The sequence below is a fragment of the Mizuhopecten yessoensis genome, unplaced genomic scaffold (assembly GCF_002113885.1).
Source record: "Mizuhopecten yessoensis strain PY_sf001 unplaced genomic scaffold, ASM211388v2 scaffold4033, whole genome shotgun sequence".
Classification (NCBI taxonomy): domain Eukaryota; kingdom Metazoa; phylum Mollusca; class Bivalvia; order Pectinida; family Pectinidae; genus Mizuhopecten; species Mizuhopecten yessoensis.
This window is the reverse complement of record NW_018405342.1, coordinates 113,440-185,528: the sequence shown is the minus strand read 5'-3', so window position 1 is coordinate 185,528 and position 72,089 is coordinate 113,440. Positions and strand designations below refer to the sequence as shown.

Below are 72,089 nucleotides of genomic sequence, written 5' to 3'. Positions count from 1 at the left end.
GATGTGTGGAGGGGTGGATGTGGCCATTGGAGTAAGATACGTGCGTGAGATGTGTGGAGGGGTGAGTGTGGCAATTGGAGTAAGATACGTGCCTGAGATGTGTGGAGGGGTGGGTGTGGCCATGGGAGTAAGATACGTGGGTGAGATGGGTGGAGGGGTGGATGTGCCCATTGGAGTAAGATGCGTGCGTGAGATGTGGGGAGGGGTGGGTGTGGCGATTGGAGTAAGATGAGTGCGTGAGATGTGGGGAGGGGTGGGGGTGGGAATTGGTGTAATATACGTGCGTGAGATGAGTGGAGGGGTGGGTGTGGTCATTGGAGTAAGATACATGCGTGAGATGTGTGGAGGGGTGGGTGTGGTCATTTGAGTAAGATACGTGCGTGAGATCTGTGGAGGGGTGGGGGTGGGAGGGGTAGGAATTGGAGAGTTGGGAGGGTCGATGTTCGGTACGATTGGAGGGTGGGGAGTGTATGAGGTAGGGAGGGAGTTCATAAACATCAACATTTTTAACGAAACTGTAAATAAATATTCAATCGTCTCGATATTAAGGATTGACGACTAAGTACCAAACATCAACTAAACAATTTAAGCATTGCTCTGCTCGCTGGCAAAAATAGTGTCCCATCAGGATCCATGGACAAATCATCTACCTCGTTCCGCTCAGCACTTAATACTGCACATTAAAAAAATTCTTTACCCCTCTTCATTTAAAAAAATGCACAAATTTCATACTAAAAACGATTCCCCTGACTATGCTTGACGATAAAGTCAAAATCGCAGCCCAATTTCAGACAAAATGTTTTGAGGGCCACGGTAGCCGAGTGGTTAACACGTCTGACTGTCTACGATCAATAGCTCTCCACTACCGGGTCACGGTTTCGAGACCCTCGTGGAGTAGCCGTCATGTCCCATTCGCAGGTCGATGTTTTTTTCTCCGAGTGCTCCGGTTTTCCTCCACCACCAAAACATGGCTCGTCCTTAAATGACCATAGCTGTTAATGGACGTAAAGCACAAACAAACCAAATCCCTTGCTCCACTCGACAGAGTATGATAAAATTTGGTAACACATCTTCGGTAAAATATCTTTACCTTTCCCTTCTGTTCCAGCACCACTGTTTGATACATATTACTTTATGTACAATAGATTAGGAATGAATGTCAGATACCGATGTAGAATTTATCAAAATAGATCTAAGCCTGTTCTCCCATCCCTTTGTGTAACTGTATGTTATATCCATGTTTTAAAATTAAGTTTTAATCTTGATATGATGATAATAGTGAGAACTTGGACCCTCCCATTTAAAAAATAAATAAAGCTGAATCCACCCAGCAAGAGTACTCAGCAGTCTTATGAAGGCACATGGAAAGGTCACCTCGTTTACACTGAAGTTTGTTTGGAACTGATATAGACAAGTAAAGCTTAAGCTGAGAACTGATGGTAGAAAATAGAAAGTACAATCATACAAATGTGACCTCGGTTGATATAAATCTACAGTCGATAAAGTACATCACAGGACGCGTGCGTGCATGCTCATCTATTGGTCAAATATAAGGATGTGACAACACATGCTAATCTCGTGTAATCTCCCGTAGGCCGCGTGCCACACTCCACAGGAAAGCAACATCTTCTCCAATTAATCCCTTGATCCACCCGTCCTCCTCACCGCGAGGCGACAATCACCAAGGGATTTGCCACTCGAGTGAGAGAGAAAAGTAGAGTGCTGTAATTTGTACCGTATTGAATGAGGAGATGCGAAAGGGAAGCGGGAAGGGCGACGTTGTCTAACATGACATATTTACGGAAAGAGTGGTTTTAAAAGTGAAGGGAAAGGGTGGAAGTTGAGGTGGAATGGCAGATATTGGGGTTAATGCATTATTTATTTTAGGAAACAGAGGTATATAGCAGAGGGAGAAATGACTTTAACTGTTATATAAACTGTCTGACAGTAATATCACCATTTTTGATAGTTATATCACCTGTTATCTGACGGCTATATCATCCATTCTGACAGTTATATCACCCTTTTTGATAGTTATATCACCTGTTATCTGGAAGTTATATCACCCTTTTTGATAGTTATATCACCTGTTATCTGACGGCTATATCACCCATTCTGACAGTTATATCACCCTTTTTGATAGTTTTATCAGATGCTATCTGATTGTTATATCACCCTTTCTGACAGTTATATCACCCTTTTTGATAGTTATATCACCTGTTATCTGACAGTTATATCACCCTTTTTGATAGTTATATCACCTGTTATCTGGAAGTTATATCACCCTTTTTGATAGTTATATCACCTGTTATCTGACAGTTATATCACCCTTTTTGATAGTTATATCACCTGCTATCTGACGGTTATATCACCCTTTTTGATAGTTATATAACATTTTTGATAGTTATATCACCTGATATCTGACAGTTATATAACCTGCTATTTGACAGTCGTATCACCTGCTATATGACGGTTATATTACCTACTATCTGACAATTATATCATCCTTTCCGAGAGATATATAAACCTTTTTGATAGTTATATCACCTGCTATCTGACAGTTATATCACCCTTTCTGACGGTTATATCACCTTACCGACAGTAATATCACACTTGCTGGCAGTTATATCACTTTGTCTTTGCTTTACAAACATACATGATTCACGCTAGTTATATCACCCTGTAATATGACCATTTCTCATTTAAATATCCCCTGTCAACAGTTACATGCGTGACTTATCATTATATTGTCGACATGGAGCTATAATCACTTGTATCACAGTTGTGTTGATAAATGTCTTATCTATATACATTTGTTGATATTAATGCTAAAAATTGTGAAACAAATATACACGAATGTTTGTATTTCGGTTGATAAAAAATAATTTACAGTACTGTTAGCTTCAAATGTTTGTATCGACTACAATAACATGCATGTATTGATTATTATCTTTTACCTGTATTGATTACGATTATTGACTACGATAACATGCATGTATTGATTATTATCTTTTACCTGTATTGGCTACGATCACAAACCTGTATTGATTAATATCACTTACCTGTATTGACTACGATCACAAACCTGTATTGATTATTATCACTTACCTGTATTGACTACGATAACAAACATGTATTGATTATTATCATTTACCTGTATTTTACTACGATAACATACCTGTATTAATTATAATCATTTAGCTGTATTGGCTACGATCACAAACCTGTATTGATTAAGATTGCATACCTGTATTGATTAAGATTGCATACCTGTATTGACTACCATCAATGTAGGTATGGTACGGCATTAGATACGCAAACCATTTAAACAGCTTCATTCAAAGCCTAGGGAATTCTCCTCGGGATCAATGGATTCATGTTTTACAGTTAATACCGCTTTACGTAAATATCCCTCTGCTCAATTTCCGTAAGATTGCATGCCATACACATACGAACTATCTACCATAATTACAACGAAGAGGTATACTTGGTATATATCAAAATCGATAACATCTGAAACAGTTATCGATTGTCTTTATAGCCATTTTGAGGAAGGTAATTTACTCGAAAAGTTGTAAAATTGTCATTTCTAAATGGGTATAAGCGAGAAAGGAATTTTATGTGGCCGAGATGTTATGAGTGTAGATATTTCAATAGACACTGGTCTTTATAAAAAGGAATTTAAGTATTTTCCTTTGCCAAGATAATCGACACTTTCAGCATAAACTACCAACAGATTCAAACAAAAACTGTAAATTGGTAATGAAAATGCCAACCAGTGCACAAAGCATTTTAAGAGACCGAAAAATTACGTTTGATTTCACCTGATCTCGTGAAGACTTGTAATCCATTCAAGATGGCTGTCCCCGAATAAGGAAGTCTAGGTAATGAATCCACCGAATCTAAGTAGATTTCCTGTAACGTCTTTGTGCAGGTGTTTCTTATCTATGATAGTCTATACATTGATACACTAATATGTCAACGCCCCATAGATCTGTTTTATTCTGTTTGTCAAAAACTAAAGTACTTTGTGTATGCGCATGTCCAAATGTAAAACTGTACATAGTGCGCATGTCCGAATTCGGCATCCTGTACCGGCACCATATCCGCCACGGACAGTATGTAGTACTGTGCGCATGTCGACGGTGTCTTCACATATCCGACCTGGGCAATCTAATCTAGTGTTTCTGTGCATGTATACAATTTAGTACGTGGGTATACGCATTTCTCGCTTAAAGTACTATCTGTTTATGTCTGCGCACGTTCAGCATGCTGAACATATCGGAATCCGTAAAAGAGAAAATATCGAGAAAGTAGAAGGCAAACAAATTTTGTCCCAAAAAGGTCTTTCGGTGTAAGGATAGATGAGTAAGTCGCCGGTGAACCATAGTTATGATGGCGGAGTCTGAAATGTGTTTGTCATTTGCGAAATGGGAAATTCACAGTTTTAAACTTGATTTAAAATAAATGAAACTCTCAGGAATGTATAATAAGGCTACTATCTAAAGAAGAATTTAAAGTCATGACGACTTGTGATGATGATCAACAGTCAGCTGATTACAAATGCCGTCTAAACAATGTCAATAGTTTTACTGTATATCTCAAACTCTTAAACGGTGATAATTTACACAATATCAATACCTTTCGCAAAATATTATATTTCCACGTGCTCTCACATGGAGGTAGCCATCTTTGTTTACAAAAATTAGCCAGCGAGGTATTTTCTCGTTTACGGAAGTGCCAACGGTTGTCGATTACATGCTGAACCACCAGTGTCCCTCATTAAGTACATACACCAGTGCATGTCAGACATGGGTTATGGGACTTATATGCATATCTAACATATTGTACTGTACTAAACTGATTAATAATTGCGCATGTCTGACATGTAATACATTCTTCTCGGTTATTGTCGTAACGCTATCACCATTATTTAGGGGTTTCGATGATACCTCTACGTCCTTATACCCCCTAAGACACATGTCTGACGATGAAAAGGACCCTCGCCAAAACCGATATATAATACAAGACCTATCACCGGTTCAACAGTTGGATGTGTCAGAGAAACGGTTTTCAGGCCAATGAACCTTTTTTCCACCTCCGCCAATTTTCCGAAGATATAGCCATTGTGACGTCATCATCACACGCATTATACAAACCGATCGATTTCCCGGCTGATAATTGCTCGCCTAGTAAAGAGAAAGTGGTGTATTTCACACGGATAATACCTAGTTAGCAACACATTCATATGTCATCGTGTCTATTTCCCAGACCCTAGACTACACCTACCCACGGGCCATAATGTGGCATTAGGGTCAGCTTTATCCGGTCAAGAATTGTCCGGTCATCTTTGGCGTGAAATATGTATACGGGACAAGTTAATATTTTGATGGAACAGATTTTCATGCGTTTCTACGAGTACTTTACACGGTATATAAAGACACTTTACAATTACGGTAATTGAACCGCGTAACTTATTGGTGTCACTACTAATTTCAGTATTTTTTCTCGACTGTAAACGTACATATTTTAGCGGTATTATTATTTTAGCGCTTTAAATATTGCGCTAAATTATAATTGCACTAATTTAATTTAATGTATACTGTTGCCTATAGCATTGTTTGTGCGTGTGCTAATTCATCAATGAGTTAAACTGTTAAAATTCGAAAATGCTTTAAAGTAAGTGCATCAACAGCGCTTGGAGGATTGATATCGTTGTTTTAATGTACCGGAAATACCAGCATCGAATTAAATTCAAGAGAAAAACGTTCGAATTTATTACAACATAAGGCAGTTTTACACTTATATTTGTAAAGTGTTTTGTGAACGTAAATGAAACATTTTGCACACTAAACTTAGACATCAGTGAAGTCCACTTAAATATGATCTTTATAGAGTAAATCTTGTTGATAGTCCAGCTTATTTTTGTGGCCATCCCTGTGAAAATGCCTTTCACTTTTTGTGTGATTGCTTACTTTTTAACAACGAAAGACACATCCTGCTCCAAAATATGAATGCTTGGCATGTTGATTGTTTCATCAACTTTCGGTAGAAAATAACATAAGTGTCTTTAGACATGTGCATCATTACATCAAATCCAGCAATTGGGTTGGGTAGTTATAATTATGTTTGCTATTTTTATTTATGTGTAAGTTGTTATGTGTGTTTGTGAAATTGCATTTCATTAGTTTGCCTGATTTCTTTGTTACATTGATTCTGTTCATTTTGAAATTACTCTACCAGGCTGCATGTCATGAAATGTGTATGATTTATAATTTATTCAAATGCGGATCAATTTCACAGTTTACACGTTTTCTTTTCCAAAAAACATATACATTATTTTTACCATATGTATTGAGGAGAGGACTTTATTAAGTTGTAATAACTTGTTGTCCAATTCATTTGTATATTTGTACAATAAAATATGTTTAAACTAACTAGCTAAATTTAAATTTGACCCAGGATTGTATTGTAAGGACAAGCTACACCGATATCCGTACAGCTTCTAGCTGGTCCCCGTCCCCGTAGGATTGTATTGTAAGGACAAGCTACACTGAATTTCGTACAGCTTCTAGCTGTCCCCATCCCCGAAGGATTGTATTGTGAGGACAAGATACACCGTTATCCGTTTAGCTTCTAGCTATCCCCGTCCCCGTAGGATTATATTGTAATGACAAGATACCCGGAAATCCGTACAGATTCTAGCTGTTCCCTTCCCCGTAGGATTGTATTGTGAGCCAAGATACACCGTTATCCGTTTAGCTTCTAGCTGTCCCCGTCCCCGTAGGATTGTATTGTAAGGACAAGCTACACTGAACTCCGTACAGCTTCTAACTGTCCCTGTCCCCGTAGGATTGTATTGTAAGGACAAGCTACACCGATATCCGTACAGCTTATGACTGTTCCGATCCCCGTGGGATTGTATTGACAAGCTTCACCGATATCCGTACAGCTTCTAGCTGTCCCCGTCCCCGTAGGATTGTATTGTAAGGACAAGCTACACCGATATCCGTACAGCTTATAGCTGGTTCCTGTCCCCATTTTAGCATTGAACTAGCGCGCATTATGTTGTTTGCTTGCAAAGCTGTGTCATTCAAATAGATCATTAATACCATACAAAAACAGTTCAATACTTATATTTACGTTTTCTCTGCCTCTTATGTTCTTTTTTAACTTATAATTTATATTTAAAATTAAAAATGCCCGCCTTATCGACAGTCCACACAATTTCATATTTGCTAATTGGCAAACAAAGTAGTACTTTGAAATTTTGAAATTTTAACAAACACTTCAAATTTATTCCACAATTCAGTATCAATACAATTGAGTATGGGAACCTGGCAACAGTCGGTAGATTCTATAAGACTCGTTATTTGACATGTCGTCAGAAAATGAGGAACCGTGGATGCGAGACACGTGAAACTTGCGACGGAGCACAGGTTCGTTACAAATGTCTGAAATGTTTATGTGTGCTGTGACTCATATCAGTAGGTCTGTAACATATGTGTCAGTAGGTCTATATAATATGTGTATTTCAGACATCTGTAACGAACCCCTGTTGATCTGTGCAGTGTAACAGACGATATTTCTGATAAATTGCATGAGCGTTAAAATTGTTTCCATTGCCGGCATTGGTGATTTCAACCGATATTGCAGACCTTGGTCTTGTTTTCGTTGTAATAAAAGTGTTTTTTTATTTTATTTTGCACATAAATATACAATGACATTGTCAAATCTCACAATGCCCAGCGATATTTCAGCAGCCGTCATGTTTATTTATATTGGATATTGTAGTTCCGGTCAGTGTTGTATATAATACGCTAAGAATTGTGTCTCGTGATGCATGGTAATTAAAGTCCCATCAACGACACAGCTTTCAAAGAGGCTATATAGTGACAATGTCATGCAAATGTAAATATATCACCATGGCTGTTGAAAAGACGTCCAACCCCATGTTATCCAGAGGACGTTTCGTTTAAGAGGTCATTTTCCCCCACAACGTTTTGTTTTAGAAGTCGTGTTGTTTGAGAGGACTTCTTTGTTTAAACAGTCGTTTTCAGAGAGCATTTTGTTAGAGATGTTTTTGTTTTTGCTTTACAATTCTTTTATAGTTCTTTTTCTAATAAAAATATCTTTTCAGAAGGTGGTTTTGCTTGAGAGGACCTAACGTTCGTTTGGGAGGTCGTTTTGTTTCAGAAGTGGTTTTAAGATGCCGTTTTGCTTGAGTTGTCGCTTTTTGTAAGAGGTCGTTTGTTTTAGTGGTCACTTTGTGTTAGAGGTCGTTTGTTTTAGTGGTCGTTTTGTTTTAATGGACGTTTTGTTTTAAAGGGCGTTTTCGTTTGAAAATCGATTTGTTTAAGAAGTCTTTTTGCTTTCATTGTAGCATTGGTTTTGAGGATTTGTTTTGCTTTAATAGCAGTTTTTTCGTTTGATGGGTAGTTATGCTTGAGAAGTATTTACAGTATAATTTAGTAATCGTTTTGCTTGAGATGTCGTATTAGGTATAAAGGTCGCTTATGTCGTTTATTTTAAGATATCGCCTTATTTTAGAGGTCGTTTCGTTTTAAAAGCCGTCTTGTTTTAGAGCATTATGTTCCTTATGTTGATTTTTTTAAGTAGTATTGTTTTTGAAATTGGTTTTGGTTTCAAAGTCGTATTTGCTTTTTGAGGGCATTCTGTATAAAATGTCTTTTTGCTCTCTAGTTTTATTTATTTTTTGTCTTAGAAGTCGCATTATCTTTTTTACATGTTATTGTGTTTTATACGTCACTTTGTTTGAGATCTCGTTTTGTTTGATAGGTAATTTCTTAAGTTGTATTAAGTAAATGAGCGGCGATAGAAACCAACGTTTGGTACTTTGATGGTGAATGAAAAGAGGCGCATACTTCTGCGAATTTAGGACAAATTGAAAACCATCTCAAAATCCGCCTGTTCGCGTGAAAATCCCTTGAAGTGATTTGCGTAATGTGAATTGAAAACCAAGTTATCACTAGTGCTTTTACTTTTTTACTTTGGCTACAGGCAAACAGTATACCGGCATAAAAGCGGATAGCTTAGAGAACCGATACTTGTTAATCACACAAATATAAACAAATGACCGTAATTAAATTTTGTCAATGCTTAAAGAAAGTGATTTGCATTTTTAAAACGGAAATTGAATTCACCTTGTTCAGATTGGTTTGCATTAAAAAATGACATACACACAAAAACATGCTTACCTGCAGCGGGCGTGTCTTCCGGATAATTGTAAGGAAATCCGTTTGTGTATACAGGTAAAAGAAGTGCTATCGTCCACGTTACTACGATGCAGAGTGTTGGAACATCTTTTATATTCATGGTGTTTCTTAAATTTTTGTTCCAAATATTTCCTTTTTTCGTAATGAAATTCAATTGTCAATTTTGTCTATTTTCCGTTTAGCGCCGCCGTCCGTAAACTCACGTTCCGGAGTAAGTTCTATAGTCGGGGATCTCCCGTGCTGGCGTTATATTCTGACATACTATTGTGGGTGGATTAGCTAATTAACCAGTAGGGGGAATGGTAAGAGGCGGAGTTAGGGGCGTGGTCATACACCGTTTGTTATCAACCAATCAAACATCATCACGGATTCTTTTCGACATGAAAATATATTTCAAATAAATGTAATGGCGAATACTTGAGCATGTGTGTTATTTGCGACAGGCAGCAATGGGGTTTGATCAATAGCCAGCCCACAGACCTTACTCTCTCAATTGCAGGCAGACGACAAACGAAATGCGCGGTAAAACTATCTCTGTCTGAGCGTCCCGTCTCACGATGGACCGGTGCTAGTCTGTCATTATGGTTTTCGAATTATCGTTATTTCAATGCAGGAATGGCGATTGGTTTTGATTAATAGGAGTTGATATTGAGGTAATTGTCAGCAAAATGGCTTTAACAGGTGCTTTCAAACTAACGCCATTCCATCGGCGTAAAACCAAATACACATTTCAAAGGTTTACGATAACCTATCAAAACGCATTATGTTGTTGTACGATTTAATCAAAGAGTCACTTAATTTGCGTACGTCATTCAATGTTGACTTCACGTGCGTGTTATAAACCTACGCGACAGGAAACATCATTTAATCATGTTTGTATGTAACACTGACATTCCCAGATATGCTAATTCGTATTACTATAAGGACCAGTATATAGCAACATGTTAATTAAACATCTGCAAGTTATTACCAAGGCAATACCTATGAGCCGCAAGGCTTAAAGCAATTAAACAATACAATACCAGGATTTAGTTTGTATGTGTGGTGCTGTTTGTGTTGTATTATTTGTACCAAGATTGTATTGCCACAAACAGGTATATACAGCTTTAGATGATTTAGTGCAAGGTCTGCCACCATCATCATTAACACATTTTTCCAAAAGAAATACAAAGCTTAACATTCGGCCAAAAATAAATGTCACCAGTTAAACATACAAGTAACTATCGGTAACATTGTTCTCCGAAAATGAAAGAAGGAAATCTAATTCGATTTAGGTTTTTAATTTATTTAAATATCTTTTCTAATTATCGTATCTACGTGCAGATTACAACTATCACAGAGACTTAACGCTCTGCTAATATGTGCATCTGTATCATCGAGATTAGAGAAATGTATAACGCATTATAATGTGGAAAATCAAAGGAAGTGAAAGACATCCTCGTGTGTTTTTGGAGTTGATGTCCGTGTAGTGTTGTTATCGCAAGCATTCAGCTTGTGCGGTGTTGTTTGTAACGAGTTTCAGCGTTACATCTCTGTGATAAATGTAATCTGCACGTAGATACGAACACAGTAATATTAGGAAAAGAGATAGACTTAAAAAAAAAAAGTTTAACAATAACAGTGAGTGCAACAAAAAATAAGTACAAATACATGAGAAATAAAGTAAATAATATGATTAGGAGAGCTAAAGAAATATTTTATGAAAGCATAAATACAGTAATTGATAAAAGTAACAACAATCCTAAGATTTATTGGAAACTTCTCCGAAATATTCTTAAAGCCAAAAAAAACACCGAAATATCCCCGTTATTAGACGGTACTACAAATGAAATAATTTATGACAACGATAGAAAATGTGAACTATTAAATAACTAGTTTAGTTCTGTGTGTTCGTTATCAGAAATTGATACAGACAAAGAATTGCCTTTTTTTGAGAGAAGGACTGACTCCATCTTATCAGAAATAAATATAATTCCCAGTGAAGTTGAAGATATTATAAAAATTCTAGATGTAAATAAGGCATCAGGTCCTGACGGTATTAGCCATAAAATGCTCAAATTATTATCTAGCGAGATTACTGTACCGCTATCCATTATTTTTAATTATTCTCTGTCTTCTTGTACATATCCTGATAACTGGAAATCGCCAATGTCATGCCTATCTATAAAGCGAATGATGCAAGTATTACCTCCAATTACAGACCGATTTCATTGATAAGCTGTATAGGAAAACTGTTTGAGCGTTTGGTTTATAAACATGTATATAACTTTTTCATTGAAAATTACCTTTTTTACAAATATCAGTCAGTATTTTTACCTAACCATTCCACTACACATCAACGTATTGAGCTATATCATTCAATAGTTACCTCTTTAGACAATTACGAACATTCTCTATCAATATTTTGTGATTTTTCAAAAGCTTTTGACCGCGTCTGGCACAGAGGTCTAATACATAAATTGAATAATTATGGCATTTCTGGCCCTCTTCTTCAGTGGATAACTAGTTATCTTTCAAACAGACAACAGGCGGTTTTTATCAATGATTCTCTTTCTTCCTTTAAGGCCATAAAAGCTGGTGTTCCTCAAGGTTCTGTTCTTGGTCCTCTTTTCTTCCTTATATACATAAATGATATTTCCTGTGATCTTTCCTCTCTCTCTAGACTTTTTGCTGATAATACCACTTTTTCTTATTCGTCCCAAGACTTAAACACAATTTCATCCAATGCAAAATTTGATCTGAGAAAACTTGAAGTTTGGTCCAAAGAATGGCTGATGTCTTTCAACCCTACCAAAACTGAGGCCCTAGTCATCTCAAATCGGCAACTTCCATTCATCCCTGTATTTACATTTAATAATACCCTCATTCAAATAACTAACCAATATAAGCACTTAGGTGTTATTCTTACTAACGACTGTAAATGGAATGTTCATGTTGAATATATTGTCAGTAAAGTAACCAAATATATAGCAACCCTTCGTAAACTAAAACTTATTTTAAAAAGAAATACATTAGAAAAACTATATCTTACTTATGTTCGACCACTACTGGAATGTGCATGTGAAGTATGGGACAACTGCGGTGAAACAAATGCCCTGTTACTAGAAAAAATCCATCTAGAAGCTGCAAGAATAGTCACAGGGCTGCCCACATTCTCTAAAAAAGATTTCTTATATCAAGAAACCGGATGGTTACCCCTTTCGAAAAGAAGAGATGCTCGGAAACTTTCCTTGTTTTATTCTATAGTAAATAACATGGCACCTAAATTTCTTACTGACTTACTTATTACCAATGTATATTAGAATTAGAAGTATAGCTCCGTATAATTTGCGAACTGCACATTTACTGCGGGAACCTGGTTCTTCTCNCCCCCCCCCCCCCCTCTCTCTCTCTCTCTCTCTCCCTCTCTCTCTCTCTCTGTAATATCTTCTCTGACTATATGATCAAATATGATTGGAATACTTTTCAAATCTATACATGAAGATTGTATACGTAATTCGTATTGCCAAAGACTTCATCTGATGGTGAACACTGAAAGTGACCCATGATATACATATGTCGTTGGCCATCCCGATGTCAAAAGTTTGTACAAATCACTGTTAATGAGCAACTTGAGCGACCATAATGGATCGCCTCCCATGCATTTGATGCAGGCCTGATCGAAGCAGTACCCGTCTACTAGACCCCTTTCGCGTATCCGGTTCAACCAGTTGAAACGGTTGAACATGTAAAGAAAACGACAGACACAGATCTTGGGTACATGTAGACTGAGGGGTCCAGACGTACCTGACCGAAACTAAAATGCTGACTATTGCTAGTTTGCGTTATTTCTTCTTAAAACAATGGCAAACCACATGCAGTTTTTAAGATACGTTATATAATTCTGTGGACGCGAGAAAGAAGGGCATACTATTATTGATGCATTTTCTGCGCCACCAGTACCGTTTCAACCGGGATACGGGAATGAAGCTAGATCCGCAGCTATGCAATGACAGATTACAGTAGTCCGAAATAACTATCACCATTTTTGTTGGCCCATCAGTTGTTTTAGACGAAGATTTCAGTGTCTGTAATTGATTTATGTAGTGTTATATACATGGTATATATTATATTATAACCATCAATAGAATATCTGGAATTAACCGTTTTTGTGAATTATTGTATTCCGTCTCCGTATCTTGTTTCTATGTTTTGTTGTTTGACTTCCTGTTCCGGGAATAAAATGAAAAGTTGAAGAGTGAAGTTGTTTCGATTCATCTCTTAATAATCCTCTCACATCGCAAACCCAGTACAGTAGTAGTGGGGGAGAGGAGAGCGTGTAGGGATAGGGCAGACGTCCGGTCAACAACAAGCATACGTACCAGATGTTGTCTGTGGCAGGTACACTTCGGGCCTTCACAGCACCACTACCCCGGAAAACCGAATCACACACACGTGGGCGCAATATCCCTCTACCGTAACAATCAATCAGCGATTTGAGTGTTTTTATGAAAAAAACAGTATAAAACCTTCCAAACGATACAAAACCGTTATAATCTCTAAATGAAACATACTCCTCTGCTACCTGTGTCAAACACATTCTTATTTTGTAATATGAAAAGGCTAAACCAGAAAGGAGCGTAGCTTTTGCTAACCATTTATTGATTTACGCTTTTACGTCATAGATTATTGATATTCACAGTATCACTTTTTGGTTTAATTTCGTTCCTGTCAAAAATATAGCAGAGCATTTATCTTAAATCTTAAACAGATATAGCCATCATTTTGGACAATTTGTTTTAGGCATGTTGTCATTACACAGGGATTGGGCGACATATAACAATGGAGATGTATAAAGAAAAATGGAGAAAAACGATATTGAAATACTTAAATATAAGTGAGATAACTTATCAAACAATGTCACTATATCGAGGGTTAACTGTTTGCACTCACCGATATTTGACAGGAAATCATATCAAATAAATCTTAATGTCTGTGACTAGTTTCAAAATGGCACAGGCGCGAAAAATGATATCGGCGTTGTCAAAAATGTCGTTTGTACTGTTGCAAGTCGTCTGGAAAAATCGTTGTTGATTTCAACCTGGATAATTCAGTTTGTTCCTTTCTGACTAACTAGGTAGAAATCAATCATATAAAGAAAAAAATGGTAACATTTTCGCTCAAATACTTATAAAATTGGAACAAAAGTCTGGTGAAAATTCAAGATATGTCGCAGCAATGATATAGAAAGAGCAATGAAGGCCCAACTAAGCCCCGCAAGACGCTTCGTAATAATCTGAAGGATTAAACAACAAAATAAAACGTTGCAAAATGTGTATACAAAATCGGATGCAATAAGCTCAAAACCTCGTGTATCAGAGAACTGGAATACGATTTAGGGTCTGACATAGTGAACATTGGAATAATACAGAAACCTAAGAGGAAAAGAAATGTACCCGTTCTGAAAGGAGGCAGTCGGAGTCCCAGATAAATAAATAGGCAATCACAGACCATACGACACAGCAAACTCATGTTATCGAATGAGGAAACTCCAAAAAAAATAAACAGAGATATAGGATCTTACATGAGTTTCCATTTCATAGGAGATTTATGAAACGAGTCTCTGCGCTAAAATAAAAAAGTCGTGACGAGTTTCACAAATTTCATATGAAATGAAAACGAGTGTAAGATCCTTTTTATCACATAATCAAGATGTGTGGCATTTATTCGTGTAAAACGGCAATTTTCAAGCAACATTGAAATGTAAAAAGCCGCCATTTTGATAGGTCATATTGACTCCAGTGCGTAAGTCTATGACGTCATGTACTTGTCCTTTGCGTGACGTCACAATTGAAACAATTGAAACTTACAATCAATCACAGGGCTGATAGTTCAAATATAACATGGGTTAATACGCAAAAATATATGACATGGATATTTTCACTGGATAACACTGCACATCATGTGATAAAAAGCAATGTGTTATAGCGGCAGATAAAGGAAGCCATCTGGATACGACGCAGCAGGTAAGTTGAGAATCGAGATGAGGGGGCTTATAGATTCTCGCACATCTATGACCAGGGCCCGTATTCATGCTCAAACTCGGATTGTGTGCTCAACTTATTTTTCTTGTTCCGATGAGAAATTTAGAACAAAACACATTTTGTTAATGTTTTGGGAAAAAATGAAGAGATATCAAATCTAATATTGTTTTAATAGTTACGCAGGACTATTTCACTGTATCACATGATTTAGGTGTGTGAAAAGAGAGATGTCTTCAGCACAGAATCCATGCTTGAGCACGAGAACGGTTTCATGAATACGGGTCAGGTATTACACAAAGCGTAGCCGAATGGATTTGTCGATTCGATCGTCATATCGTACATGTAGACTACTAAGTGAGCACACGCTGATAGCTTAGCTAAATCGCCGGCGATTTGACTGTTGTCCATGCGTACGGTTATCATATACAGTGTACAATGACGTGTCACACGGATTTCGTAAGTCATTTTCCTGATATTCTACGTTAAATGACTTTTTTACTGATAATTTCCTGATACACTTTGTTTTAGATCCAAATTTGAAATCAAAGTTGACATTTTGCAGGAAAATTCTTCAGTGTACATGATGGTATATCTATATAATATCACATGACTCTGTTATTGAAATTTCATCTTTCATCTCCACATAAAAGTTACTGTTGACGTCATTCAAAAAAGAAACATAGGTCAAATGTTAAAATTTACCATAAAGATTGGTTCGTCCAATTAACGAATCCTAGGAAACCGATTTGTATATAGATATTACCAATAGATAAGCTGGTCAAGTGTTTAGCTTCCCGTGTGCCAAAATTCATCAAAACGGATCAAAATGAATAAATAAATAAAGGGTAAGACTTATAGGACGTAGCTGTATATACAATTCTTAATGAAGCTTTGTTTATTTGGTATTTTACGTGTTTCTGTTTGTAAGCTACCTGCATCTCTTGATCATTTTATATAAACAGACATAAAATATACGTAGTTAAGGTCCAAATAGGAAGTGACATTTTCATCAGAAGATGTACGTAGGCCTTTTATTTTTTGCATTTTATTTGCCTCACATTTACAGCCCTTGAGGGAAAGCAAATTTGAAATTGAATTGAATTACACACATTTATTATAACTCTTAAGGGAATGGAATTTCAACCATGACTTCCATTAATCAAATATAAACATCTTTTCGAAAATAAGCCATGTGATCTATGTTTCAAATGTGGGTTCATGCTGGAAAATAGTTCCCGATGATTCTGGGCATTTTTTAAATACTACGCAACGGAGCATTTCCCTGACAAAACAATACTGGGAAGATATGCGGTATATTCATAACGATTAAACCACTTTTTTTTAAAAATTTAAAAGCTGTCTCAGTGCCATTGAATTTCTATGCGTGGATACAGAACGAGGTAAATTTCCGTAAGTACTCGATACTCCAGGAGTTACACTTACGTACGCTCTCTGTACACCTGGAGTATGTCATATAGCAAAATTGAAACCACGCAGCTAGCTATTTGATTGGTCTCAGGTAAAGAAACCTGACCAATCGTTAGGCTGATACCTGTAAGTTGAATATTACAGAGGAGCAACACCCGACTTCAAAGCCAGTCAATTTTACCGTTACGCGACCGCAAGATTCTTTTGATGTGCATCAAAGGGTCAAACTATCCTCTCGTCTCATCCACAAGGTGGTACACACAGAGCCTTCGATATTCCAGGGGTGCAGAGAGGGAAAGTGAGCGTAACCCCCGGAGTATTTAGGATGCATCCGCCTCAACGTATACCGTTATGATATATAATAATAATAATAATAATATACAACATTTATATAGCGCCCTATATCATTTGTAAAGTTACTCTAAAGCGCTTTACAACATATGGATAATAATAATGGTTATATTGTGAAAACAAAAAACAAAGGCTAACAATCACTTTTAAACGTTTAAGCAAGCAATGTGCACATAATTGAACAAATAAAAGGGTGGTATTTACATGACGTCTTTGCAAAGATTCTAAAATGCAGACGTGAAGAGGTGAGTTTTTGATGTCCCTCTTGAACTTGGCCAGGGTATTTGACTTTCTGTTGTGTGTCCCAAAATCTCGTACTGTGACCTACGGAAACAGATGCTTTGGGAGGGTTTCGGCTACGTTGTGGAACAGCTTACTATCTGAAGCTATTCCACAACGTAGCCGAAACCTTCCCAAAGCATCAGAGACTCTGACTCCGACCGCAGTGATCGTGACGGCTGATACAGGGTAACAAGCTCCTGTAGGTACTCAGGGGCTGTTCCATTCAGTACCTTGTATGTGTACACCAGAATTTTGTACTGCGACCTGTATCGTACAGAAGATTCTCTAAAACAAGTTTGGTTAAACTCTATTTCCCCTAATGGGCCCACTCATCTGCCCCAAAGAAAGGGGGGCCACACACCTCAGTTGAAACAAAATTGATTCTTTTGTCCCTAAGCATGCTTCAGACTGCATTTGTTTTAAATCCCTTAATTTGTATGGTAGGAGGAAAAAAATCCTCTATTTCCCCTATTGGCCCCCGCCCCTATGCCCCCAGAGGGGCCACACCATCCGCTTATACAAACTTGGGGCTCCTTTGTCCAAAGATGCTCTAGAACAAGTTTGGTCCAAATCCTTCTATTGGTTGAGAAGAAGAAGATTTTTTAAAGATTTACCCATTTCCCCCCTATTTGACCCCGCCCCTCTGCCCCCAGGGGGACCATACCCTCCGTTTATACAAAACTGAGAACCCTTTGGCCAATGATGCTCCAGACCGAATTTGATCAAAATCCCTTCATCGGTACAAAAGGAGAAGGATCTTTAATGTTTTCCTCTATTTCCCCTAATGGGCCCCAACCATCTGCCCCAAAGAAGGGGGCCCACACACCTCAGTTTATCTTTTGTCCTTAATCATGCTTCAGACTGCATTTGGTTTAAATCCCTTAACTTGTATAGAAGGAGAAAAAAATCCTTTATTTCCCCTATTGGGCCCCGCCCTTCGGCCCCAGAGGGGCCACACCCTCCGTTTATACAAAATTGAGTCTCCTTTGTCCAAAGAAACTCTAGGACAAATTTGGTCAAAATCCTCTGAGCCGTTCACTATGCTGTGGAGTTGGCCTATAAACGTTCTTATAATTGTTTGGATACAGGAAACCAGCAATACCAATACAGAACATTTCTTATTTCCCCTGTACTCAAATATAGCCGAAAAACAGAGGTAATTGTAATTCTAAATTTCCATCGATGTTTGCCCCCACAGATGGATGTTCCTACTCACTTTGTTCCTGTAGGCTTCAATAAAAATGATTTGATCAAAAAGCGAATTATCTATAGATAGGATAGGATTTGAAAAGGATCACTACGGGGAAAAACAAGGTATATATTTGTGTATATGATCAATCGTATAACTACAATTGTCTTTTATCGTTAAAACCCAGCTTCTGCTGAAAACCATGAAATTAAAATGTCATTCTAATTCATTATTGAACGACATGATCCGTCTTTAAGATTGAATATGAATTCCTTATATGAATAATTCATTATAACTTGATTAAGCTTTGTGGCGCGGTCGAGGCGCCTAGGTGATGGTCTGGCTCCCAACTCTCACCTACACACATACGAGGCGGTCAAGTGGAATTATTTATAACTAATTAATTAACTGCTTCAAACATTAATCCATGCAGAATATACAATTCTTTCCTAGAAATGATGGCCTTTCATTTTGGATTGCTTCGTGATGTGGATACGGCCACACCATGGTATGATGGGCTTAAGTCATTCATAAGAGTCATTGTACAAATTTATTGTAGAAAATATAATGTTTTATTTGAATTATTGGCATATGAAAATTGAATAAAGGTTTGGGATTTGGGGATGGTATTTCAATAATTAAATACTGTGGTTGAGATAGTGTACCCATGGATATCGGTCGGTGAGGTCTCAATATATGTCACAAGACCGTTAACGTTTGTGTGAGATAATTTATCAATGCCGCACAATGTAGAATATAACGGACGTCAACTATATAAATAATTCTCTTCCATTGCTACGTACGTAGGATTCTAACCCCAGAGAGGTGTGTCCTTGTCCCAAAGTCTAGTGGGAGACAAAGATTGTTTTCATACACGTGCAATACAGGCATGGGACTAGTCTCTGGGATATCACAAGCTATATACCTTTTATGTGTAACAGCGTATCTCACTGGAATCAAATGGCCACATAGAGTTGAAATATATCGTCGTATCACCTCTTGCGCTCGAGTTTCCTTTGTCATATTTGGTCTGTTTTTTTACCATTGGCACATGTTAAGAAAGATTCTTACCCTTAGAATATTTAACACGGTTTACTTGTTTCTAATAACACATTCACCACAGTTGACTTGTTATATTTTCTTATAATACATTCACCACAGTTGACTTGTTATATTTGACACGGCTGACTTATTTCTTGCAATACATTTACACGGCTGACTTATTTCTTGCAATACATTTGACACGGTTGACTTATTTCTAGTTCAAGATTTATTGACGGTTGACTTATTTCTAGTGACGATTTTTTCTATCTGCATATCTAACACGGTTGACTTATTTCTAAAAATCGTTAAATATAGTTGACATATTTCTATACATAAATTTAACACTTGACGTTTTTCTAGCATGACATTTGACGTTGTTGACTTATTTCGTCAGCAATCCTATTGCCACACATTTGGTTTGGATCAGAAAACAATCCTCCATTTTAATATGGACGGACTGGCTGTAATTCAAAACGCCAGTATTTCCCATTGACAGTTGACAGCTCAATATAAGTTCCAACCTTCCCATTCCCAGCAAGCTTCCATTGAACAGTTGACAGCTCAATATAAGTTCCAACCTTCCCATTCCCAGGAAGCTTCCCCTGAACAGTAGATAGCTCAATATAACCCCAAACCTTCACATTCCCTTTGCAACCTATCAGCAAGCTTCCCCTGAACAGTTGATAACTCAATATAAGCCTTAACCTTCCCATTCCCAGCAAGCTTCCACTGAACAGTTGACAGCTCAATATAAGTTCCAACCTTCCCATTCCCAGGAAGCTTCCCCTGAACAGTAGATAGCTCAATATAACCCCAAACCTTTGCAACCTATCAGCAAGCTTCCCCTGAACAGTTGATAACTCAATATAAGCCCCAACCTTCCCATTCCCAGCAAGCTTCCCCTGAACAGTTGATAACTCAATATAAGCCCCAACCTTCCCATTCCGAGCAAGCTTCCCCTGAACAGTGGTACAAAAGGAGAAGGATCTTTAATGTTTTCCTCTATTTCCCCTAATGGGCCAACAGATGATAACTCAATATAAGCCCCAACCTTCCCATTCCCAGCAAGCTTCCTCTGAACAGTTGATAACTCAATATAAGCCTTAACCTTCCCATTCCCAGCAAGCTTCTCCTGAGCAGTTGTTAGCTGAATATAAGCCTCAACCTTCCCATTCCCAGCAAGCTTCCTCTGAACAGTTGATAACTCAATATAAGCCTTAACCTTCCCATTCCCAGCAAGCTTCCCCTGAACAGTTGTTAGTGGAATATAAGCCTCAACCTTCCCATTCCCAGCAAGCTTCCCCTGAACAGTTGTTAGCTGAATATAAGCCTCAACCTTCCCATTCCCAGCAAGCTTCCCCTGAACAGTTGATAGGTCAATATAAGCCCAAACCTTCCCAATCCCAGCAAGCTTACCCTGAACAGTAAAAAGCTCAATATAAGTTCCAACCTTCCAATTCCTTTCGCAACCTATCAGCAATCTCTCCCTGAACAGTTTATAGCTCAATATAAGTCCCAACCTTCCTGTTAACCTTCGCTTTCCTATAAATAATACCATTAAACATGTGATTTTTGATCAACATATTGTGTAATGTATATCGTTGTATGCATTTAAGACCATTAGTGTTCATTGGAGTGTTCTCCCTTATATATACAGATAGAAGATGAAGCAACCGAAGGGAGTTATCTGGCTTACTTCCCTTGCCATTGTATACGTCTCTCATTGATCAGCTAAAATCTCATTTCGATGATGTGCATTTACATATTCCTTGAATAGCAACATTAGTAAGTATAGGAATGACAATTAATATAAATGTCCTGAGTTTGAACCATGCTGTTTTTTTTGTTTGTTTTACGTATTTCTATTCCCATATAATCAAATGTTGAACAACCCTAGTTATGTAAAAATGTAAATGGAATAATCCTTGGAGGGGTCTTAATCAAGTATTGAAAACTAACAATGGTTATAATGCACTTTTAACTTTACATTACCGTTTATTGATGTCCCCGTACAATAGAACAGGTTTGAACTTACCATACTAATCATTAAATGCACTGCGGTTCAGCTACTGTTCGTAACGTTTTATTTTAATTGTAAAGTTCTACTAAATCGAACATGCTATATATTTACCAGATTCCTGTTGTTTAAAACCTTGGTAAATCAACACCAAACGTTCAAATTTATCTTTTAAAGTGTTATATGTCTTTACTGAACTTGAATGGATTCAAACTTTTTGTATCATGGCAAGAAAAAACATTAATTTTCCAATAGTTATCTGCCATATCGGTTGATTGATTTGATTGAGCTAGCTAATCAGCATTTGAACTACCAAACCCAGAATATTTGACCAGTGAGAAATGTTCTAGATGCTAAAGAACATTTGACATTTTAATGCTAAGAATCTTTGACAAATTAGGAAATAATTAATGTCAAGCACATTTGACAAGGGAAGAAAAGTCTAAACCCTAAGAACTTCTGATAATTCAGCCTTTGAGAAACTCAGGCCAGAAAACAATAACATTGAAGTCACTCTTTCATTATTTAAACGAGCATTTTATTATAAACAGTCAATGCAATTTTGGGTTGCTGATCACTTTGGGAGTCATACACATTTATATATGATTGACAGTTAGATTTTAATGATTATCAATAACACTTGCACACTTTCTCACTGAATCAGACAGACCACACCTGTAACATGTGGTTTGTTTCTACACACAACCCTCACATTCCTATCACATTAACTATAAACTCCACATCAAACTCTTAAGACAGAACACAAAATTACCATAGGAACTTTAAATATTGACATATATTGGATTTGTCATCTCCTTGATCTGCTTGATAATACCCTAAAATCTTCAAAATTCTAAATACACAGCACTCATATCAGACACAGTTAACGGCAATACAAACAGAAACATGAAATGCAAGTTTGACAGGAGTCTTTGTTTGCAATTATAAATATGTGTACAATTTAGGTTTCACAACCAAAACTACTGGCAACTGGCCTTTTTTTTCGAATCATTTACATGTACTGTCTGTCATTCATGTGTAAACTATATCAATTTAAAGCTGTTGTATTTGTTGCAAAATTCTGTCCACAAAATCAAAAAAAAAATCACCCACAAAAATCACCATAATAATTTTGTTTCATCCACAAACATTTCGAAGTCAATTAGATATGTTAGACATTGATAAACTTTGTATAAGTGAGCACTGTACTGTAGACGGCCCTTCGAGCCAGCGTTTGGTTCAGCAGTATGTCACCCTTTACAACCAACCAGCACTTTGTTACACCTTGTAATGATCTCACTGTGGCAATTCTCGCATTGCCCCAATGACTGCAATAAATAGTTTGTGAGATTTATGTATTTTTTCGGTCATTTATTAACATAAAATTATCCCTGGTAAATGAAATTATCAATGACAGGAAATTGTACACCACCCCAGTAACCTGCTGTATTGTTCCTTTGATTCAATGCTATGACTGGTCCTCCTTGACCTGACAGACATTCCCAAATACTCAGTTCTTACGCCTTCTCCAGGATCACTGTAATACCTTGACCACCTCCAATACAGGCTGATCCAAGTCCCATCTTCTTACCTTGACGACTGAAAAAGGTGAAAACAAATGAAATGAGAAATTTTGAAACAAAATCCTGAAAGGAATTAATCAAAGGATATGTAAAAACTTGCTAGGAGACATGTAAAACCTGGTTTAAGCATTTAAAGAAACTTGATTCTGGCGCAACCTTAAAGTATCTGCTGAAAAAAATGTTTTCTATCAAAATAACTTCTTATTTTCAAAAATTAACAAGAGCGCAACATAAATGTGGCAGAATGATCTGAGTGAAAGCGTGTGGAAGAAGGGAACTGGAATGTGACCTTCACCTTCAACACCTGACACTGATAACAATAAGCACGGTCCTCAGGCGAAGTATTACATGTGAAGTTGGAGGCTCATTACCAGGGGTGTACAATTTCAAATTTATATACTAGCCTATAAAGTTTTACTTGCTCGACCTATATTTTAGTAGAACAAGTTTACACTAGCCCAGCCATACAAGCTACTTGCCCTGGTATATCAGACTTGCGGAATATTACATCCCTGATCACATTGCAGTGAATATAGTATGGACACAATTTTACGGCCTGTCATGATCAGGATAATATACATCCCTGTATACAGTTTATCATATAGTCAGACCTCTGTCCTATGAGACCACTCACTGAAGTTCATGGGCAATGTGCCCGGTAATCCTGGCTCCCGAGGCTGCAAGGGGGTGACCAAGGGCAATAGCTCCACCGTTCATATTGGACAGCTCTGGGTTGAGACCCAGTTCCTTCTGTACTGCTAGATACTGGGGCGCAAATGCTTCATTCACCTGATGATCGAAGAGCATACAGTATATATCTGCAAATAAGTCCCCCCCCTCCCCCCCACCCCGAACCAGTGAAAAATGATTGACCAAAAGTAGGGTATCCCCCTGTTCACAAATGTCTACCATCTTGGATTATACCACTGTCTTGATCTATGACCACACTTCATATCATGTACTTATAGTTGTTCATGTTGTACAAAATAGCATCCAACAGGCAGAAGATTTAATAACGGTCACCACAAGTTGATTAGATGATCAATTTTGTTCTGTTGTTAAGTGGGGTCTTATTTTGCGGTCAAATATGGTACCAACCCCCTTCGACGATATTACCACAATAAACAAAAGGACAATTGTTCCCTTATGCATCTTTTAATCAGCTATTATGAAATATTCATGATTCATCCAAGTATTCCATCATCATTGAGTTATTCGCAGGCACATTTTAAGACCTAAATACAACGCATACATTCACTCGCAAAATGTCCCTTCCACTGACCTGCTTTTCCAGCTTTAATGCATCATATTGATATGCTTCAATATCTCGTCCTGACCTACTGTTAATTAACTAATGACACATTTTCGGTACAGGACTGGTCAACTTTCAAATCACGAGTTCACAGGTATAACCTTGCCTCAGTGTGTATAGTCAATATTGTTTTATATATCTCATTGGACTTTAGTCCATGTTTTGAAGAGCATTGACAGACTTGATTTTAATGAGAATGTATATACCGTTATATATGTATCATACATCCATACCTTTTTACTTGTCAATGACACAATTTTATAAACAGCATGAAAGGTCATAGTTGTTTAAATAAATGCAGCTACTTATAATGGGCTCGAACTAAGTCTGAAACTATTTTGTTTATTATTGTGGCACTTCAGAATTTCCTTTTACCATGGGATTGAGGGGAAGTTCAGGATTTTAGATTATCTTAATCTTTTATATCTTTCAAATGGTGAAATATTGCCGAAATCACTGGAAACCTATCATTATAGACTGTCTGAGGATACAGATAAACCATATCTCTCCATAAATCACATGATCTCTGACATTTCATGTGTTAGTTACCTCAACAATGTCCATGTCGTCCACACTTTTGCCTGCAGCCTGCAGAGCTGCACGGGACGCTGGGGCGGGTCCTATTCCCATGATCTTGGGGTCACATCCTGTCAATCAAACATGATAATAGTTATTACACTAATAGGAATTGAGATCATTTATACAGTCTGTCATTTATAAATAAGTAATCTGAAAACAGCACCTTTGGTTGTCGATCTTGATGTCAGCACTTAGGCTCTGTCCAAGTGCTGATTCAAATTTCTTCACCTGGGTGTTATTCTGTCTAAACCTCACCCAACTTAACCCCTACCCATGTAATATTCACTCCTCTTCTACCATTCATTTGATGGGAAAAGGAAATGATAAAAATGTTTGGGGAAAACTTCCATCTCTCTGTTGTCCAATTCAATAAGCCAAAGAAAGATCTCATCTAAATGTTAAATGTCCTATATCAAAGTTTGTCAGGGGATACTGATGTAGGTTGATGACTAATTATGATATACAATAAGAATAAATTTTTTTTGGAAGTAGATTTATTGGATTAAGAAGAAAATCATTCAATACACTTAATGTACAATAACTAATAGTCAATTTGTCACCTGAAATTCCGTAGGCGACGAGTCGTGCAAGTGGTGTGAGGTTGTACTTCCTTACAGCTTCCTCACTGGCTACGATGACAGCTGCTGCTCCATCACAAACACCCTGCACACAAAGACTCTATAAGTTAACGTCCTTCAAATTGTGTCGGGGAAAAACACTCAACCCAACTCCTCTCAAACTGGTGTTTGGTTCACATTAATGAGCCAGCATCTAGTGACCTGTTTTATACATATTTATGATCACTTTTGCTACTGATTTATTGCTAAAAGCCTAGTTTTGTGCATACCTATTGTCTGGAATGTCACAAGATATCAATACATGGGGGAAGTAAGCAAAAAAAGTTCTGAAATATCTTGGTGACATCAACAACAAATATTCATGAATCTTTGAAATCTCAGGTTGCTTCTTTACGTATTATTTCATTTCTTTTCCTTTCTTTTTTGAACAAAAGTAAAATTTGTTAAATGGACATCAGGAAAAAAAATAGTGCATAACAAAGCTTCACAAAATAATACCCTTTTCCTTCCCGAGCCATATTTCTTGAGTAGTCTTTTATGTTACAAACAGAACCATCTAATGCTTTCTTACCTTGCTCAATCACTTTTAATGGAAATTTGCATTTACAATCAAATTACATCTACTTACAAAAATTAACTATCCATATTTTAATGTATTTTACTGTTTTGAAATATTTTATTTACAGCAAAATCATGTTTTTTTTAACTATGGCCTTTTTCAACATGAATTCATGGGTATAGGCCCAAGGGAAAAAAATCAATAGTAGTGGAGGTCACAAAATAGTGCCTCCCCTGTCCCATCCTCCCAGCCTCCCCTGACCTATCCTCCCATCCTCCCCTGACCTATCCTCCCAGCCTCCCCTGTTCCATCCTTCCCCTGACCTATCCTCCCATCCTCCCCTGACCTATCCTACCAGCCTCCCCTGTCCCATACTCCCCTGACCTATCCTCCCAGCCTCCCCTGTCCCATCTTCCCAGCCTCCCCTGTCCCATCTTCCCATCCTCCCCTGTCCCAGCCTCCCCTGTCCCATCTTCCCCTGTCCCATCTTCCCATCCTTCCCTGTCCCATCCTCCCCTGACCCAACCTCCCAGGACCCATCCTCCCAGTCCCATCCTCCCAGCCTCCCCTGTCCCATCATTCCAGCCTCCCCTGTCCCATCTTCCCAGCCTCCCCTGTCCCATCCTCCCCTGTCCCAGCCTCCCCTGTCCCATCTTCCCAGCCTCCCCTGTCCTATCTTCCCCTCCTCCCTTGTCCCATCTTCCCAGCCTCCCCTGTCCCATCTTCATCTTCCCAGCCTCCCCTGTCCCCTCTTCCCAGCCTCCCCTGTCCTATCTTCCCCTCCTCCCTTGTCCCATCTTCCCAGCCTCCCCTGTCCCATCTTCATCTTCCCAGCCTCCCCTGTCCCATCTTCATCTTCCCAGCCTCCCCTGTCCCATCTTCCCATCCTCCCCTGCCCCATCTTCCCCTGTCCCATCTTCCCATCCTTCCCTGTCCCATCCTCCCCTGGCCCAACCCCCCAGGACCCATCCTCCCAGTCCCATCCTCCCAGCCTCCCCTCTCCCGTCATTCCAGCCTCCCCTGTCCCATCTTCCAAGCCTCCCCTGTCCCATCCTCCCCTGTCCCATCTTCCCAGCCTCCCCTGTCCTATCCTCCCCTAACCCAACCTCCCAGGACCAATCTTCCCAGCCTCCCCTGTCCCATCCTCCCAGCCTCCCCTGTCCCATCATCCCAGCCTCCCCTGTCCCATCTTCCCAGCCTCCCCTGTCCCATCCTCCCCTGTCCCAGCCTTCCCTGTCCTATCTTTCCAGCCTCCACTTGTCCCATCTTCCCAGCCTACCCTGTCCCATCCTCCCCTGTCCTGTCCCATCCTCCCCTGTTCGAGCCTCCCCTGTCCTATCCTCCAATGTCCCAGCCTCCCCTGACCGATCCTCCCAGGACCCATCCTCCCAGCCTCCCCTGTCCTTGCCTCCCAACCTCCCAGGACCCATCCTGTCATGTCCCATCCTCCAAACAAACCCTGTCCCATCCTCCAAGCCTGCCCTGACCTATCCTCCCAGCCTTCCCTGACCTATCCTCCCAGCCTCCCCTGTCACATCCTCCCCTGACCTTTCCCCCCAGCCTCCCCTGTCCCATCTTCCCAGCCTCCCCTGTCCCATCTTCCCAGCCTCCCCTGTCCTATCTTCCCATCCTCTCCTGTCCCATTTTCCCATCCTCCCCTGTCCCATCTTCCCAGCCTCCCCTGTCCCATCTTCCCCTGTCCCAGCCTTCCCTGTCCTATCTTTCCAGCCTCCCCTTGTCCCATCTTCCCAGCCTACCCTGTCCCATCCTCCCCTGTCCTGTCCCATCCTCCCCTGTCCCATCCTCCCCTGACCTATCCTCCCAGCCTCCCCTGTCACATCCTCCCCTGACCTTTCCCCCCAGCCTCCCCTGTCCCATCTTCCCAGCCTCCCCTGTCCTGTCTTCCCAGCCTCCCCTGTCCCATCACCCCAGCCTCCCCTGACCCATCCTCCCCTGTCCCATCTTCCCAGCCTCCTCCCCTGTCCTATCTTCCCAGCCTCCCCTGTCCCATCTTCCCATCCTCCCCTGTCCCATCTTCCCAGCCTCCCCTGTCCTATCTTCCCATCCTCTCCTGTCCCATTTTCCCATCCTCCCCTGTCCCATCTTCCCAGCCTCCCCTGTCCTATCTTCCCAGCCGGCCAGCCTCCCCTGTCCCATCTTCCCAGCCTCCCCTGTCCCATCTTCCAAGCCTCCCCTGTCCTATCTTCCCATCCTCCCCTGTCTCATCTTCCCAGCCTCCCCTGTCCCATCCTCCCCTGTCCCATCCTCCCAACCTCCACTGACCCATCCTCCCCTGTCCCATCCTCCAAGCAAACCCTGTCCCATCCTCCAAGCCTGCCATGTCCCATTCTCCCAATCCCTATAAATACCTTTTGAAATAACCTATCACTATGAATTTGATTTTAGCTGTTTTGGCACACCATTTTATCAATCATATACAAAAGATTTTTACCGAAGCATTGCCTGCTGTCACCACTCCATCCTTTTTGAACACTGGATTTAATTTGGCCAGTCCCTGAGCGTTGGTCTGGGGACGTGGATGCTCGTCCACACTAAACGTTTCTGGTCCTGTAAATCACAAATATCATTCCATTTTTTAATTATTGTTATGGATAATATGTGAATCTGTTTAAGATTTTCTAGTTATACAAATACAAATTGTGTTTCAGCTTTCTCTACCAACAATTTATCCACAAACAAAAGTGATACTGCACAATAAAATTTGATTACAGACAGACAAAAAGAATGATGGATTTCTGACAAAACCTGAAAAATTATTTTCGGAAAAATTGAAAAGTCACCCATCTGATGATAAAAAAATAACAATATGACCACAAATTGTTTGGTTCCTTACCTTTCTTGCTTTTCAAAGTCAGTGGAGCGATTTCTGCATTGAACACACCCCCATCTTGTGCTACAATCAGAAAACACATTTCTCACAAATCATAATTTAATTTTGTAAAAGATCAGGTTCCTGATATTGAAAGCCTGATGAGCTAAACAAGTGGTTTAAACAATTATTCAAAATGAGTTGTGTTCTTGTCTTCTATGGAATCTCTACGTAAGATATGTGAGGTTTGAATTTTAGTAAAAAAACAAACTTTTTTAAGGTAAAAGTTTCACACTGTCCTGGGTCACACTAACCAGACAATCAGTATTAATGACAGAACCTAGATTGTTGATCTCTCAGCTGTGAATGATGTTTTAAGTTGGAAAATCTGACAGTGTATCAAAGTGTCTAAATCCACATTTCTCATTTTTTCTCTCAATGCTTTGTTAGCAATTGGTATTTTCTGAAGTACCAGGTAATAGGAACACATCTGGATCACATATGGAGAGGGTCAGAAAAATACACAAACAAGAATAACACTTTTTAATATAAGCAAATGGCAATTTGCAGTAACCTTGTTTCCAGCGTGCCTGAGACTGCAGGGCATACGTGTCACAGTCCTCCCGACTGATGTTATACTGCATGGCAAGATTCTCGGCTGTAATGGCCATTGGCATTTTAGTGTAAGTATCAGTCAGCCCTCCCCACAGAGTATCTTCTAGCTGAAAGTGAAAGGTTGAATCATGACATTCTCATAATGCATTGCTATTTGTTCTATTCTAGAGATCAATAGACATAAATTACCTTTCATACTGATAAAGCGTACAAAGATTCATTGAACCTAACTTGGATGCTAGGAATGTTGTGTTGGACATAACAAGTTCTCACCTGAATCGGTTTTCCTAAAGTGGTACCAAAGCGGATATCTCGGACTGCAAATGGAGCCTGACTCATGCTCTCCGTTCCTCCGGCAAGTACAATCTCGCTCTCACCCAGCATGATTTCCTGTAACGAATTAACACGTACAAAATGTTGACAAACCTATCCCACTTTTGTACACATGAGTTATGTTTAGGGTCAGAGTCAAGTAATCATCACTAATACAGAATGCACAATGTTGGTAAATCTGTCCTCATTAATTAAAACACTAATGTGTCACTGATTTCAGCGGGAGTTGAATAAGACAATGGCCCAGGCCAGTAATTTCTGTAGGTCTGTTCATTTGGCATGGAACATGTTCTCTCAGCAAGGGACTTTTCTTCTAATATGAACATCAAAATTGTGATAAGAGTATCTTGGAAGACTTCTGACTGTTTTTTTAAAGCTTCAAAAAACAAGAAATCATATGTTATGGTTGGGCGAATTGTTCCTGTAGGCCATCAGATCGTTTACAACCTAAATCAACCCAATTTGTATCTCTTCAAACATAACATTGAAACACATTTTTAAATATCAATATATATACTGAGATCTTCATTTTTCAGCACTAATATCTAAACTGGGAGATTATCAGATCACTAGTGTTTTTCTTGGTATGATTATCAAAAAAAACAACACCCGCTTGAACTTTTGATTAATCCACTGCTAGCATTAAATCTTTTCTAAACATTTTACATAAAAGTATTAAATATTATTACAAAAGAAATTAAATAGACAATCAAAATGTATCCCCAGGTATTAATTATAATATTTTGCTATTTTTCTGTTGGTTTTTTTAATTATTTTTTTCACTTCAAAATATGTCATAGTCATTATACATAATACAGTACCTGTACATAATGATATTCTTGTACGTATTTAAGTGGCTGAGTCTAATACTACTTACCTGGGCCCCGTTGATAATGGCCTGAAAGCCTGACCCACACAACCTGTTGACACAGAGGGAGGGAGCAGCCTCGGGCACACCAGACCTCAGACCGACATGTCGAGCTAGGTATATTGCATCTGTGGATGACTGTTAAAATATTGGAGTGTGGAACATCTTTACATAGAATATCACTTTTAGATATTTTCTTTCTTTCAAATGTTCATAATTTTTCTCTGTACATTGAATTTATACTTTTTCTTTGCAACCTGTCATTTTTTATTCGCTAGGACAATCATTTGTATTTCATTTTTATCTACATTCTTATGTATCAATTGTGATATATGAATCTTTCCTCAAAGCTGACATGAATTTATATGATTTTTGTCATATAAATAGCAATAGATAACATGTAGTTCATAAATAAGCATTTTCAATTTGAATGAGTTTGTGACATTTTTTCTAGATTCTAAATATGCATTTTTCTCCCCAGAAATCTTCATATTTTGTTAAATATGATGCAAGGAATTATAGGAATGTAATTTTTTCTTTCAAAGACACTCGGAGGTTTCATTTGACCCTAGGAAATGAGCAATATCAGAAATCAAAGTATCTTTATTTGCTGAAACATGTAATCAAATTGTGTATCCTTTCAAACCCAAGAGTCAAAGCTAATTTTGGGGAATCAAAAACATACTCTGAATGGTCTGCTGAAAGCCCCGACATTAATGAAAACTTGGACTTTGGATCCTCTGCTGAATACCTGTAGCTTACCTGAATGACATTCCCAATTATAACAGAGCTGACATTCTCGGGGTTGACATTCCCTGCGGCCAGAGCTGCCTGTGAAGCCTGCTCCATCATGGCAGTGGCTGACATGCCTTTTAGCTTGCCCCCAAACGTCCCAAAGGCTGTCCGCTTGGCAGCCACAATAAACACACCATTTACAGCTGTGCACAGAGGTTAAAATTAACATATCTTTATATCTACATACACGAGTTGTTGGTACACTTGTGAAAAAATATCTCAATGGAACGTCGATATGATATTAAAAAGATCATGTACATTTAGTGATTATCATTGTGATAAATAATGTGTACATTTGTTTGGATCACTTGTGAAATATTTAACAATTCTATTAACATACTTTAAATTTGCTCAACTATGGACTTTACTTATATATGAATGTATGCGATTAGATTGACATGACTAACACAAATTTGAGGTCTATGTCACTTTTAAGGTCCATTACACCACATACAATGTACCTCATGTAAATTATAGTCACCAAATAAAACTCCTTTAATTGTTACATTACATATGAAATTATGATATTTTATATCACAAATTAAAATGAAGTGTATGATTTGGTAGATAGCATTGTGATGTTAAAATTTATGTGACATAATAAAGTGAATGTTGACCTGATATGTTCATCATACAAAAACTGTATGTGCTGTATTCAGCAATAATTAGTTATACATATACATGCAAGTGCTTAAAACATTTTGTCAAATGTTAAAAACACATCCTTAAAAAGTGTTTTCCTGATACATGTTTGTAAGCACACAAACTCTTTGAGTTTTTTTCCAAATGCATGGCAATATATGCTTTTCTCTACAGGTACATGTATATGTACTTAAAATTATCGGAAATGTTAAAAAAACACCATGAAAATGTGTGTCTTTTACACTAAAAAAAAAGAATCTTTCTTCTTTTATTCAGCTCTTAAAAAATCAGGGTACATGACTTTTGTACAGTACATACATGTAAGGATTTATCTTATTCACAAAATATTTCAAAGTTATTCTTCGACAGCACTTCATAATACCACGGAATTAGATTATCTAAGTCCGTGATAATACTGACCAACTTAAGAATGTTAAATATAAAAGTCAAGTGAAAAAAATTTAAATTAGACAAAACATTTAACAGAAGGCACTAAAAACCAGTAGGGGGATATAGCCCTAGTTTCTTCTGGCCCTGACACCAGACCAAGACATTTTGACAGATAAATGTTTGTGGGGGGCCAGAGCACACTTCTATATGAAAACACGGAATTCTCCGACACTGTATGGTATCAGGGAGTTTTGAGGTGCAGACAACAACTAGCTCGGAAAAGCATCAATGATATTTTCTTTTACTGATTTTGCTGGAGACTAGCTATAAAGGTCACCTCATTTGCAATTGTTTTGCTGGACAGAAAAAAAAAGTTTTAAACGTAACATCTGATCTGTTGGACGTTTTACAAAAGATGAAGGATTCTACTTTAAACTATTTTCAGTCAACAAGGCTATAGCTTAATGAGTCATGCGGATCACACTAACTGATTTGCAGGGTTATTTCAATCTTTTAATAAAGTGATGATTTATGACCTGCTTTCTGAGTTACATTCTAAACTGTCTTTCATGATCATTTTTTTTTATAACCTTCAATTGTTGATATTATATTTTTTCGTGACGGAAATCAGAGAAAAAACCGTTTCGGTACTTGTTTCAGACGTTTTGGTACTTCGGGGAAGTTCCTAAACTTTGTTTCAATATCTACTGTAATGATATTTATCTGCACTATTTCTAAGATTTAATTTAACATTGCACTTTGTTGTTTTTTATGTGTAACGTGTTCTGCCGGTTAATATTTTAATGATTCTTCGTCTTCACAGAAAAGTATGGAAACACCCAATTTTTTAGTTAACTGATCTACCGTGTACCGAAACGTCTATATATATTTTTGACTGATCATCATGAGAGGCCGAGAGCTCGGGCAGATCTTGGTTTGGTTTAGTATTGTTTAACGTCCCGGGCGTCTTATCAACAGATATGGTCATTTAAGGACGTCCTCCCTGTGTGCAAGATGCATGCATGTAGTGTTTGCGTGTGTGTTTTGAGAGGCTGCGATATGTCAAATCTTGGTGTTGGAGGGTCAAAGTCCAAAAAAATGGGTATATTATTTTTTACAATAACGTGAGGTACGTTTAAAATATCAGTGTATAAACTAACAGTGTTGATGGAAGGTACTTCAGACTTTCGATTTATAGCTGTTTATTGTGAATTATTTTAGGATGAAAGTATTTTACAACCGGCGAAATGAAATTTACCTCTAGACAGCGCCATGTTGAAATCTTGCAGTAAAGCTGGACTTTGATTGGCTCTCGAGAAAACAGCCAGAGCGTTCGTTTCGCAAAATAACGACGCGTTCGATCGGAGAAGACGTGGTTATTTTACAAGCTGGGGGCGCGAAATTATCTGAAATTCCTAATATCATGCCTCTCAAAGTGATTAAAGACATGTCGATTTCCCAATATTTATCTACAAACCTATAATTACATCCTTAACTTAATAAGTGGGATTGTTGTTTGCACAGTGGCACTATTTAGTAGACCTATTAGGTAGCTGCTTGACTATTGAAGGTGAAGTGTTGTCGGGTTTGTTAAAATATTTATTACCTTGACGCACTTTCAAGTGTGTATGGGTGAAATGTGTGAAAACTTTTAAATTCAAAATCTTCTCAACAACCAAGATACATATGAGGTAATGGCATTTGCCAGTGTAGCATGCACAGATAGGGGGCAGTAAAGTTTGTTCAAATAAATAGCATTGACCGACTTTCTATGTCAAAAGAGTTTGAAGTGTTAATGAATTAAGACAATTTATTACAAACGAAAAACATGGTCTAATAAATTTCATGGTATGCAGCCTTATTACATGTTGTGGTGAAGGACTGTTGAATCTGTTTAAATTAAAAGATTTTAGGATTAAATATGACTTCTAAAGATCCATGAGGTCTCACTCAGGCCAGAGACGTATAATACACGTCTCTGCTCAGGCCAGTATAATTTTGGACACATATTTTGTTGCTATCAACTTTGTTCCAATATATAACCTGGACCAAATTGTTTTGGGCAACAGGATCAATGTGGGAAAAGCTTGAAAATGCTTCTTTTAAAGGTCCTGTAAACAGACTAGAGTAGGTTAAGATTTTGGACTGTAAAGTTTGCTGGAATAACACATGTACATTTTATATAAAGTGTGTTCGTTTAAAAATCTCTGTTCCACTTCCCAAAACTGTTACTAAGTTTTGTAAAAAATCACAAGTATTTGATTTGTTTTAATGAACTGTTTCTCAAAAAAAGCATTTCAAACCCATACCTTAAATAACTTTTATGACAAAATGATACAGATGAAAAAATGGCGATATTGGCCGGATTGCTACAGTACATTTTCATGTTAACGGTTGAACCAGCATCCGAAGCATATCTCATGTGGAAAGCATCCTTAGATACATAAGCCATGCAAGTTTAGTGATGTAGTTTGGTATGGTTTAATTTTGTTTAACGTCCTATTAACAGCTAAGGTCATTTAAGGACGTGCCTCCATGTGTGTAGTACTACGTATGTGTGCTTGTGTGTGTGTGTATGCAGGAGACAGGGTATGTTATGTAGTTACTTGTATGAATGTGATTAGCATCCTTAGATATCATGCTATGCAAGTTTAGTTGATGTACAACAAGTAGTTACTTAGTAACTGACATTAACCAATCTCGTTAACCTGGTCAATCAAGCGAAAAATGTAGGTCAGAAGCAGCATCCAAAGCAGTGCATGTGATCATAAAGCATCCTTAGATACATATGCCATGCAAGTTTAGTTGATATGGGATAATTAATAACTTGGAAACTGAGCTTAACAATTCTTCTTAACCTTAGTGCAGACAGACGGACGTCGGGACGGGAATCACCAATCTTGAAGCCCTGATTGCGCTGCAATCGGGCCAAAAATAAATAACAATTGATCAGTTGCATGTAGTAAGTGGCATCATTGAACAGTATTCATGTCCACAGAGTAAGTGGCATCATTAAACAGTATTCCTGTTCAGAGTAAGTGGCATCAATGAGCAGTATTCGTGTGTTTACAGAGCGACATCATTTGTTAATATTCTTGTCTACAGATCAAAGAATCCATAGTATGTGATACTTGTTTTTAAAGAAAAATAAATAAAAGCTTTTTTGCCTCTCAATTGTATATACATGTACTTGATAAGTACTATTATTTCAAGATATTGTGCGCAATCTATAGTACCACCTCTGGACAAAGTTGGTTAAGAAGTTGACTCTGTATATAATTTTAAGTAACATCAGCTCAAGGGGGCCAATTAAAGGTGACAGTGTATATGAATTACTGTTCCTGGCCATGCATGGTATGTCTAGACAAATGATGTTGTGAACAAAGGGAAATAACTTGCATATATTTGGGCACAAAACCTGATTACAGAACAGGGCACTCCACAACTTGTAGAAATACTCGCATTTTTGTAGGTTTTGAGATATACTATGAACAAACTTGACACAAACCTGGAGTACCCTCTGGTGGTACAGATAAGGGACTATATAAAAGAGTATGCAAGGAATACATTCAACAGATCATTCTGCACTCGCCAGTGGAGCAATTCACCATCCATAAGACACTTTATATGTGTTTCAGAGTGGATCTCTTCTGTAATGATGAAAAAGTGAAACTAAGACGGCATACATTTTAAATATAAGGATACTTGTCCCACTGCAGGCAGAACACTAGGGAATTCCACTGTAGTTTTTTGTACATACAGTAAGCTCCCCTTAACTTTGTTTTCTGGTTCTGGTCATTAATCAGAACGTCCTTTTGGATATCAGGGTGATTGTCGCTATAACTGCAGCATGTCTAGGCCGGAGTACTTCTGTTGACAAGGTAGTTCATTTGAAATCCTGGTCTTGCCATGTTGTACTTATACATTACGATAAGAACACTGTTGTTGATATTTTATGTTCATTTCATATTTACTGTTTTTTAACACTCTGCAAGGTAGTGTTTTTTCAGAAATGATTGATCAATGCATACTGGAACAAAATTTCCAAGGCAGAGTGAGTTTTTAGCAGTGTTACAGTAATCCTTAGGACTAAAATGACACGCACAAAACCAAAGAAGACATAATGCTCAAGTGACATCAATGATTTAATTAAATCCTCAAATAAATGATCACAGTAATGTAACTAAGTAACCTTGTTACATACATAATAATACCAAATTAGTCTCTCCACATAATCACACAAATGCTTCCGTAACAGACCAAACCCAGTATCTGTCCGAATCACTGCACCTTATGAAATCAAAAACCTACATTGAAATTAAATAAACAAAAAGTGACAATATTTTACATAGTAAACAATATATATACCTATAAATCTCCCACTCACACCCATTCACTGACAGTTAGTAGAAACAGACTGTAATATTCAACCATGCAGACTTTGGGTTTGAAATTTGAAAAAAAAATGTCATGTTTACTTGTATAAACAGTACTTACACACAATGTACATCAATATCAATGAAATTTGTTCTTTCAAAAACAAATCAAAACTTTTTTTGATTTATTATATTAATTTCTGACCACATTATGGACTCAAGATAATTATCATTGCAATAGCTTAGCTATATCCACTGGTACATATGGCCAGACCAATCTGGACAACAACTTTTTTTTTCTGCTCTCAAAGTGGAGTCACTGACTACTGCATTTTCAATTACACATATAAATTGATAATATGATCATATCAGCATAACATCTTTATGACATAAATGAAGTAAGGGCCATCATAAAACCCTATCAGGCCTAAACAGAGTGTTTCATGTTTCAATATATTAACAACCTGGTTTTATATATGTACAAGATTTGAATGAATCAGATGATATGCTATATAGTTTAAGGAACCAGAGATCCTGACTTTACAGGGTTGGTGTGGATATAAAACTCATTGGATGAAATACCAGCATCTCAAAAAGTTAAGAACTGGAAGAAAACTTGAAAACATAAGATTTTATGTTAGGCCTATTAAGGGTGATTCCATCTTAAAAATAATACACATACAGCTTATCACACATGTCCTCTCTCACCACTACAGGGTATACTTATATATACTCAAAACCAGTCTGGGATAATATTGATAATTAATATACAACTACATTCATTTTTGTAAATGATATTATCAAATAAACACAGCTTTTCTCTGCATCAGTTATTCTTGTCCTATTCAATCCCTTGCTTTTCCCAAATTTTGTCTCCAGATCTAAAGATTACAATGTAAATATCTCATTTAGGAAATGGAATGAATGTTTTACAAGCTGTTATTCAGACTTAATCACAAAATTGCCTTTCCACTTTAAATGAAGGACTGTATCAGTGGTTGGAAAACTGAATACATATTCATTTTTCAAAAAACATGCTGTTCAGGTAATAGACCAATGGGTAGGAATATATAACAGATGTCATAACATTATATGACATAATGAATGCATTGATGCTGTTGAGAAAATCTTGAAATGCACGTTTGTAACACGACAACCAATGTTGCAGTCACAAGTTAAACAAAAGACTCTTTTGGTCTTCCTACCCGTTGTCCTATTCCCTCCCCCATTAATTAATATTCCTTTCCAAAATCAGAAACATGAAATAAGATATTACACCTTGATACATAAAATAACTGAGCAGTATATTATATAAATGCACAGCACTGTATAACATAATCTTTTTATCTCTGCTATATAGATACACAGGACTAGGATTTCAAGATGTGTCTACAAGCTAGATCTATAAACTCCTGTTTTACAACTATCTAGGTATATAAACAACAGTATTTAAAACTAGCCAGAGATATAAACTATGGTTTGAACACATTGGAATCATGTGACCAGAACTTCTGATAAGTTAGGGTCATTATATGAGACAATAATAATGGAATGTTATAATTAGTTGTGTATTTGTCAATTCTTCCATCAATACGAAGTGCAGTTCTTGTTTGTACTTTTTAACATAAAATTAATTAAAATCATGATCACAAAAATGCTGGATAATGTGTATCATCTTATGTTTGTTATTTTCTCACAGTTGGATAACTTGAGTCTTAGTTTCCAAGAACAACATTTCTCCTTTGTGTAGATCTTGATTTTCCTGTTTTTCACAACGGATGTCAAAAAGTTCCGGTTGAATTCATTTTAAATTAACACGAAGAATAGTCAGTACCAGTTTATAGCTGACATGATGTAAACATATCCCCCATGGCTCCAGGTTTGTTCATGACGGATTTATGACAATTCATAACTGGCTCTGGCATGCATTCTTTGTTGACAACAGGAAAAGAAGAAAAATAAGATATAGATGCCTGCAGCAATGAAACAGTTGAGAGCTGTTTGTTCATACTTTTCATGTACATATTCCATACTGTAGTTCAGACGTTTCCATTCAATTTCATCCACAGGGATATCTTCAAACAGTGCTGGGCTGTGAATCTGGAAGAACACTCCCAGTAAGGCCTGTAAATGAATAGCAAAATAAATTTATAAACATAAACATTAGAACTGTGTCGTGCTAGGTCATAAAAGAATTGTGATTATTGTCAAATTTTAAAACCATGTCTGGTATCTCTGTGCTATTTTACATGTCTATACATATACTCATAACAAACAAATTGTGGAATTCATATACCCTGCTTACAGGATATGTTTTAGGTGTATTTTATTGTAACCTCATTAATTGTGTGTAAATATGCATGAATCACATTCACAATAATGGAACTCAGTCTGAGACATGTCAACATGTATCATTATGTGTGTAACGTATTTCATTTAAATTGATCCACTTAGTAGGGCAATTAACTGTTTATTGCACTGTACTGTACATAACTACCTAATCAGAATGTGTAGTCTCTTTAATTCTCCATAAATATGCACGGATCACATTCAAGATCAAACTCAAGTCTGGGACATGTCAATGCTACAAATTTCGTTGATGATGACCCATTTGTAGGAAATCAATTTGCCAATCACAAGAATCACAAGACCAAAAATAATATCCTGTTTTCTTTGAAAATTACATCTAAATGATTTGTTCATGTTTTCTTCAGATGATGTTATTGAGCTTATCAGTAAAGAATGTAACAAACAGTACTGAATATTCAATAATATGAAAGATATACTTATGCTAGTTTGAGCTTGATATTTTAAGCCACACACTAGTACACAATGCCAACCACAGTTAAATCATGTGTAGTTGTCAGAGTGAACAAAGAATGAACTCCTATGTTTTTTCTGAACTAATAATATAGATTCCATCATATTGAGGTATGTTGGATACAGAAATTCTATCTGAGGATGTTTGGTTTTACTTTGTTTTACGTCCTATCAACAGCTACAATTGTAAGTTAAGTCAAGGACGTGTTCTGAGGATGTAGAATTTGACTTAGAACTGATCATGAGGCTTTATTGAGGTTAACGTTCTGTCACCAAATTCCAGGGTGTCGGAAAATTCCATGCTTTCATATAAAACTGCGCTCTGGCCCCACACCAGATATGTTTCAGGTTGTTTCGCCCTAAATCACATTCATCCTGAGTTTCACCCATCCCTAAAAATATTTTAAGATGAAACGTTTTTAGTCCTGTTTAGTTGTATACGGAAAACATGAAAACAGTAAGTTGTTTTAATGATTAGAAACATTTTGAATTATATTTATAACTTAAAATCCTTTGGCGAAGTGGATTTAGGACAAAACGACCAGGAACCCATCAGACATTTACATAGATTTCTGGTGTCAAGGACATAGGGAACTTGGGGCAAGGATGTTCCCTACATATTCAAGTCACAGGTGCTCAGATTGAGGAATATATATGATATATTTTATTTTAGGTATCGAACATTGCTGTTATAATAAATATTTGGGTTCTAGAATATATATAACATGGTCTGTTTACGTCTCGCAACCCACTAGATATCTCACCCCCTTATAACATTGTCTGTAATGTTATATATATTCTAGGATCCAATTATTTACTATCACAGTGATGTTCCATACCTAAATATATCACATATATTCCAGAAACCGAACACCTGTGATTCAAGTAAATTAGTTTGTTGTTGAATGATAGAGTCAGTTGACTGAATTCTTTATTTACGGATTTCACTGCAATGTTAAACATGCCAGTTCAATTAAGAGTTATAACCCGAGGCAAAGGTCGTGACACACACGTTACGTTGATGTTCCTCGACATGATCTCCTGTGAACTTAAATTTGACAATCATGCAATTTATTCACATGATCTGGCCGATTGGCTGTAAAAATAAAATAAAAAAATACGTTCCTAGTGCTGTCCAACATACGCATATGACCAACCAATGCCTACAAGACCCTCTCATGTATTGTGTGAACCATGATTACGACATCAATCTTTCTTTTCATGACGGCCTTTTCATGATCTTGTGACCGACCGTTCGACGTGTTACTTATTCGCGATGACGTTTCAAGCTTAAAATAAACATAAATTATTGAACTGTGGATACTCACCAACATAATTATCCCCCATATGCTGACGACCGTACAGCATACTGACAGTTTGGGGCCACAAATAGGACACGAAGACATTTCAAAGTTAAAGTTGTCAAATTCCTTCAGCTCCAAGATCAGGAAGTGTGCAATGACCTTCACCTTGTATCATGTGATGACTGTCTCGCAGAGAGACGTGATAGACTACATATTGTTTAAATATATATAATATGGATGTTACTGTTTTTGTTTAGCATTTAAAAAAAAAAAATGCAAAATGTTTCGGAAAATTGCTGCTTCTAACTCAGTGGTGAAAAAATGCGTTTTAACAAAACAATAAGGAAAAATAATAATATGGTTATTATTATCCTTTCTTTATTTCCTCCGAATCGAAGATTCACAAACATATTCAAAAAAAAATAAAAAAATTCACACATGTGCATTCATTAAAAATTAACTAAGTAAAGTACCTGCTATATGACAATTATTTACTATACAACTGAAATGCAAACAAAAATTGTGAAATAATCGCTATCATTGGCAATTTTTCTTTACTGAAAATACGGTATTCCTTACATACAATACGTCACATACATTTAGACGGAAAAGCATAGTTAGATATAAAATCATTAAACACTTCAAACAATTTATACTTATGCAGTATTCTTAATTAATCAGCTGCGAAACCTTGTCTATTTGAACTTAATTAAGATTTTATGTCAACAAGAACATATTTTGTAAAAAACAAACCACGAGACTACAGATCCTTCTTATCTAATCTACATAGCCTAAATGTACGTAAGGACAGCATTTTCTTAGTGTCTATATAGGATTCTATACTAGTCCATCCAAGTAGACTTGTACACATGTCTGTACGGGTTTTAGTCTCAAAACCTTGTATTGCTTTTCAAGATAAAATGTTGTGTTCTTTCAAGCATTACATTTTCTGTCCTGAAATAACACCATAATTTACAACCCTATAAGGCTGCAGCATACACTTTAAATTTTAAAATTCTACTTATAGTTAGCGGATTTTTAAGCACTTAGATGGGCTAAACCACGGAATTAGATTAGTTATCTAAGATCGTGGCTAAACATCGAATTTTTACGTCAGCATTACACCAAAATGGACGATATCGTCAACATTCGGAAGAACACAATTATATAAATACGGAGTCCTACTTTCAATATTTTTACAAGAAAAAAAATACAATTTCACTTTTAGCAGAACAAAATGTAAATGTCCATTTCTTACTGTACTCTTCGCACACATACACACACACATATGATATATAGCGATAAATAGTTTTAAATGTCCATGTGACGGTAAAAATATAAATTAAACAAAACACGAAGACTAGTATAATCGGCTAGCGCTTTCGTCCATTTTGGGGCTCCTCAAGTTTCAGAGCGAAATATTGAAATGTGTTAGCGACATTGAAGTTGGGCTTTCCAATGGAAGGACAAGTATGTGGATGAACCTGTTACAGATCGTGGTTAAAAAAATATGTTGTAAATTAAAACTTTTAAAATAAATCTGGAGGGATTGAGCATTGTGTGTGAACACTTCAAGTACGGAAGTAAATTGCTATATAGTCAACAGTAAGCACAGCTGGACTAAGATACTTCCGTTTTTGGGCACTGCCCTGTTTTGTGTACTGTCCCGTTTAGTGTACAGTCCCGTTTTGGGTACAGTACCATTTTGTGAAGAGTACCATTTTGGGTACTGTCCCATTTTGGGTACTGTCCCATTTTGGGTACTGTCCCATTTTGGGCAATCTAATTAAAATCATATTTCTCATTACAAGTTACGTTATGTCACTGGAACGCCCTTTTTCAATGGGGCTCCGTCAGATCTCCATAACGTAGTGTTATGAGAGATCTGATTTTAATTAGATTGCATTTTGTGAACTGTCCCGTTTTGTGAACTGTCCCGTTTTAGGTACAGTCCCGTTTTGTGAACTGTCCCGTTTTAGGTACAGTCCCGCCCGTTTTAGGTACAGTCCCGTTTTAGGTACAGTCCCGTTTTGTGAACTGTCCCGTATTTGGTACTGTCCCGTATTAGGTACAGTCCCGTTTTGTGAACTGGGCCGTATTTGGTACTGTCCCGTTTTAGGTACAGTCCCGTTTTAGGTACAGTCCCGTTTTGTGAACTGTCCCGTTTTGTGTTTCCAATGCCACGTATATAGGTGTTGGCAGTGGTACGAGGCTCTCTAGTGATCTTTAACTACATTCGGATTTGGCATAGATGGATTATTTTACGTGAAAGAGTCTTTCCCATTGGTCTATGCCTTCTTTAAGTGGTATCTCCGGCTTGGGCATGCAACCGTCTTCATCTAACTAAGCTGTTGTATGGAACGCCAGATTAACATAGACAGGTACAATTATTTGAAGATTTGTTCAATTCAATTGCAGATAGGTTCTATTTAATTTAACATTGGTACAATTCAATTGAAGATAGGTTCAATTCGTCATATCTGAACCTCTCTTTATTTGAATTGTACCTATCTTCAATTGAATTAGTGGTCAGGTGCCTGTAAAGCCAAGTTTACCTAATAGTAAAGTCATGTATCGGTTAATTCAGGTGCCGGTACAGCCAGGTTTACGTATTGCTAACGTCATGTATCGGTTAACTCAGGTGCCGGTAAAGCCAGGTTAACGTATTGGTGAAATCATGTGTCGGTTAATTAAGTCAGGTGCCGGTAAAGCCAGTTATTGGTTGTACTGATAATTAAGAAACTCAACAACGAGTTTCCTCAAACCTCATCTCTTTAGGCCTTAAACATTGTTGTTCTGTTGTGACGTTTTTATTTGAATATATAAATAGATCTGTATAAGCACGGAATTAGATTTAAGTCCGTGGTATAAGGTTATCCTTCATGGATACTTAAATATCGCAAATCTAATATTGAATTCCGTGCTGTAACAAATTCCCCTAGCTGTGGCTCTGACGAATCACGATGACGAAAATAAATATACCGAAATACCTTTAGTAGTTGTCTTAAATTTACATGTTTAGAACCTGGGTTGACTTATACGACGACTGAGGTCTACTATGAAATTATAAAGGTTAAAATTAATTCAGTAGATCTATTTACATTTGTAGGTCCATGTTAACAATACTGAAAATATATGGAAAATATATTATAGTGTAACCGTCAATTTTACTGTTTAAGTGCGTTCATAATAATGTAAAATTAGTCATATTAATTAGAATTAAATAAGTCCGTAAAATGTAGATGGATTTAAAAAAAAAAAAAAATTGAAGGGAGCACAAGCACAATTATAACCTAGTGCATCACGCGAAAGTAGCGGCTGCCAAGATGGTGGACAGACTGGGTGTGTAGAAATGTCACTTGAGTATTTATGTCTGATAACTTGATTTTTGTTTTATATCAAGACCGTATAATGGAGGCTGGGACAGAAAATTGTATCGGTTTTTCCTTTAACATTTCAAGTTATACTTCTTGAAATGTGTTGTCTAAATACAGTAACTTTTAATTTCTTGACAAATATCGTCCTCTTCAACGTACTGTAACAGTTGCATCGTTGTTGAAGTGCATGAGTAAGAGGCTATGTGTACTTGACTATCATATGTGTCATCGTACATTTGTGGAGGGGGAGGGGGTTATGGTTTCAAGGACCGTTTTTTGAAAAGGCGTTGTAGGGAAATGGTCGTTTGATTTTGTTAACCATGCTTGATTTTTACTCTTTAGCCCGGGCACCAGAAGTTGACAGATAGGCCTACTGTAGATGTCTTGTGCGAGACATCTATCTGTCAAACAGTGTTAGTCTGTTGCCCGGGCTAGAGGAAACTTGGGCTTCCTATGGCCAGGTTCAGAACAGGTGCTTGAATCGATTGGCCTCCCTGAAAACGTGCAATACTATAAGCATACTAGTGCTTCCAGTTTCATGGGATTTTGAAATACTATCATTTTAGTCATATTGATGTTAGACTATGTGGTCTAATTTAATTTCATTATGTGGTTATTAGCTCACCTGGTCCGAAGGACCAAGGTAAGCTTATGCCATATCGTTGCATCCGTCGTACGTCCGTACGTCAACAATTTCTTTAAACGACTTCTTCTTCTTAACCACTGGTTGGAATTAAACTAAATTTGACTGGAAGCATCCCTAGGTGGTGGGGATTCAAAATTGTACAAATGGTAGGGCTGACTCCCCAGGGGGCTTAGGGGCGGGGCCAAAAGGGGGCAATTTGGCTATATTGCTACAAACGACTTCTTCTGTAGAACTGTGCACTGGATATCAATCATATTTGATCAAAAGCATTCCTGGGAGGCAGGGATTTAAAATTGTACAAATGGTGTGGCTGACCCCCCAGGGGACTGAGGGCAGGGCCAAAAAGGGTATTTGGCTATACTGCTTTAAGCGACTTCTTCTCTGGAACTAAGGAGTGGATATCAACCATATTTGACTGGAAGCATCCCTAGGTGATGGTGATTAAATTGTACAAATGATGGGGCTGACTGCCCAGGGGGCTAAGGTGCGGGGCCAAAAGGGGGCAATTTGGCTATATTGCTACCAACGACTTCTTCTGTAGAACTGTGCTCTGGATATCAATCATATTTGATCAAAAGCATTTCTGGGAGGCAGGGATTTAAAATTGTACAAATGGTGTGGCTGACCCCCCAGGGGGCTGAGGGGCAGGGCCAAAAAGGGTATTTGGCTATACTGCTTTAAGCGACTTCTTCTCTGGAACTAAGACGTGGATATCAACCATATTTGACTGGAAGCATCCCTAGGTGATGGTGATTAAAAATTGTACAAATGGAGGGGCTGACTCCCCCGGGGGCTAAGGGGCGGGGCCAAAAGGGGGCCATTTGGCTATATTGCTACAAACGACTTCTTCTGTAGATCTGTGCATTGGATATCAATCATATTTGATCAAAAGCATTCCTGGGAGTCAGGGATTTAAAATTGTACAAATGGTGTGGCTGGCCCCCCAGGGGTTGAGGGGCAGGGCCAAAAAGGGTATTTGGCTATACTGCTTTAAGTGACTTCTTCTCTGGAACTAAGTGATGGATATCAACGTTATTTGACTGGAAGCATCTCTAGGTGGTGGAGATTTAAAATTGTACAAACAGTTGGGCTGACCCCTCAGGGGGCTGAGGGGCGGGGCCAAAAGGGGGCAATTTGGTTATATTGCTATAAATGACTTCTTCTGCAGAACTATGCCATGGATATTGATCATATTTGGTCGGAAGTATTCATGGGAGGCAGGGATTCAAAATTGTACAAATGGTGGGGCTGACCCCCCGGGCTAAGGGGTGGGGCCAATAAAATGCATTACTTGGAAATGGTTGAGATCCCCACCATATAACCATATATACAATTGCTGAGTATAAAGAGAAGAATGCACATTTGCTTCCAGGATGTCCCTAGGGTCTGGCCCCACCCTTGGAGACATAGTCCCTGGGCCATAACTTTAAAGCGGTTGAGATCCCCACCCCAAAACTATATACACAAATGCTGGGCATAAAGAGACGAATGCAATCATGATATCAGAATAGACCCTGGGATCTGACCGAACCCTTAGGGACCTTGTTTCTGAGTCACAGCTTGGAAACAGTTGAGAGGCCCACCCTATAACTGTATATATACAATTGCTGAGTATAAAGAGATGATTGCACATATGCTTCCAGGTTGGCTTTGGGGACTGCCCCACCCTTGGAGACCCCTGGGTCATAACTTTGAAACGGTTGAGATCCCCACCCCAAAACTATATATACAAATGCTGGGCATAAAGAGACGAATGCAATCATGATATCAGAATAGCCCCTGGGATCTGACCGAACCCTTAGGGACCTTGTTTCTGAGTCACAGCTTGGAAACAGTTGAGAGGCCGACCCTATAACTGTATATATACAATTGCTGAGTATAAAGAGATGATTGCACATATGCTTCCAGGTTGGCTTTGGGGACTGCCCCACCCTTGGAGACCCCTGGGTCATAACTTTGAAACGGTTGAGATCCCCACCCCAAAACTATATACACAAATGCTTGGCAAAAAGAGACAAATGCAGTCACAATATTAGAATCGATCCGGGGGTCTGGCCACAACTCTAGGGACCTAGTTTCTGAGTCAAAGCTTGGAAACAGTTGAGATCCCCACCCCATAACTATACATAAAATTGCTGGGCATGAAAAATGTAATATAGCTATGCTACAAGGATTGGCCTTGGGGTGTGGCATACTCCCTTGATCTCATTTGGAGAATAGTTTGCCATGATTGCTTAGGTATCCAGGTGAGCGATACAGGCCCTCTGGGCCTCTTGTATTAACAATATTAATTTGAATTCCTCTGAAGTGCTGACACTTTATTAAGTGATATGTTAATAAATTTTTCTTTTGACAGTGAACAGCGAGTCTAACACGAGGAGAATAGCCTTTGTGGAACAGTGCTTTGGGGCTTCTGGACAGGTGCAGTAGAATTAATCTGAATTAACTGACATTTGTATATTTTTCAAGCTTAAAAAAAAAAATGTATACACCTTTTCACTATTTGGTCCCTAAAACAAAAGCAAATAAATTGAGTTGATTAAGAAAAATACATAGAAAATATGTGTTTACAAAATGTTTTGGATGAGAGAAAAAGTTGCAAATGTCGGTACGCACATTGACCTGCATAGAAGTTCTGGGAATATGGCAAGTCGCCAGCAAGTTTATTAACAGCTGCTAAATCTGCTTCATCTGAATACGAGAACTTAAAATGAATATTCTTACTGTAAAATGTACCTTTTCCATCATTAAAATATTTTAAGTACTAATTTAATATCAACTTTCTCGTACATTTTTTTTTGTGATAAAAATGTCACACTATATCATATATATATGAGCCTCTTTTTCATTTTCAAAAGACGGACGATCATCACCACTTTTATTTATATTAGGGGTAGGCAGGTATGAATTAACATATAAAAGAGAAACAATTACACTGATCCAAGTACATAATGTATGATTCTTATAGGGAAGAAAGGATAATCTTCTTTATGATACATGTATACATCGTGGTACAACTCATAATTCATGGAGGATGAATTGAACATAATTGATGCATTACGTTTTTCTGAGCACAGCCTGAACAAGCTCAAAAGGGAAGGGTGTACTAACTGATTTCTGTCGCAACACAAACAGCCAAAATCCTGTCTGAAACAATTCTTCCTCTTTATTGACAAACTTGCTTTCTCTATGCAGCCCCTGAAAGTGCCTGGGAGAGTTCTTGTAGGAGAAGGTGTATTGACCAAGCTCTGTCGCAAACGACCAAAACCAAGACAGTTCTTCCTCTTCAACGATATACTTGTTTACGGCAATATTCTAATCAGCAAAAAAAAGGTGAGAAAAATACATGGCACATACAAAATAGATATTGGGATATATCACAATCTCTTTTACATCCATTAAAACTAAAGGATCCCTACCTAACTTCCTGTTTCCATTACAGAGTAGGTTCTTCTTATCAATTTGTTCAAATTATTAGAATTTAAATCTATTTTTGTGAAAAGGAGAGGGAAGAGAGTCTAAATTTTAGTTTTGTCTGTATTTGGTTTGACTGATTTATTGTTAGGAAATTAAATTAGGATGATTGGACATTTTATAACAAATAAATTGTATAATCTTTAGTTTTTATTCTTCAGATTGGTAAAGATATATTGTGAAAAGATTCATGTAGCACAACCAATCAGTGTTTATATGTGACATTTCAATGACTAGTAATAATTATGTGTATATTCTATTCACATTTAAAAATTACAATTTTTCTAGGTTTGATGATAGTCTTTACAAAGTTAAATGGAACCAAGAGTTGAGTTGTAATTCTGGAGGGTACAATAATTTTAAATTCTATTAGTTCAGAAGTAGACCTCTTTATATGGACTCCATAATAAAATGACATTACGTACCGGTACTTCAGTTTTATTGCAAAATGTTATGTTTCTCACTTCCCCATTTCAGTATAACCAACAACACATTATCTCACTGGAGGATGTCAAGTTAGAAAATGTGGACGACGAAATAAGTAAGTATAATTTCACTGAAAGATATAACTTAAGGAAGCCTGGATGTATGATACAATATACAGGTAATTATAATTTAACTGGAGGATGTCAAGTCAGGGCTATTCAAGAAAATAACCATATGGGAGGCGAGGCACCTTTTCAGCGACTCCAAAAAATGAAGATGGCAAAATAATTAAGTATGATTTTATTGGAGGATGCGTGTTAGAGAATGTTGAAGATTAATGGTAATTTCACAAGAGAATAAAGAAAAAACGTGGAGCTGTTCAGGTATGAAAACTGCACAGGCATTTAGTTACGTTGGTAAGATTCAACTGCTTATATATTGGTAAGATTCAAATTCATATGCATAACTAAATAAAATCTATAAGTTCAACTTTTGGTTTGGCTAAGTTGAGTGATGTTTGTACACAAGGTGATTTAAATCCTTAACTCCATTCCTTGATGATACACTGTGCATGCAGTGTAGGTTATATTCTGGTAATTTTCCTTTCAAAATCACCTTTATCAAATGTTGGATGTCTTATGAGTTTTCAATAGTACAGTCACTTTAAATGTATTAGAATAGCTAGATACATACAAAGAGGTGTTTCATTAAATTGGATCACTAGCAAAATATTACTGAATATATTTTGTATTTTATCTAAAATCCCTTGTGGACCAAATTGACCTACCAACTAATTCTAGAAACAATCTTGACTATTTTATAACATTCCTTATTAATGTGAAGTGGTATACATGTTCATGTGAAAATTTCACATATTATCATTTACCTTTTTTAAAGGGGAATAACTCTAAATATTGGTGTCATGTTACAATTGAAAATTTCAGTTGACATTACTGCTGGAACATGTAATCTTCTTGTCAAGAATATTTATCCTGAAATCTTAGGCTGTGAAATGTTGTCTAAAATAATTGTACATGTACAGTGCATTGTATATATGTAAAGTAGGCACTGGGAAAAAATACAGATGCATGTGGTAGAGATAAAAAAAAAATGCCACCACCCAAAATATTTCTGTAATAATACATTATCTGTGTTGGATTTTATGGTTGATTGTAGTTGGTGGTTTTGTTTCAGCCCTTGCTGATTTTGGTAACATACATCTATATACTTTACAACTTTATATTCTCGGCATTCCCCTGCAAATATTTGTCTTTATTATGGAATGCTTCTCATGACATGAATACTGATTTTCTTGCTTTAAATGACTTAAATACACAAAAGTTGTGTTCCGTTTGCCTGAATTTCCAGCCCAACTCTGTCATTAGGTAATACATTTTTTTACTACGTTTATAATACTTTTAAATAAACAGTAACTGAGCTCTTTATAGACAAATTATTGTCTTCTCTTCAAAATAGTATTTATGTAGAAAAATGCTTCAGGTAGGACAGATAAAATTTTCCATTTAGTTGCATTTCCAAAGAAATTACAAAGCCTCGGGTCCCATTCCAAAAAAATCATAATGAAAGTGATAAATATAGGTGTATTAAAGTTTGTGATTGGCCAATCTTGTATTAACCACACAAATCAACATCTCCCATAGTGTAAGTGATTTATTATATACACACCCGTTATATACTTAGCCTTTTCCTCAGGAAAAGTGAGCTACACTGTATGAAATGTACTTGTTGTTTCCCTACAAATTTCTAGTTTACTTCAGAATGCATATTTTCCCATCCAATACTACAATATTTTAGTAGTTCCAGCATTTACAAATCGCCAGCTTCCCTACGAGAAATGATAAAAGATGTAAATGAAGCTTGGTCCTTATGAATATGTATGTAGTGTGTCAGTATAAGACTGTGTATGTGAATGTTAACTAGAACAGGAGAATCTCAGTTACTACAAACCTTCATACTTTCTCTATACCTTATCATACTTTTTTGACAATTGTGAAGTGTTGGTATTTCCCATAAGCTTGTACATGTACTTTCATGTATACTTTCTGGTTCGTCTTTTACATTTTCATGATACATTTTATATAATTTGTTTGCCCCATTGTAAATTGCAATCTCCTTTAAGGGCAAAACATGTTGAACATGAAATAGTGGTCAAAATGTAAAATATTAGTGTATGTGTGTGTGTTTTATAATCATAAATAATTTCAAAGCATGTCCTTCCAATGAATGAATCTGTCACCTTGCTATCAACTTTTTGAGGGCTTTGTCCAAATTACATTACAGGTGCAGTACAACCACAATATAATGCCCCTTAATTATTACCTCACCTACCAAAAGGACATCCCTCTGTTGATTAATTATCAAGTGCTGCATTGAGGGCAGCAGACCACTTTCGGTTTCTAAAATGTTCCCTCGGCAGAAGACACAAAAAAAACACCTTGTTTCTACAATTGACTCCATATTATTCATCTCTTATGATATGCAGCGGGTTACAGCATGTCTTATATTCTTGACTCGAAATTGCAGGGGAATAATTTGGTTTAAGAAGCCCTAGATCAAGGGAACAGTGTGTAATAAAAGCATGTTATTATATGTTTTTGTTGTACTCTTTTTGATACAGATGTACCATATTTTACACATTTAGAATTAAAAAAATAAATAAAAATAAACTGTCAATGTTTTCATGCTGTTTGGCCTCTAACAACCCAAATTTAAACCTCAATATAATGCCCAATGTTAATATACAGTACTTGTACTGTAATAAAATGTGTAGGGCTACCTATACACTCCCGCTGATACATACAAATGATTTTCTTTGATTTATTGATGTGTATCCAATGTTTCAGCCTTACGGAATGGATGGAAGATTATCAGTCCAAAAAAGTCCTTTGTAGTGTATGCAGCCACAACTACAGAAAAGACACAATGGATGTCACATATCAAAAAATGTGTCAACGACCTGCTACTCAAACGTAAGTAACAAAGAAATGTGTCAACAACCTGCTACTCAAACGTAAGTCACGAAGAAATGTGTCAACAACCTGCTACTCAATTGTAAGTAACGAAGAAATGTGTCAACAACCTGCTACTCAATTGTAAGTAACGAAGAAATGTGTCAACGACCTGCTACTCAAACGTAAGTAACAAAGAAATGTGTCAACAACCTGCTACTCAAACGTAAGTAACGAAGAAATGTGTCAACAACCTGCTACTCAATTGTAAGTAACGAAGAAATGTGTCAACAACCTGCTACTCAATTGTAAGTAACGAAGAAATGTGTCAACGACCTGCTACTCAAACGTAAGTAACAAAGAAATGTGTCAACAACCTGCTACTCAAACGTAAGTAACGAAGAAATGTGTCAACAACCTGCTACTCAAACGTAAGTAACGAAGAAATGTGTCAACGACCTGCTACTCAAACGTAAGTAACGAAGAAATGTGTCAACGACCTGCTACTCAAACGTAAGTAACGAAGAAATGTGTCAACGACCTGCTACTCAAACGTAAGTAACGAAGAAATGTGTCAACGACCTGCTACTCAAACGTAAGTAACGAAGAAATGTGTCAACGACCTGCTACTCAAACGTAAGTAACGAAGAAATGTGTCAACGACCTGCTACTCAAACGTAAGTAACGAAGAAATGTGTCAACGACCTGCTACTCAAACGTAAGTAACGAAGAAATGTGTCAACGACCTGCTACTCAAACGTAAGTAACGAAGAAATGTGTCAACGACCTGCTACTCAAACGTAAGTAACGAAGAAATGTGTCAACGACCTGCTACTCAAACGTAAGTAACGAAGAAATGTGTCAACGACCTGCTACTCAAACGTAAGTAACGAAGAAATGTGTCAACGACCTGCTACTCAAACGTAAGTAACGAAGAAATGTGTCAACGACCTGCTACTCAAACGTAAGTAACGAAGAAATGTGTCAACGACCTGCTACTCAAACGTAAGTAACGAAGAAATGTGTCAACGACCTGCTACTCAAACGTAAGTAACGAAGAAATGTGTCAACGACCTGCTACTCAAACGTAAGTAACGAAGAAATGTGTCAACGACCTGCTACTCAAACGTAAGTAACGAAGAAATGTGTCAACGACCTGCTACTCAAACGTAAGTAACGAAGAAATGTGTCAACGACCTGCTACTCAAACGTAAGTAACGAAGAAATGTGTCAACGACCTGCTACTCAAACGTAAGTAACGAAGAAATGTGTCAACGACCTGCTACTCAAACGTAAGTAACGAAGAAATGTGTCAACGACCTGCTACTCAAACGTAAGTAACGAAGAAATGTGTCAACGACCTGCTACTCAAACGTAAGTAACGAAGAAATGTGTCAACGACCTGCTACTCAAACGTAAGTAACGAAGAAATGTGTCAACGACCTGCTACTCAAACGTAAGTAACGAAGAAATGTGTCAACGACCTGCTACTCAAACGTAAGTAACGAAGAAATGTGTCAACGACCTGCTACTCAAACGTAAGTAACGAAGAAATGTGTCAACGACCTGCTACTCAAACGTAAGTAACGAAGAAATGTGTCAACGACCTGCTACTCAAACGTAAGTAACGAAGAAATGTGTCAACGACCTGCTACTCAAACGTAAGTAACGAAGAAATGTGTCAACGACCTGCTACTCAAACGTAAGTAACGAAGAAATGTGTCAACGACCTGCTACTCAAACGTAAGTAACGAAGAAATGTGTCAACGACCTGCTACTCAAACGTAAGTAACGAAGAAATGTGTCAACGACCTGCTACTCAAACGTAAGTAACGAAGAAATGTGTCAACGACCTGCTACTCAAACGTAAGTAACGAAGAAATGTGTCAACGACCTGCTACTCAAACGTAAGTAACGAAGAAATGTGTCAACGACCTGCTACTCAAACGTAAGTAACGAAGAAATGTGTCAACGACCTGCTACTCAAACGTAAGTAACGAAGAAATGTGTCAACGACCTGCTACTCAAACGTAAGTAACGAAGAAATGTGTCAACGACCTGCTACTCAAACGTAAGTAACGAAGAAATGTGTCAACGACCTGCTACTCAAACGTAAGTAACGAAGAAATGTGTCAACGACCTGCTACTCAAACGTAAGTAACGAAGAAATGTGTCAACGACCTGCTACTCAAACGTAAGTAACGAAGAAATGTGTCAACGACCTGCTACTCAAACGTAAGTAACGAAGAAATGTGTCAACGACCTGCTACTCAAACGTAAGTAACGAAGAAATGTGTCAACGACCTGCTACTCAAACGTAAGTAACGAAGAAATGTGTCAACGACCTGCTACTCAAACGTAAGTAACGAAGAAATGTGTCAACGACCTGCTACTCAAACGTAAGTAACGAAGAAATGTGTCAACGACCTGCTACTCAAACGTAAGTAACGAAGAAATGTGTCAACGACCTGCTACTCAAACGTAAGTAACGAAGAAATGTGTCAACGACCTGCTACTCAAACGTAAGTAACGAAGAAATGTGTCAACGACCTGCTACTCAAACGTAAGTAACGAAGAAATGTGTCAACGACCTGCTACTCAAACGTAAGTAACGAAGAAATGTGTCAACGACCTGCTACTCAAACGTAAGTAACGAAGAAATGTGTCAACGACCTGCTACTCAAACGTAAGTAACGAAGAAATGTGTCAACGACCTGCTACTCAAACGTAAGTAACGAAGAAATGTGTCAACGACCTGCTACTCAAACGTAAGTAACGAAGAAATGTGTCAACGACCTGCTACTCAAACGTAAGTAACGAAGAAATGTGTCAACGACCTGCTACTCAAACGTAAGTAACGAAGAAATGTGTCAACGACCTGCTACTCAAACGTAAGTAACGAAGAAATGTGTCAACGACCTGCTACTCAAACGTAAGTAACGAAGAAATGTGTCAACGACCTGCTACTCAAACGTAAGTAACGAAGAAATGTGTCAACGACCTGCTACTCAAACGTAAGTAACGAAGAAATGTGTCAACGACCTGCTACTCAAACGTAAGTAACGAAGAAATGTGTCAACGACCTGCTACTCAAACGTAAGTAACGAAGAAATGTGTCAACGACCTGCTACTCAAACGTAAGTAACGAAGAAATGTGTCAACGACCTGCTACTCAAACGTAAGTAACGAAGAAATGTGTCAACGACCTGCTACTCAAACGTAAGTAACGAAGAAATGTGTCAACGACCTGCTACTCAAACGTAAGTAACGAAGAAATGTGTCAACGACCTGCTACTCAAACGTAAGTAACGAAGAAATGTGTCAACGACCTGCTACTCAAACGTAAGTAACGAAGAAATGTGTCAACGACCTGCTACTCAAACGTAAGTAACGAAGAAATGTGTCAACGACCTGCTACTCAAACGTAAGTAACGAAGAAATGTGTCAACGACCTGCTACTCAAACGTAAGTAACGAAGAAATGTGTCAACGACCTGCTACTCAAACGTAAGTAACGAAGAAATGTGTCAACGACCTGCTACTCAAACGTAAGTAACGAAGAAATGTGTCAACGACCTGCTACTCAAACGTAAGTAACGAAGAAATGTGTCAACGACCTGCTACTCAAACGTAAGTAACGAAGAAATGTGTCAACGACCTGCTACTCAAACGTAAGTAACGAAGAAATGTGTCAACGACCTGCTACTCAAACGTAAGTAACGAAGAAATGTGTCAACGACCTGCTACTCAAACGTAAGTAACGAAGAAATGTGTCAACGACCTGCTACTCAAACGTAAGTAACGAAGAAATGTGTCAACGACCTGCTACTCAAACGTAAGTAACGAAGAAATGTGTCAACGACCTGCTACTCAAACGTAAGTAACGAAGAAATGTGTCAACGACCTGCTACTCAAACGTAAGTAACGAAGAAATGTGTCAACGACCTGCTACTCAAACGTAAGTCACGAAGAAATGTGTCAACGACCTGCTACTCAAACGTAAGTCACGAAGAAATGTGTCAACGACCTGCTACTACGACCTGCTACTCATACGTAAGTCACGAAGAAATGTGTCCAAGACCTGCTACTCAAATGTAAGTAACGAAGAAATGTATCAACGACCTGCTACTCAAACGTAAGTCACGAAGAAATGTGTCCACGACCTGCTACATATAAGTCACAATAAATGTGTCAACACCAGCTACTCCAACTCAAAGCACTTAAAACAACTTCTGAAATAGAGACAGTGATAAAGATTTGTCCATTAAACACCTACTTCTATAAGTGCTGAGTTTAAATGGTATCCCAACATAACTTAGTATAACTAAATTACAATGATCTGTAAGGGAACATGAGGAAGTAGGTAATACATGCCAATCTATTTTACAGGAGAAAAGATTAAATTTATTTAACATTACTCACTTCAGGTTTTTGTTTCTTAACATTTCTGTTGTCTAACACATTACATTGACACCATTTCCATATCAAATTGTAACAAACCAAATTGCAAGAGGATATAAATACTAGTACCAGTACATTTATTTTGAAGATACATCTTCTATTTCTTCTGTTAATCCTATAATCGCATATCACCCAAGGGAAGCTTAGTTAATGTGGGGGAAAAAACAACCTATGATTGGAAAGATTGAAAGTGGTTTCTTAATACAGGTGGCCTTAATATGGTATAAAGGTATTGCCTGCTTAGGCACCACCACGAAGAAAGTCTAGTGTTGATATAAGTTGTATGTATAGTCAAGCTCATGTTATCTATATCTGTGCTGAGTCAGCATTTTATTTTCTGTGATGTTCAGTACACTACAGATTTTTTTTATTGAATTTCTGTTGATTTCAGGGGGAATAACTCAGGATACAGCCAATGATTCGCCAGTTTGGGTACCAGATGATGAGGCCACTGTCTGTATGCATTGTCGTAAATACCAGTTTTCTGTGATAAACAGGCGGGTAAGTCTCCTTACCTTGATCTTACACTTGGTGTTTTTTTCATTCCTTAACAGTTTTCCTCTTTCTCATTTTCAGTTTGCTTTCGTTATTTTTGTTTCTTTTTTCTTAATTTCCTATTTTTTTCTTATATGTTGTTATTTATATACATGTAATAAAAAAATAATGAGAAGTATAGAATTGAAGTAGGAGGCTTGTGTTTATGTACCTTCTTTGGTTTCCTTGTTTTAATGGACATACCTTGATTGTCTCCCCTTGACAGCACCACTGTAGGAAGTGTGGGAAGGTGGTGTGTGGTCCCTGCTCCGATCAGAAGTGGCTCCTCCCACAGCAGTCATCCAAGCCAATCAGAATATGTTTGAGCTGTTACAACGAATTGTCCTCAGCAAAGTCCACAAATGCAGGTCAGTGAAGTCTTTCATACAGATGCAGTATTGTAGAATCTTCATATTTTCAGTGAATTACTAGATTCAGGACTATTATTGTTATTACATGCTTAGCGGCCCATCAACAAAGGATAGGTCATGCAGGCCAACAAATGGTCGACACTAGATTCAGGAAAAGATTTAGGAAATTACATATTTTTGATATGTCTGTCAATGTAGAAATGTCTTGAGGATACTTACTACAAGGGTTACACACAAATATAACTAAAACAAATTCACATTTTAGGATACATGTTTTAAAATTCTTACATTTATCTTAGTATTTTTAGCACTTAGGATGTAAATCAAACATTACATTTTGTACCGGATTCAGTGTTGTTGTTGCTCATCATTTCTATTTTCATTATTATTTTTTGTTCATTTTCAGCAATACATAAAAAGCAAAAGTGCTTTAATATTTTTTCCAGAATTAATGAAAAATAAGGAATACCTTTTCAATTTCAATACAGATAATGCTATGTTTTCACAATCATGATTACAGGCTGCTGTAAAATTACCAGGATTGTGGAGTGTTGTATACTGATATATTTGGACGCAAATACTAATCAGGGCGTGTGCCCCACTTTCTAAAGAGTAATGTCTCTTTGTTTATTTTTGACAACAAAGAAGTTTATAGGTAGGGTTAAAAAGGGGGAAGATATAGTTAGAGAAATAGGAGCGGGTTTTGACCCCTCTTAACATAAAAGTATAAAGCTCTGCAAAACACACACCCATTTTTACATTTTGATAGGTAATACACTTATCTTGTTCCTAGACATACACTATTGAATACTGATGGATGAAAACATATCAAGACCTGTTTGCTTTTATATTGACACTTTTAAAATGCAATGTGTTTACATTGAGGACATGTTTTTAAGGTCCGCCACCAGCAGCATTGGGTGCCGAAGACTCCTCTGGCGAGGATTCTTCTGATGACGATGATACAAACTACGCTAACGTGGATACTGTTTCACAGGATGTAAGTATTAAGATTGTCTCCCTGATCTATGTGTGGCCATTTGGGCAGGTAAAATGTTCTAGACCCGAAAGGAAAATTTAGTCTCAAATATTATAACCAGGGATATTCAGCTTAACATAGTCTGACATCCATTTTGAATCACTGTGGTTTACGTTAGTAAATGGTGAGACTGTTGACCGCATTTGACACATCCCAGTTGAATTTGAGATAGTTGTATATGTCCCATGTGTGCACTTAATTGTTGAAAGATGAAACTTGATACAACTGTAATCTGACCCACACTTTCATCCTACTACCTCATATTAACTGCATTGTCAAGTTACCCATATACATTCAACTGTTGCTTGGCCCTCACATTTGCCTAACTACCTAAAATTAACTCTATTGTCAAGGTGACAATCACTACCAAGAAACCCTTAATTCCATGACCAAGCAGGGCTTTTTCTGGGGACTTTGCTAAGCTGATAATGGGCCCCCTTCCCAATTGAAACTTCACTTGTATTTCATATTTATGCCTAATTCCCAAAATTTACACCTTACTCCTGAAAATTGCCTTCCCAATTGATATATTTTCATCCAAATAAAACCCCTTAACAGCCATTTAACTTCTTTGACCTAAGTAACCAAATGACTCGGATAATCTTATAATGATCAAGGTAACAAATAATTCATTTAATTTAGTATTCTAATGGTGCTGGTGACCCAATTATAATAGTAACCAATTAACACAGGTAACCAAATGACCAACATAACTGAGGTAAGGTAGTCCAAATGACCAAGGCAACCTGAAATCTAGGTAATCCCATTTTCCAGTTATAACCCTATGAACAAAAGTCCCCTGCCAAAAAGATACATGATGATGAAACTCCGTGACCGAGATAACTATCTCCTCCTTGTCTTTTCACAGTGGTACTCATAGCCAGAGTTGGATTACCCTATGGTAATTAAAACACTTTTGTTTTCAGTGTTGTTTTTTACATTAAGTAAACTTTTTGATTTTTAACTTTCACTGCTTTGAACTGATATCACTATTAGTGTCTGCCACATTTTAGGTGTTTCAAAAGAAAACTGATAAACATACATTTTGTAACACATTATTTTTCCTGCGGTGCTGTACTTTTTCAATGTTATGTACATTGCTATTACTAAAAGGCCCCACGTCAGTGATGAGGATACCTGACAGTATTTATGGTGTCCGTCCATCCACACTTTCTTAAATTTTATACAGCAATGCATTGTTATATGCATCAGGTCAAGGTCACTGTTACTAAAAATAGAACTGGGGATATACTGTTAAAGTACATTGTAACGTTCCTCTGACCCACCACTGTTCAGTTTGGTGGTAAAGTGTATGTGGTGGATACCTTACATGAATAACACCATATTATCAGATCGTAATCCAAGGTGGCTTCCAAACATCAAAGTCACTACTGTTACTAGAAATAGAGCAAAGGTTATATTACTCCAAAATATTGACATTGTATGGCCATTTCTGAAAAGTTGTTCTCCTTTGTGATTTTAAATCTTATTGGTGGATATCCTACATTATCTAATGCCATACTTTTCTGGATTTAAAAATCCAAGATGGCAACCCTCCATTGCCTCTGATTGGCTAAGACATATACGACCATCGATTTTCTTCTATTGGTATAGTTTTGTTCATACTTATCCAGATCCCATAATCCTTTCGAACCGTTGCACATATATACTTGGTAGTAATTACTTAATGGTATATTTCAGTTACAAACTTGTGTAATGCCTTATATTACTATCCACATAACAAATTCTTAAATGATTGCTGTGACTTCCGCTTTCAATTACGTACAGTTTGATAATATGCATATATATCACACCACAGAAAACCAACGTGTTCTTTGTCTAAACAAGAGCAAGATTTAGATCTGCCAACTGAATAATTTCTGTATGATGTAGTGACGAGTGTTTGTCAGCAAACATCAGTATGTACAGTAGAATGCTGAACGTCCAAACCACGATTATCCCAAATTTCAATGTACATGTATTATCAAACCTTGATTGTGTCCTGAATAAATAGCCTGCTGTATTATTACAGTATGTCCCGCCTGTTAACCAAACAGCCAATTATTGAAATGACTGATCATCTGAGCTAATTTTCCGAACCATTTATGTCTCCCGTTGAGTTTGTATAATCAGCTCTCTGCTAGTGTATTCATTCTTTAAAATCGATACACTTTAAAGTTATTCTAGATATGAACGCTGTATTCTGGGAAACTTACACCCTCTTAAACTTTTGCCCTTTGCTGATCAAATTAATTTTTTGCCCAGTGTTCATTTGCTCTTCACATCAATTACCGTGTTTATTATGGTGTATACCAATATTGACTGAAATGATAGATTTATAGTCATTATGGAGGGCAAGAAAAGAAGAAAGTTAAGATGTGGGCGAATATTTTCCAGCATACTATACATTGTTTGTGTGGGGTATTGATAGCTGGTAATGTATTTAAGGGGGGTTAAAATCATTTGTAACATTTAAAATAGTTTAATTTACCATTTTCATATTTCTCTGCAAACGGTTTTGAGAATTGTTCATATTGTTTTGATGCAACTACATCATATAAGCTCTCTCAACATTTAACTGCTATAATGTGTGCTGTGAAAAAGATATTTTCATGGGGCCAAAATTTTGTGGTTTCCCGACAAAACACCTTTTCGTGGGTACATGAATTCATCATACATGGATTACCAGTACCCACCCAAACGGAAAATTGTTTTATATCAAACTTGTAATTATTTTGTGAACGTATGAACTTGTGGTTTACCCACAAAATCAACAAAATTAAAAAGTCCAGGAATATTATTGATTTTACAGGAACAGTTTTTTTTGCCTTTAAAGAAAATATGTACCCTATATGTCTTTAATATCAAAATTATTTTAGGTCTCTTTAATTTCTTCAAATTTGCATGTCTTTAATTTCCTTATAATTTGTTCATTATTTTTAAATTATTGTTTTTTCTTTTCTTTTCAGGAGCAGTTCCAAACCTACGACTGAGCAATTTCATTCAATTGACACAATATTGGCCTACACAATGTCCGACTCCTTTACATACTTTAATTGTCATGTGTCTTCAAATTTACATGTCAGTGCTTTTAATATTTGTCTGTTACCTATAGAGAATGTTTGCCTTTAAATAAAGCTCTATGATAAAGGTGTACACAATTGTATCGCGATACTTTAGAGGACGATTCATGTGTCATATTGTCACCTGTATCTTGATACTTTGGTGGACTAGAACATCATACGTGAGTTATATGACCTCTACTGATAATCTCTGGATCTTGTTGTCACATAGGACATATGGTCTCTCTAACAGACATCCGTAGGTTGTGTGGTCACCTGATGCTGTTATCCTGATCAAGTTATTGTAAAATTTAGAAAAACAAAAATCATTTAAGGATCCCTGTGCCTCTGCAGGCAAACCACTAGAGAATTGACAATTCAACAGTGGTTTCTGTCTCCAAGCCACTAAGTAGTGAAAGCGAGACTAAAGTGTTGCTTTTCCGGCAACGGCGACGAAGTCAACATTAAGTTTTTGCGTTTAAGTTAGTTTCACTGAAAGTATAAATGCTACACCAACCAAACTTAGACCATAGATGCATGTTAGGTAGTACATCTCATCCCATGCATCAAATGCTGGATGCGGCCTACCTTTCATGGTCCATTGATGACTCTGTCAGCATCTCCATCAAAATTAAGATTTTGCGTTTAAGTTAGTTTCTCTGAAACTATAAGTGCTAGACCAACCAAACTTGACATGTACATTGATGGTCAAAGCAGGGCACAGACAAGACATATCAATCCGAGTTACTTGTTTTTCTTTAATGATACTTTTTGAAATAAATGTTAAAAATTATTTATTTATGCTTTAATATGGAATCATGTCATCATTTTAAAGCAAAAAACGTGTAAAAGAAGTTTTAACAGAAATCCTGAAAGGACAAGTGGACCAAAAAGCATGTATCTAAACTCTTGTCTGTGAAGGGCAGCCTTTTTTTAGACTAGTTTAGACCCACTTTTTATGTACAACGGAGAGGAGAGTTTTTTTCTTGTATCCATGGTCGATGCTGGGCATTTTTTATATAACTTTGCAAGAATGTTCATTTCAGAGTTCTTGAAGTAAACACAACTATGACATGATGTATATGATCATATAATAATTTATAGTTATGAAACTATAATTTGTATTACCACACTGTGATTTGCCATGTGGTTAGTAGTTGATTATAGTGATTTCATAGATAATTTAGTTCTAGTCTTTTTCTCTCTTCCTCTTTTTGTTTTTGAATGAAATGAAAGGGAGCTGATGTGTTCATTTGTAAATCCACATGTTTTGCACCCATGGCCGAAAGTATAATATTTTTTTATTTAAAAAGCTGATTGTAGTTCCATTAAAATTGTTAGTTGTGAGTGTTAGTCCCATGGTTTATTTCGTTGTATTACAATGAGTTATCAAGTGTTACAGCAGATGCAATTATTTTATCAAATGAAGTAAAAACCATGAGAAACAAATTTTACAAGACGTGTGGTATATCTGTATATGAAGTCAGCATAATAACCTACTTGGGACCAAACCTAACAACTGTCGAAGTTTGTCTGTTTGAGGTTATCAAAATATTGTAAAACACTTTTATTGAATGCAAACATTTAAAACTGGGAAACGGACAAATATCTCCATATTTCATAATCATTCCATCAGGGAAGACAAGTGCCCTTTCATGTATATTGTGTTGATTTATGTGGCCACACAGTGCTATTGGGGACAAGCTGTATGTTATATATCGTATACAGTATGTATAGTATAGATACATACATTATATATAGACTTGTCAAGTGGCCTAGCTGTTTATAATATGTATTATAGAAAACATACATAATACATTGTACAGTATATATAATTGTCTAGTGGCCCAGCTCTATATTACATGTTAATGCACTGTACTTGTCAAGAAGATAAACTGTTCTATATGTTTTGTACAGTTTACATGATATAAACTTAACAAGTGACCCAGCAGATTAGTATAGGTCCTGTACAGTAGGTACAATTGTCCAGTGGCTAAGTTGTATGTTACAGGTCCTGTACAGTAGGTAAAATTGTCCAGTGGCTAAGCTGTACATTATAGGTCCTGTACAGTAGGTCCAATTGTCCAGTGGCTAAGTTGTCTGTTATAGGTCCTGTACAGTAAGTACAATTGTCCAGTGGCTTAGTTGTATGTTATAGGTCCTGAACAGTAGGTACAATTGTCCAGTGGCTAAGCTGTATATTATATATATGTCCTGTACAGTAGCTATATGTACAATTGTCCAGTGGCTAAGCTGTATGTTATAGGTCCTGTCCAGTAGGTACAATTGTCCAGTGGCTAAGCTGTATATTATAGGTCCTGTACAGTAGGTACAATTGTCCAGTGGCTAAGCTGTATATTATATATGTCCTGTACAGTAGCTATATGTACAATTGTCCAGTGGCTAAGCTGTATATTATAGGTCCTGTACAGTAGGTACAATTGTCCAGTGGCGAAGTTGAATATTATAGGTCCTGTACAGTAGGTACAATTGTACAGTGGCTAAGCTGTATGTTATAGGTCCTGTACAGTAGGTACAATTGTACAGTGGCTAAGCTGTATGTTATAGGTCCTGTCCAGTAGGTACGATTGTCCAGTGGCTAAGCTGTATATTATAGGTCCTGTACAGTAGGGCCAATTGTCCAGGGGCTAAGCTGTATATTATATGTCCTGTACAGTAGGTACAATTGGCCAGTGGCTTATATATGATAAGCTGTATATTATAGGTCCTGTACAGGAGGTACAATTGTCCAGTGGCTTAGTTGTATGTTATAGGTCCTGTACAGTAGGGACAATTGTCCAGTGGCTAAGCTGTATATTATATATATGTCCTGTACAGTAGCTATATGTACAATTGTCCAGAGGCTAAGCTGTATGTTATAGGTCCTGTCCAGTAGGTACGATTGTCCAGTGGCTAAGCTGTATATTATAGGTCCTGTACAGTAGGTGCAATTGTCCAGTGGCGAAGTTGTATATTATAGGTCGTGTACAGTAGGTACAATTGTCCAGTGGCTAAGCTGTATATTATATGTCCTGTACAGTAGGTACAATTGTCCAGTGGCTTATATATGATAAGCTGTATATTATAGGTCCTGTACAGTATATAAATACATGTTAAGAGATGTGGCTGTATATATGTATCATATTTAATTGAAGATTGTTTACTGATACAGTTTATCTAGATATAGATATGATAAATAACAACCTGTTTGTTGGAGAAATCCAAATTTTTTTGGGCTTCAGCACGACGTTTTATGCATCTAGGACAACATTATATTTATTGTAGACCAAGAGATATTGAGATTGTCATGTATTCTATTAAAGCACGGATGATGTGCCATGGGGACTACGATTTGTCCGGATCGTGATTTATCCCAAGACAATGTATGATACATAATGTACTAGACAACTCTTTTGTGGCATATACATAAATTTTGCAAATTTTCATTTACATTTACACTGTTTTAGAGCTGGATATTTTGCACAGAAATTGAAATATTGAAATATTTAAAAACTATTTTGTGATTCTTGCACTGAAATACTGTTCAGCAAATAATATGAAGATTATGATTAGCTCTGGTACAGGTAAAACAGATCAAATTGATGACCATGAAATCTCCGTTTTAAAAATGTAAAATGTACAACATTCCAATTTATTTATTTTCAGTTTGAGAGACACTTCTACAGTTTACATTTGATGATACAATCTTAGAGTCTGTTATACTTTTGAACTTTCAAAAAAAAGAAATTTTCATAATTAGATGATAACAACCATCATTAAAATATGTCAAATTGTAAATATGACATTGATATAATACTCTATATGAGCTTCTATTTAATTTAGACCCATTAACTACCGAAACAACTAATCCCAGAGTACCCAGAAAAGTACATGCAGATGTAAATACCCACCAAAATAATCATGTTGTACAGGAGTTGTCTCTCTTGACAGACTCTTTCTGGAACCATAATAGTCCTTTTTTCATGTTTGGATCATCTGTTGTAGAATAGATCGTTGGCATTGCAAAAAATGAAACTTAAAAGATTTTCAGTATTTTGTCTTAACATGTTTTCATCATTGCATTTTAAGGAGCATGAATGTCATCTGGTCCATTTAATTTCCAAAGCAGACAAAAAATGAGTTTTGAAATACATATAATTTTTGGGATGAAAAAGAATGGAGAATGCTTGTCTATGCAAAATCTGCTCATCTAAGAATTATTTTATGAATCATGTTTTATGCTGGACATTTAATTTAATACCTGCTGATCATAAGCTAAAATGTATAATTTTTTGTAAATGTAATTTTACATTCACTGTCATTGTCAGTATGAAATATTTTGGATATCCAATATTATATCTCTAGTGACAGTCCATCACTATAGAAATGTTTTGGATACCATGTAGCCTCTTTATGTTTTCTGCCTTAAAATGTAGTAAAAAATCCAGGCAGAAAAACTTTTTTGTTGGTAAATATGCATGTTACACATGTTCAGTGGTAAATCCTGATACCAGATGTGACCGAAAATCCAACTGACCCAGGCAAGACAGGGTTTACGCCATTGTACACATCATGTAATCATTGGCACACATTTCTATGATTCCTATATATAGACTGTGTGCTGATAGGTTGACTACTTTTGAGATTAGTTGGTTGTAACAGAACTATAACTACCTTTGTTTTGTTTCTGTACCTGTGTCATTTGTTTTGCTAGATCAAAATTATACACTCTATAGTATTTCTATATTTACAAGAATAAACTGGAGTTACACAGCTTTAGTACTAATGTTATCTTTTAAGCTCACCTGACAGAAGGCCAATCGATGGTGAGTCTTCCTTTGCTCACCTTTTTCCGTCTGTCTAGCCTGTCTTTTTTAACAACTTCCGCTGAACAACAAAGAGTCCTAAGTTCATATTGGACCAGTAGCATGCTGTGATGAAGGACTAATAAGTTTGTTGAAATGAATGACATTGGCCAACCTTCAAGGACAAAAGGATGATGTTTCTCAAAACATGGACTTTCTGTTAAGGGACACAGTGGTCAAAAGTCCCTGAAATTCTGAGTTACCAAGATGCCTAGTGTCTTGATATTGGGCCAGTTAAATGGGAGAATGAAAGTTTGTTCAGAGGTGTGACCTTGAGTCCTATTTAAGGTCACCAGGCTCAAATGTGTTAAAATATTTTAAATCTTCTATGAATAACCAAGATAGAGATAGTCTTGATATAAGGTCAGTATTACTCCTGGAAATGAAGGGCTATCTATCAGATTAATTACTTCAAATCAATGAGCTTGGCCAACTTTCAAGGTCACAGGGATCTAATGTGGCTAAAACTTGAAACGAATCCTTCTTGATAACTTAGCAGTCTAAAGCCTTTTTATTAGGCCAATAAGATGATGTAGTGTTAATTTTTTTTTCAACCAGTGACTTTGACCAATTTTCAAGGTCATAGGGTAAATTCCGTCAAAACCCTTGAACAAACTCTGAGTAACAAAAAGGCCTATGTTAATGATATTTAGCCTGTAGCATACAGCAATAAAGGGTTATAAATTTTCAATAAGATGATCTTGACTAACTCTCAAGAACCTATGAACATAGTATTGATATTTGGTCAAGGCCATGCTGGGATAAAAAAATATCAAGGCTGTTCAACTGAATTTTCTTGACATACATACAAGGTCACAGGGGTTGAAAAAACTCAAAATGGACAATTTCTTCTGAATAATGAAGAGGCCTAAGATCGTGATATTTAGCAGGTTAGCTTGTACTATGCTTAGGTAAAGGGCTACAAATGTTGTTCAAATGAATGTCCTTTAGTTTACCCACACTTTAAATGCCTCTTGAATAACCAAGAGGCACAATTGTCATCTTTTTTAGACCTATAGCAATTGCGATATAGAAGGACTACTGAGTAAGAATGACCTTGACCCACTTTCTAGGTCACTTGTGTCAAATACGGTAAAACTTTTACCAACTTCTTAATAACCACCAGGCCTAGATTTAAAATAAATAAAGGAACTAGCTGCAGTCAAGGTCACGGTTTAATCTGTTAAAATATTTAAGACAATTTCTAAACCAATGCGTGATAAGTGATGATACGTATCTAGTTGTATGCAGGAATGAAGGGCCATCAACTTTGTTCAAATAAATGACATATTTCCTCTTTTAAGGACACCAAGGTCACAGACATGAAATGTGTTGCAACATGAAAACAATATATTCCTCTTTCAAGGACACAGGTCTTCAGGGTCAACTTTGTTTAGAACATTAAAACGACATATTCTGAGAAGAGCCAATATTTGATTGTGTTGATACTAAGCCAGTAAGATGTTTGCCTGAAGGGCTATATGTGGACATATTACTGACATTGACCCACTTTCAAGTCACTGGAGTCAAATGTGTAAAACAACATTGCTTTCTTCTATTTAACGTCTGAACTACCAAGAGACCTAGATTCGTGATATTTGGCTAGTAACATAATGGTATGAAGCTCTACCAAGATGTTGAAATGAATGACCTTGACCAACTCTCAGTGTCACATAGGTCAAATGTGTTAAACCCTAACAATGACTTCTAAATAACCAAACGCCCCATCATCCCATGGTCATCCTTTTAGACCTTTTGCAAACACTATTGAACAATTATTAGGGTTTCCACAACCTAGATCAACTTTTAAAGTTTTCGTGAGTAAAAGTGGTTAAAATGTTTCCAATAAAAGTTCTTATAAGGTGTTGGATATTAAAAATGCTCGACAAGGTTCCATAATATGTACAGTAATGACATCTAGCCTTTGACCTCTAACTACTCTTGAAGGTCACAGATGTGCGAAGGATAACATGGGAGCTATATACAGCCACTATAGTGGGCCTCTTGTTTCATAATAAGATACAATTGGTACCATTTTCTGACCCAATTAGAAAACGTTAGGCATTATATCCGGCTTTATTTATACCTGAAGAGAAATATCCAAATGGTGGCATAATTTGATAGCCAAGTGATTCTTCTTTAGCACCATCACCATTGGTCATCGTGATTTTGCAATCCGTCTTTTTTCCGTCGTCGTGGGTCATCCATCGTGCTTCAACATCTTAAAATTTTCGACTTCTTCTCAAAATCTGCTTGGCCAAATTTGATGTAACTTGGCACCAGTGATCAGCAATTGCATGTGGATTCAGATTTGGAGGGGCTAATTATCTTAGGGGTCCCAATAGGGGCAAAAATAGAAAAATATGGTCAATTTTTAAAAATTCTTCTTCTCAAGGACCAGAAGTGCCACATGTTTGTTGTTTTGCATGCACGATGCCTTGTGGATGTAGATTCAAATTTGTTAAACTGCAGGCTTCTGATTGGTCAACATTTAAATGTTCTTGGATTTTAGTGAAAACTGATATGATTGGGTCTTTAAATGGGTACACTGGTTTCAATGGGATATGTCTTTCAAAAATTTTGTTGTCATGGACACATATTTTAATTAAACATGATATGCATGATAATTATGGGATAATGGTGAGTTGTGTACGGAATTTAAAGTCTCACAGGCCATTATTTACAGAGTTATGGACCTTTGTTCTAATTGTCGTTTTGGTGGCATAGCTGGTGTAATATCAGGTACATCTTAAAGAATCTTCTTTTACCGAATAACAAATGCAAGGTCTTTAATATTTTGTGTACATGATACCTTAAGGGTGTGGAGATTCAGATTTGTGAAAATGAAGTCCTTATAGGGATACATTGATGGGACCACACGCAGAGGTCCTAGGCCAAATTCACATTATTTCTTTCAACAACGTTTTCTAAAGAATCCTTGAGTTGATGTCTACTAAACTTGGTAGGAAGCATCATTTGGGGGTTGGCAATTCAAATTTGTTGAAATGGAGAGGCTTGAGGCTACAAAAGGGGGCGAAAGGGGTTATTTTTGGTACATCGTCAAAAATCGTCTCCTAGAGTAACACAAATGTTATGACTAACATTTTGTATACTAATTTGGGCGCACATATTGAATTAAAAATGAAATCCATTGGATCATCAATAGCGCTGTATTCTTTTCTGAGTGAACATATTGTAAAAGTATCCTCCTCGTGTTATCGGTTTCCGCGCACTTAAGAAGCAGTCGCGATTGCGTACTCATATATCGGTAGAAAACTGTTGAAATTACAAAAAAATGGTCCATTCGTTCCCCTGTAAGCGAATGTGTTAGAAGTTTACACGTTTACAGATGACAGAGCTGTGTCATCTGTAAACTTCTAACACACTCACTTTCAGGGGAACGAATGGACCAATTTTTTGTAATTTCAACAGTTTCCACCGATATGAGGACGTAATCGCGACTGCTTCCTAAGTGCGCGTAAACCGATACCACAATATCTTTACAATATATGTTCACTCAGAAAAGAATATAACAATATAATACATAATGATTGTTCGCGCATGTCCAAGCCACACCTGACGTGAACTTTTTAGACCCAACAACTTTGCTGTTTTCCCCCCCATTTTTCGGCCTACTATTAAGTATTCTTTTACGAATGAAACTACATGAATATCGCCAGCAACATCGGCGGTAATCATCAAGCAGCGTTTCCCACCCCGAACTCTTTTGTGATCGACGTGTGAATCCATTTCCTCAATGTGACGTTCGCGCGAACAATGGCGCCATTTTTAATGTTGTTCAACTATGGCAAGCCAAGTTGTAATTTATTCATGGAGCAATGTTGATCCAGTACTTAACCAAATTATATAAGATATCTCATATATTATATAAGATATCTTATAAATTATATAAGATATCTTATAAACATATAAGATATCTTGTTTTAAGTTTATGAAATATCTTATATCTTTTATAAGATATCTTATATTCTTTATAAGATATCTTGAAGGTATATAAGATATCTCATTTATTATATAAGATATCTTATAAAGTATATAAGATATCTCATAAAGTATATAAGATATCTCATAAAATTAAAGAAGATATCTTATATAATTTGGTTAAGTACTGGATCAACATTGCTCCATACATAAATGACAACTTGGCTTGCCATATTCAACCATCCATTGCAGTATGTTACGTACGCGTGTACGGGTCGAGCGAGGCCAGTGTTATAGGGATTGCCCTGTACACAATTGGCCTTTAACTCAACCCTTACTGACATTACATTTTAATTATAAAGTGTCCACCAAGACAACTGACCGTCTGACACCAACATAATTGACGTTGTGAGTAGAATAGACGAAGTATGGCTAAAAAAATTGCTTTACGATGTACGTATTGATCATTCATATTAGTGTTGTTTCCTGTGTACTGGGGAGAGAACCCAACAATCTGCCTGATCACCGACGTCTCGTTAGGGCTGATATTAGGCCATCCGTCGGCCTCCATCTCCGTGATAACCCCAGTACCAGCATGCCTCTCCAATCTAACCCAGAGAGGATTTAACATCAATCTACTACTGGCTCAGGGACATAAAACACAGGTCAGGGTATCACATCACAGACCCCCGCAGATATCTACGACTGTTATTGTTGGTATGCGCGGACACATTGAACCAAACCCTGTTCCCTACAAGCCAAAGTACCCATGTCAAGTATGTGATTTATATAAGCTGTTAAATAGGGCCAAAAGGACTGGCGTGTGACAATTGTGAGCATTGGTATTACTCCTCCTGTATGGCAGTGTCTAACAGCGAGTTTGATGTGACACCAACAGTGTGGCCATGTATGAACTGTCAGTCAATGAACCACTCAATAGTCTACAGCTCCATCATCACCAACCTAAGTGACAACTCATTTAACAGCCTCAATAGTAATAGCGTGCTTAACATGACATCTCCAACATCTGGAAATTTCTCCCTTCAATCATCGATAGCCACCTCATCACCAAGGCTACAAAAACATTCAGGCCCTCCCAATATAAAAAGTCTGCGTACAATTGTCGTTAACTTCCAGAGTATAAAAACAAAAAAAAACACAAGTGCAGGTAATGATTGACAATTGTGATCCTGACATCATCATCGACACAGAGACCTGGCTTCAAAACGGGGTGAGTTTTTCAGAGGTTATACCAAGGACATACTCGACCTATAGAAGGGACAGAACATCAGACTGTCACGGAGGTGTTGTAAATGCCATCAAGGGGAATCTCATAAGCTCCCTCGTATACACCAGCAAATCATCTGAACTCATAAGTGTTAAAATAACTACATCAAAGAGTCAATCCCTCATAGCCACTCCATATTATAGAGCTCCAGATAAAATAACAACACATACCGAGGAAGTGGTCAACGAAATTATGTCACTCAGAGATCAACACCCGAATAGTCAGTTCTGGCTAGGTGGTGACTTCAACCTACCTGACATCAACTGGTCAACCCTCCCAGTCAGGGGAACCAGTACCCAAGGAATATGAACAATATTTACTTGGACATGACTACCACATATTCGATAGAGCGAATGGTGAATATTCCAACGCGTAAAGATCTCATCCTGGACCTGTTTTTGACCAGCAATCCATCGCTAATGGTGAAATGTAAGACCATTCCAGGAATCGGCGATCATAACATAGTACTGAGGTAGGGTTTG

At 37.2% G+C, this 72,089-nt stretch overlaps 3 protein-coding genes and 1 long non-coding RNA gene across 5 annotated transcripts in view; 2 read left to right on the top strand and 2 right to left on the bottom strand.

Moving 5' to 3' along the window:
• The window catches only part of LOC110448393, a 22,023-nt gene extending 12,537 nt beyond the window's left edge, over nucleotides 1-9,486 (bottom strand). The window contains exon 1 of the mRNA XM_021494609.1: nucleotides 9,219-9,486. Within this exon, the coding sequence (XP_021350284.1) occupies nucleotides 9,219-9,336 (118 nt within the window). The 5' untranslated portion in view covers nucleotides 9,337-9,486. The remainder of the gene's footprint in view (nucleotides 1-9,218) is intronic.
• A 12,598-nt stretch (nucleotides 9,487-22,084) lies between these two features.
• LOC110448414 (3-ketoacyl-CoA thiolase, mitochondrial-like) lies at nucleotides 22,085-33,963 on the bottom strand. The gene is made up of 11 exons (XM_021494631.1): nucleotides 33,913-33,963; nucleotides 31,590-31,765; nucleotides 30,837-30,965; nucleotides 29,900-30,016; nucleotides 29,586-29,733; nucleotides 29,036-29,095; nucleotides 28,634-28,749; nucleotides 25,605-25,707; nucleotides 25,015-25,112; nucleotides 23,788-23,942; nucleotides 22,085-23,169 (listed from the first exon to the last, which is right to left on the bottom strand). The coding sequence occupies exons 1-11, from the start codon at nucleotides 33,926-33,928 to the stop codon at nucleotides 23,088-23,090; spliced, it is 1,200 nt and encodes a 399-aa protein (XP_021350306.1). The 5' UTR covers nucleotides 33,929-33,963; the 3' UTR covers nucleotides 22,085-23,087.
• A 10,478-nt stretch (nucleotides 33,964-44,441) lies between these two features.
• Nucleotides 44,442-62,019, top strand: LOC110448413 (pleckstrin homology domain-containing family F member 2-like). 2 transcript variants are annotated; one of them, XM_021494628.1, is made up of 10 exons: nucleotides 44,442-44,496; nucleotides 47,534-47,598; nucleotides 48,373-48,510; nucleotides 49,129-49,192; nucleotides 50,272-50,286; nucleotides 51,942-52,067; nucleotides 56,898-57,007; nucleotides 57,267-57,408; nucleotides 58,311-58,411; nucleotides 61,420-62,019. In XM_021494628.1, the coding sequence occupies exons 1-10, from the start codon at nucleotides 44,481-44,483 to the stop codon at nucleotides 61,441-61,443; spliced, it is 801 nt and encodes a 266-aa protein (XP_021350303.1). In that variant the 5' UTR covers nucleotides 44,442-44,480; the 3' UTR covers nucleotides 61,444-62,019. The 2 variants fall into 2 exon arrangements, with proteins under 2 accessions (XP_021350303.1, XP_021350304.1); XM_021494629.1 differs by lacking the exon at nucleotides 50,272-50,286.
• A 2,361-nt stretch (nucleotides 62,020-64,380) lies between these two features.
• LOC110448412 lies at nucleotides 64,381-66,286 on the top strand. Its single transcript, XR_002462723.1, has 2 exons — nucleotides 64,381-64,457; nucleotides 64,556-66,286. It is a non-coding gene; the product is annotated as an uncharacterized LOC110448412 (long non-coding RNA).
• The last annotated feature ends 5,803 nt before the right edge of the window (nucleotides 66,287-72,089 follow it).

Excerpts from the sequence above, each read along its gene's own strand:
- LOC110448414 (XM_021494631.1), bottom strand. Across the intron at positions 30,017-30,836 it reads CCATTATCAACGGGGCCCAG|GAAATCATGCTGGGTGAGAG; the intron begins GTAAGTAGTATT and ends AATTCGTTACAG. Across the intron at positions 28,750-29,035 it reads GACTTTGAAAAGCAAGAAAG|GACCAGAAACGTTTAGTGTG; the intron begins GTAAGGAACCAA and ends TGTGATTTACAG.
- LOC110448413 (XM_021494628.1), top strand. Across the intron at positions 48,511-49,128 it reads TTCTAATCAGCAAAAAAAAG|TATAACCAACAACACATTAT; the intron begins GTGAGAAAAATA and ends TCCCCATTTCAG. Across the intron at positions 58,412-61,419 it reads TGGATACTGTTTCACAGGAT|GAGCAGTTCCAAACCTACGA; the intron begins GTAAGTATTAAG and ends TTTTCTTTTCAG.